Here is a 64,909-nt window from a genome sequence, read left to right on the forward strand (position 1 = left end):
AGACTGGCCCGTAGGTGACAGCACTAGCCTTTGTCCCAGGAATAACCCTGGGAGAGGTTGGGCTCCAGTTCTGCTGTGGGGTGGGGATAAGTGGGAGGGCACTCAGGGCCGCTGAGCCCAGTTCAGCAGCACAGGGACCACGGAGAAGAATAAAACCCTGTAAGGTGCAGGAAGCTGAGGCAGCCGCCAGCCCAGGTTAGAACAGTTCCTGAGGGGCTGCCCTAACTTGTACCTAGCTGTCAATGGCTTGTGGGCTTTTCTGCCAGCTGTGAATACCAGAGTGTGGGAATGCAGCAGCCACAACCCCTGCTGCTCTGCCACATGGACTACTGGGGGTGCTTGGGGCTGAGTTAGCACCAGCTCTACTGACTCTGAGTGCTCTGTACAGCAGGGGTTGCTCAGAGGGCACTTATGGCAGCTTTACAGCTCCTATATACTGACACAGCCAGTACAAAAAATGGTGGGGAAATGCTGGCTTGGCCCTTTGTGCCCTGCCCAGCTCCTGCACTTTCCTGGTCCTTATGGAACCTAGTGACATGGTTCCAGTGATGCACGCTGCATCAAATTCCCCAGTGCCCCCCGTATCAAGCCCTGCACCCTGGTGCTCACAGGCTGGGGACATATCTCCTGAGCAGAATGTGCCACAGGAGGGAGACTGACATGGCCTGCCTGTCAGCTCCACTTCTGTCCAACCTTCACTGGCTCAGAGACAGAAGCTGGTGGCATTGTGAGGTGCCCAGTACCCTGGAAGGCTGCAGCCTGTAGGGGGCACCAACATGTGTCACCTGCTGCTCCAAGTCAGCGGTGTTACCCACATCTTGCATCTACCCGTTTCTCACCTGCCTCTCAGTTCTGCTGCAGATGGGCAACTCTAGCTAATGCTAGAGACAAACAACACTCCAGGCTGTCCTTACTGGCAGTATGGCTCCAAGGTATCTGGCCAAATGGAGTGGTGTAGAGTAGGACTCAGCATAGGACTGGCAGTGGTGCTGAGTAACGGGTGTGACACAGGCAAGGAGTATGGTACAGCACTGGGTAGGAATGTGGCATGGGGCAGAGGCTGAAAAGCAACTGGCACCTTAGTCCCACAAATGGGAATCTCTTATAATTCAGTTCAGTTTTCCAAAATGATGCACTATTTGTTTTTTGATGACCAGGTTTCTGGTGATGGGATGGCCAGGCCAGATACCACAGGCAAGACAGCAGGGAGGGGCAGGGGACAGGAGGCTGCAGAGAGGGCATGGAGGATTGGGGCCCAAATGCCAGACAAGGGAATGCTAGGGCTCAGCGCAAATGCAGGCTGTACCTTTGGACAGCAGGTGTCAAGAGAGCGGGTCAATGCAGAGCATCATTAGTAAAACCAATCTTCAAAGGACATCACAACAAAGAGCAGCAAAGCAAGGGGTTCTGAGTCTTCTCCTGAACCAGGAGCCTTTGGTCCTGTCGCACCTCAGCAGGAATCCAGCGGGTCCCCTTCTGGGGCTGGGAGAAGGCAGTGCTGGCAAAGGGAGACAGGGAAGCTGACAGGAGGGGTGGTGGTGGTGATCACCTACCTGTGATGGGTGATCAGAATGCCAGTGACTTCCACGCCGTCCCCACCCCCAGGCAAGTTTCTCACTGCCCTCCATTGCAGTGCAATTTCTTTTCAAGCAGGCAGCTGAGTCAGGGCACCCATTCCCACTGCAGCTTCCCAGCTCCTATATCCCCCCTCTAGTCTAGTCAGTGGGAGTGTCAGTGTAGTGAATCTACAAAGGACTGGAAAGTTTTTTGGGCAATCCAAGAGGCAGCGAAGAGAGTGTCTGAAATGCGGCAGAGGAAGGGCAAAGGGAATGAATAAGCAGGGATCAATGAGGCTGCAGATCAGGGATTCTGGCTGGGACTGTGCCCCTCGGATGGGCAGGCTTGAAGACGGGGTGTTCTCAGAAGTGCACATTGAGCTGGTGAGCTGAATGGAAGGAGGGAGTTGGCACTGACAGCCTCTGGCTTCTGACCCCGCCTCTCCCCACTCCAGGCCCTCCCTCTCCTTCGCACGATGCTCAGAGAGCAAGCCTGAAACTCTGCAAGTGCCCAGGGAAAGCAAGAGCTATACGGTGACCGGGAGAAACGGCAGCACCGGCTGACCAGGGATGGGATCAAGCTGGAGCCCAGCCCACACAGGGACACACATCACCTGAGGAACTGACTCTGAAACCAAAGAGAGCAGGTGAGGCTGGGCATATGGGGAGACTGTGGAGTTCCTGCAGGGAGCTGTGGCAACATGGCCAGGTTGACCCAAAGGGCCACAGAGAGGTACTGCAAGAACCTACACTAGGGTGACCAGCTGTCCCGATTTTATAGGGACAGTCCCGATATTTTGGTCTTTTCTTATATAGGCTCCTATTACCTCCTACCCGCATCCTGATTTTTGACACTTGCTGTCTGGTCACCCTAATCTGCACGAAGGAGGAGGAGAGAGAAAACCCAGATCCTCTAACTGTACTGGAGCCCTATGCCAATCTGTGGCGTTTGGGGTGTGGGATGAATTGTCTCCCTGCCACAAAACTAACCCCTATGAATGCCAGAGGCTCAGAAAGGCAAATAAACCCTAAGTGGGGGAGGGTTCTGCCCTGGAGAGTGGGGTTCACTCCAGAACCAGCAACCAGCAAAACAAAATCACCTGTGGAAATCAAAGGGGCAGGGGCCAGGACCGGGGAGACAACTACTTTGAGGGGGAACAAATTTCACTCCAAGGCCCACACAACAAGTGCTCAGACACAGACTGTAAGCTCTTTGAGGTTATCTGTGTTCACAGCACCTAACACAGCGAGGCCTTGATCCCTGATGACAGCCTCTGGCACCACCACAGTCCAAACACTGGTAATCGAACCATCCCCAGCATGGGGTCTTGAGCTATCCCCTCCCAGCCTTATTGGCCCACGTCCAGGCATGCAGGGTTTGGCCTAACCTCAGCAGGCAAGCCACACTGATACTATTACTGCCCCTGAAGGGGAGCTGGCCCCAAGCTTCTCTAGGGATGGGGTCTGGGTTTTGTGGGTGTTAAATAGAAACAGCTGACTGACTCACCGAAAGCAACGTGTGGTGTCACCAGGCAGAGCCCCAGCTCATGTCCCAGCGTGGCTCCCTCCTCGCTCCCTCCATCACCACCTCTTCCTCCTCACCACAACATGGCTGCCTTCTTTGCCTCTTCTAACATGGCCTCCCACTCCTCAACTCAACATGGCCACCTCCTCACCTTCTTCCTCACCCCACATGGCCAATGTGGGGTAAGGTTGACTTGCTCCTTGCACTGATCTCCACTAGCTTTGAAAGACTACACAGGTTACCTCCTGACTCCCCAAAGGAGTGTGAAGGGCACAGTCCCCATGCATCCCATTGCATGAGGGTCTGTTGGGTGGGAACACTGGCTCTTGGCATCTTTCTGCTGACAGAGAAAAGGGAAGTGCCCTCACCTCCCATCTGGCCTGGCTGAGAAACTGGGTCACTGTGGGGAGGAGCAGGCTGCTTGTGACGTGTGTGGCAGTGTTGAGGTGTTGGGCTGTGTCTTTAGCTTCAGGGAATGGTCCTTGGGGACCTGGCTCCACTGTGCCTGTTCTTGCTGCTGCTGTGAAGGGAAGGCTCAAAGAGAGAAATTGGGTCATGCTCCCCTTGTGACAAAACTGTGGCATAGTGATTATAGACAAGGGGCCTTTCACAGGAAGTTTTACATTACTTCCTCTCATGTTTTGCAATTTCCTAGAGGAGTGTGGAAGAGGATGAAGGTGCGCCCCTCCTTACCCAGGTCACAGGATGACCCCTGTTTTGTGCCTCAGCTGCTAAATCACTGAGATGCTTGTCTGTCTGTCAGCAGCCCCCAAATGCCCATCCCTGTATGCAGTGCAATCTGCACTCCAGCCCTCTGAGTGATGGCTTAGGACACACACCCTTGCAATTTCCTGCCAAGAAAGGGTGCGTCACACAGATAGAACAGAGTATTATATCATTTGCTCCTGAAAGGAAGGAGACAGGAGCTTTGAGCTGCTAAAGAAAAATCTGGGCTCTTTACTGACAGTCTCATTCATTTTATTGACACTTTTAAACAGCCTGGGTAAATATACAAACTAGGAGGCACCTGGAATAAAGTCACATGGTTCAGTATCCTTTTCCAGCAATGAGAGCAGGTGAAGGGAGTTTCATAGACTCCAAGGCCAAAAGAGTCCACTGTGATCATCTAGTCTGACCTCCTGTATTGCGCAAGTCACAGAACATCCCCAAAATAATTCCCAGAGCAGATCTTTAAGAGAAACATTCAGTCTTGATTTAAAACTTGGCAGCAGGAAGCATTTGGTGTGGGCAGTGGGAGATCCCCTAGTGCCCCCACCAGCTGTGGCGCTCACTGTTTCTTGGTCACTGTAGATTTGCATGCATGGCCGTTGCAGGGGCTGGTGCTTCACGAACAGCATCTCAGTGCTGCCCACATTGCATGTGGGCTAGAACCATAGGTGGGAACAAAGGAGCTGCTTATGAGAGGGAGTCCATGCTGCATTGTCTGACACTGATCATACATCTTTTTGGGTGGTCATCACTGTTCTACCCCTTACATCCCCTCCCCCTCTATAGGCTCTGCCCTTCTCCTAGACAGATGGGGCCCATCTCCTTCCAGAACCTGGCAATGCTGCACCTTCCATTGGCTATCATCCTGCTGACTATGTAGCCATAGCTACATTGCTATTTTTAGGGTGCTATCTTGATCAAAGCTAGCGTGGGTATGTCTCCCTGAGCTGGAAATTACACCTCCAGCTCCAGTGTAGGCATTCCTCATGTGTCAGGGCCAGGAGCACTGACACATTCAGATGCAGTAAGCCACAGTGAAGAAGTTTCTGGGGATCACATTCTGTGCAGTGTATGGGACCTGAACCCTTCCCCCCTCACCCCCTGGTGCTTGATTTTTTTTTTTGGATGAGGTTACAAGTTTGATTGATAAACGTAATAGCGGTGAGGTAACAGACACATTTCAGTAAGGCATTTGAGATGGTATCGCACAAAATCAACAAGGCACATATTAAACACATTAAAAACTGGTTAACTGACAGGTCTTAAAATGTAATTGTAAATGGGGAATCATGAGTGCATGGGTGTGTTTCTAGTGGGTCCTGCAAGGATCAGTTCTTGGCCCTATGCTATTTACTATTTTTATCAATGAACTGACTGAAAACATAATGAACAGGGCAGGTCATCTGGATCACTTGATAAGCAGGGTGCAAGCAAACAATATGGTTTTATACATGTAAAGTCCTACATCTAGGAAAAAAGCATGCAGGTCATACTTACAGGATGGGAGATGCTATCTTGCGTAGCAGTGACTCTGAAAAGGACTTGGGGTACTGGTGGATAATCAACTGAACATAAGCTCCAAGTGTGACACCATGGTCAATAGAGCTAATGTGATCACTGAATGCATAAAGAGAAACCTCAAGGAGAAGTAGGGGTGTTATTATCACCTCTGTGTGTGGCACCACCGCTGGAATACTGAGTTCAGTTCTGGTGTGCTCAGTTCAAGAAGGATGTTAATAAACTGGAGAAGGTTCAGCCATGGGAATGATTATAACAGACTCCCAGTGCTCAAGCTGTTTAGCTCAACAAACAGAAGGTTCAGGGGTGACTTGAGCAGTCTATAAGTACGTACATGGGGAAAGATAATATCTTTTATTAGGCCAACTTCTGTTGGTAAGAGAGACAAGTTTTTGAGCTGACACAGAGGTCTTCTTCAGGAGCCCTCAAGAAGAGTTCTATGTAAGCTCAATAACTTGTCTCTCTCACCAACAGAAACTAGTCCAGTAAAAGACATTACCTCACGGACCTTGTTTCTCTAATATCCTGGGACTGACTTGGCTCCAATATCTCTGCATACATGGGGACAGGAGTTTGATAATAGAGGGCTCTTCAATCTAGCAGACAAAGGTGCAACAAGATCCAAGGGCTGGAAGTTGAAGCGAGAGAAATTCAGACTAGAAATAGGATGCAGTTTGTTAACAGTGAAGGTAATTGAGCATTGGAACTATTTATCCAGGGTTGTGGTGGATTTTCCATCAGTGGACATTTATAAATCAAGATAGGATGTTTTTCTAAAAGATTTGTTCTAGTTCAAACAGGAATTAATTCAGGGCAGTTCTATAGCCTGTGTTATGCAGGAAGGCAGACTAGATGATCATAATAGTCCATTCTGGCTTTATAACCTATGAATCCTCAGTGCCCTATCAAGGACACCTGAAATTGGGAGCACTTTAGACTGACCAGTTGGGACTGGGAGGGATCCTGGACAATGACTACTGAGGGTCCCCTCGGCTGGGTGCAGAATCCTGTTCTTGTTCTGAGCTGCTCTGAGCTGCCTCTGGCCTGAGAACATTTTCCTGCATCCCATCTGGAGGGTGCATCTTCTCACTTCCCCAGTCAGTTTCACAGCCAGTGTCAACAGTGAGAGAAAATATAGAGCTCTGGCCCCAGGATAGCACAAACCTGATAGGAGTGATTGCTGGGAGGGGCAGGGCTGAGGGAAGGACATCAGCAGGGAGGTGAGGGTGGGGAGGCAGGGGAGTGTCCCTTGATGATGACCTGGGCAGGGCACGGAGAGAAGCCGGGATCCCTCTCTGTGAGCTGGCAGCAGGCATGTGTCCTATTGGGTGTCACTGTCTCACACCCTTCTGCCCCATGAGGAGAAGATGAGCTTTTGGGAGCCTTGTTCTGCCATTATTGATAACACTTTTTGAAGGAGGAACTTGCTCCAGAGCAGAGGGATTCCAAATATGTCTTCCCTACCTTCCTCTCAGCTCTGGCCCTGCTCCATCCCCTTCAGCAGATGGCATCTATCTCCAGTATTCATAAGGCCCGTCACCACAGCATTCAAATGTCAAACAACTAACATTTGCATGATGCAGCTCTTTGCCTCTCCCCATTCCTGGAAATGTTCTTCTCTTAGAGAGATGCCATTCCTAGGGGAGACCTCAGTGAAGAGATGGTTTTTGCCCAGAGATCTGAACAGGCTCAGTCTGAGCCACTCATAGAAGATGTGTTCCACAGCTGAGGTCCCATCACCAAATACACTTTGCCCTGAACTTAGGTTTGCTGAGCTCTATCACCCCAGGGGAGCTTTGTGTTATTCTACTCTATATGGCAGATTCCACAAACCATCCAGTGCAATTTCATGCCTGGTATTCTCAGTGACGCATTCCTTCAGTCCTGAAACTGGGCTCATTGTGCAGAGTTGGGGAGTTTCCTGTGCAGTTTTGTAAAGAGGACACATCCACTTCCTCACTCTGTGGAATCCTAAACACCTTAAGGCACTGTCACCAGTGAGATAATGTTGCTGTCAATGGTGAATTGCAGAGTTTACAGGGTTTCCATTGGTTAATCATTCCATCTTCTGAGATAAGGAGCTGTGGAATGTTCCCTATCTCCCAGCTGTCATGACACTTTACTGCCAGGTTATGTCCACTAAGGAGAGACCCTGGCACAGAAAGATGTGTCGGTTCAGAATCTGACAGTGGCTTCTCCCATCTCAGGCTCTCTGCAGCCTCCAGGGCTAAAGGAATAGTGAGTAGTTCCTATTTATCTACTATTTATCACTATTTTTATAGTGGCATCCACATACAATCAACAATAAAATTCTTCCTTAGAGGTTTTTAAGGTCAGGCTTGACAAAGCCCTGGCTGGGATGATTTAGTTGGGGAATGGTCCTTGCTTTGAGTAGGGGGTTGGACTAGATGACCTCCTAAGGTCCCTTCCAACCCTGATATTCTATAATTCTATGAACTACAATAGCAAAGTCCTTAGTGGACTTCAAAAAGTCTCTCACATTCCTCCCTTTTCAGAATCAAAACTCTTTAGGATAGAGTGTGGGGTTGTTTTTTTGGGGGTGATAGTAGTGGGTAAGGGTTTGAGAATAGATGGGTGTGTTCATATTGTGAGCGCCACGTAGAGTGGAAAGGCTTTCTCAAAGAGGAAGACCTTCCAGTGGTTCCTCAAGATATCAGGCTCTGGATTTGCTTGATCACTTCTGGAAGACTGTTCCATGCATTGTCCCCAGCCCCCATGAGCTTCGCCCAGGGCTTTGAGATTTTTATTGCCCCAGAGGAGACCAGCTTTCATGATGATTCACTGTTCAAAATTCAGTTCCCGATGTAGCCGATCCATTAATTTCTTTGAAAATTAGGACCAAGACCTTAAACTGGTCTTGGAGCAGGTGGAGGGACTTGAGCACAGGCCTGATGTGCTCATGGCAGCCTATGCCATGGAGAAAGTGGGCATCCACATTCTGTATCAGTTGGAGCCTGTGCATCATCTTGACATTCAGTTTCAGATACAATGATCTACTATAACCCAGTCTGGAGGTGACAAATGCATCGATTAATATGGACAGGTCCTTGTCCGGGGGGAATGGCCTAAGTTTCCTAACCATCTGAAGGTGAAATAAGGCATTTTTGGAAACTGATACTGCCTGTTTATCCAAGCTTAGCAAGGAATCAAACAAGACCCTGAGGTTTTGTACCACTCTGACCAATGGGGCTGCATGCCTTCAATGAAAGGTGGAGACAACATCTTGGCCAGCTCTTCAAAGTGTTTCCTGTTTCCAACTAGCATCCTTTTGGTTTTGCTCAGGTTTAGCTTGAATCAGCTGCTCATCATCCAAGAGCTTATTTCTTGTAGGCATTCTGACACTTTAGTAGTGGCAGTGGTTGCATCAATTGAGGATGAGATAAACAGTTGTGTCCTTGGCATACTGTTGGCAGCTGAACCCATGAGGTCTGTCTCTCTCTCCCAGTGGTCTCATGTAAGTAGTGAAGAGAAGCAGGGATAGTGTGGATCCAACAGGTCCCACCAAGTGAGGCCTTTGGAGAGGAGGAGCCACTACCCATCACCACTCTGGGTCTGCCGGAGAGGAATGATTGGAGTTACTGTAATGCTGAACTGACTACTCCAGTTATGTCACATAGGTGTGTTAGTAGCGCCTTGTGGTCCACTGTATCCAAGGCTTCAGAGAGGTCCAGCACAGTGAGTATGGAGATCTGACCTATGTCCTTGGCCATGAGACGATTGTCTTTTAGTGTTACTAGTTACTACTAGTGTTACTAAGCTTGTGCTGTGCCTTGAGCTGAACCCTGATTCTGAGATATCCAATGGGTTGGCTGATGTCATATGTTGGAACTATTTTCTCCATTATTTTGCCCAGGTATGGAAGGTTGAAGACTGGATGGTAGCTGGAGAGATCTTCAGGGTCAAGTGTTGGCTATAGTTGATGACTGGGTGAACTACTGCATTTTCCAAGGAGTTTGGTAGGTGTGCATCTCTGAGGGGGCACTGACTGTTTCCATTAGGAGTAGGCAGACTTGTTATTCTTTGGCTTGTACCAGCAAAAGCAGCACAGATCTGTTTCACAGGTTGTGGCTCTAATATGTTTCAGGGCTTTTTGAGCTTTGACTTGTGTGGTTGAGCCAGACTCAGTCATGGGCCATGGGGCAGGTAATACAAATCATATTGGGGAGGAATTTTCTGTCCCAGTTAGCTCCATAGGTATTTGGCTGATCTTATCAGTGAAGCGTGCTGACAGCTCTTCACTATGGTCGATGCTTGGCTCTGGAGTCTGGGCTATGCAGTCGGGGTTGATTAGCTGGTTCACTGTATGGAATAGCTCTGATGGCCCTGATTCTGCTGCATTTATTGTTGATGAGTAAAAGGCTCATTTTAACTCTGTTACTGCAGTGGCCTAGTCCTGGAAGTGTTGTTTGTGCTGCTGGCTGAGGGATTCAGAAAGTTTTTTGCATCTCTGGGGTTTGAACTTTCTGCCTGTGTACCTCAAGTGCTGTCGTTCATCTCTCAACCCTGGTGTCTTCTTGGTCAGTGGGGGGTGGAGTAATTGGATGGGTTGGGTGCCAATGGTAGTGGACAACATGTGATTGTACTGTACTAACTCATTGGTGCTTTGGCCTTGTGGTAGCATGGCTTTTCTCCTAGGGCGAGTTGAAAACCTAGGGAGTTCACCAGTCTTCAGCAGTGGACCAACTTTGGTTGTTCATTACCATTGTGGAATGGCTCTGGTCTCTGCCTAGATGAGGTGTGATCAGATGAGGAAGTGTATGATGGTGACATCTCCAATATCCAGACCTAGACCAAAGATAGGCTTCAACATATGTCTGGCTGCATGTGTGAGTCCAGAGACTACCTGGGAGAATCCCATGGTTTCCCCTTGGGGACTACTAGAAAGAAAACTCCAACCACTCCTTAGCAGCTGAGTGGACACAGGCTTGTCCCTACCGTTCCATTCACCCCATTTTATTCTTCCTTTCTTTCTGTATAGGACTGTTCAATAGAGCAGCTTCTGTCTGGGCAGCAAGTCAGATCTACACTCTCCTTCAGTTAGGAGAGAAAGTGTTTAATGCTTCCCAGGGACACACTGGCCAGACCAAATGCCTGGTTGAAGTAGGCACCACTTCAAAATAAATCAAACTTCACCTGACCCAGAGGGATCTTCTAGCCAGTAAACACTCACAGGAAGCCTCTACCTTGTGCATATTCAAAAAGAAATTGATGGACAGAGCCCTGGAGTGGGACATGGCAGCTGTTTCCATGGCCAGATTCTCAACTGGTGTAAACTGGCATATTTCTATTGACTTCAATAGAGCACTATTGATTTATGAACCTGTAGATATCTGATCGATCACTGGGCATTTATATCATGCATATCACATTGATTGCCGATTAACGTCAATATTCTACGGCGCTCTAGGAGAGCGGAGAAAAAAGAATCCTGGATCCAATAGAAACTGCAGAGGAATTTTAGGGAGGCATAAGGTTACATAAACTAGTCAGCTTAGGGGGCTGAGAACCTGACATTCTTGTGAAAAGTATCACAGGTGGTCAGGAGGTTCAGCATTTCATCTCCTCTGGAATATCATGCCTCCCACAGCACAGTCACCTGGCATCACAGTGGGGCATTGATTTAGCACTGACTCAGAGGGACAAGGGCCAGCTCCTAAATCCCCAGCAACATTTCCTGTAGTGTCTGGATTTCCCGTGGTTGTTTCTTAAGGAAGTCATTATAACCAAAGGCAATGCTACAATCCTGCAGCATTCCTCACAGGAAAGCCACGTCACAGCTTGCAGAAGTGTCCTGCATCTGGTAACAGCAGCTTTGGTGAAGGTTGCTAGACTTTCCTACTTTCCCATTTTTCTCATCTGTTTACAGTGGAACTGGCTGAGCTCCATTTGTTAATATTTGATAGGGCCTGCCTGCCCTCTGAACTCAAGGCGTTTGCTCTCCAAGGATACGGACTAATATAATTTAGCTCTGTAATAAACCTGTGCAGCAATCTGCACCTTTGGTAGCTGGAGGGAAATTGCAGAGAGTGTTTAGTTTGGGCTTGAAGATCCAGTTCCATCTGGAACACAAGTAAATACTGCAATCAAGGGATATGATTGACACTAGTGTTGGATGTCCTGCAGGTGGAAATCCTACACAGCAGCCTTGTATGCTCCCTTTGCACCTCAGTCTCACCTGCATCCCAGTCCACCTGCAGGATTATTATTACCGTAGGTCCAGGAACCACAGTCAAGGATCAGGGCCCTGTTGTACTAGGCACTGTACAGTCAAGTAATGAGGAAGATAGTCCTTGCCACAGAGAGCTCACAATCTACATGTCTAGGATACAACAGGTAGATGAAAGAGACAAACAGGACGGGAGGTTGATATAACACAATAAACAGAGGTCTGCCGGCTTCTGCCCTGCACCATTGTAAACCAGCATCCTCACTACCATGCACTATCACCTTGTCTTCTTCTGAACATGTGTACAGTTGTGAGCCACATGCAGCTTCTCTGGGCATCATGCCCTTGATGAGAAGAATGTAGCAATTTCATTGAGTCATGGATTTTAAGCCCAGAAAGTACTATTAAAACCATCTAGTCTGACCCCCTCCCCAGTATAACACAGGCCAGAGAACAGCACCCAATAAACTCTGTATCAAGCACATAACTATAGCATGTCTGTTAGAAAATGATCCAGTCTTGATTTAAAGACTTCAAGTGATGGAGAATCGACCACAACCATAAGGATAGTGTTCCGGTGGTTAATTAACCTCATTGTAAAAAATACGCACCTTATTTCTAATTTGACTGTGTCTAGCTTCACCTTCCAACCTTTGGATTGCATTATGCCTTTTTCTGCTAGATTAAAGAGCTGCTATCGGAAATCTTTCCCCCATGTAGATACGAATAGACCAGGGTGGGCAAACTATGGCCCCCAGGCCGCTTCCGGGCCATCAGGCCTTTTAATCTGGCCCTCGAGGTCCCACTGGGGAGCAGGGCCGTAGGCGTGCCCCACTCTGGGGCTTCAGCTGGGGAGCGGGGTCAGGGGCTTTCTGTGAGGCTTCTGGAACCAGTGGCACATCTCCCCTCCGGCTCCGGCTCCGGCTCCTAGGTGTAGGGGCAGCCGGGAGTGGGAACCACAGCCAATGGGAGCTGCAGTGGTGGCACCTGCAAATGGGGCAGCGCGCAGAGCATAGGAGCTGGAGGGGGGACATGCCGCTGCTTCTGGGAGCTGCTTGAGGCAAGCACCGCCTCAAGCCTGCACCCCTGACCTCCTCCCATGTCCCAAGCTCCTGCCCCAGCCCTGATCCCCCTCTCGCCCTCCGAACCCATCCCAGAGCACCCTCCTGCACCCTAAATCCCTCATTCCCAGTCCCACCCCAGAGCCTGCACCCTCAACCAGAGCCCTCCCCCTCCCCCCTGCACCAGCACAGAGCCCCCTCCCACACCCTGAACTCCTCATTTTCTGGCCCCACCCCAGAGCCTGCACCCACCTGCCGGAGCCCTCACCCCCTCCCACACACTAACCCCCAATTTCATGAGCATTGATGGCCTGCCATACAATTTCCATACCCAGATGTGGCCCTCAGGCCAAAAAGTTTGCTCACCCCTGTAATAGGCTGCGATCAAGTCACCTCTCAACCTTCTTTTGGTTAACTTGATAGATTGAGCTTCTTAATGCTTTCACTGTAAGGCATGTTTTCCAGACCTCCAGTCATTACCATTTTTCAACATTCCTTTTTAAAAGTGGACAGCAGAACTGAACACACTATTGCAGTAGTGGTCTCACAACTGCCCTGTACAGAGGTAATACCAGCTCCCTACTCCTACTTGTATGCCCTTGTGTATATGTCTATAGTCATATTTGCCCTCTTTGTTACAGCATTGCACTGGGAGCTCATGTCAAATGGGGTACCTACCATGACCCTTCAGTCCTTGTCAGTGTCACTGCATTCTAGAATACTGTGTCCCATCATTTAATGTGACCTACATTCTTTGATGCTAGTATGACTTGCAACTGGCTGTATTAAAATGCATATTATGCAAATGATCGCACCTTACCAAGCGATCCAGGTTAGCCTGTACAACTGGTCTGTCCCCATCGTTTTTTACCAATTTTTGTGTTGTCTGAAATTTTACCAGTAGTAGTTTTAGCTTTTCTTCCGGATTATTGATTAAGCTATTTAAGAGCATTAGGGCCAAGAACAGAGCTCTGCGGGCCCCTGCTAGGAACACCCATGTTGGATGACTATTCCCTGTTTACAGCTATTTTGTGAGATTATCATGTAACCATTTTTTAATCCATTTAATCCTCTGATGCTGGAAATGGTGGTGGGAATGACCAGCCAACCAGACACTGGTGCAACAGACAGATCTAAGTTAGTGCCCTTTACAGCCAAAGTATATACTTTCTCCATCCCCACATTCTATCAGGAAGCTTGCCCCTCACAACAGAGCTTCAGAGCCGATTTCTTCAGGTTGCTGCTAGCAGGACAATCCACTGTGAGGGGGATTACCAGCCGGTGTCTGTAGATCCAGGGTTGGTGATGGGATGTGGTGCAGACTGAGTAGCAATCCTGAGAGCACTGGGGCCTGCTGGGCACCGCTTACCCTGAACTCCTGCTCTGGGTTTGAGAGGCCAAATACTGTAGATACCCTTTATTCTTGGAGGGGGCCCTGTCACTGAGCACACCATTCACCAGTTTATGCCTTTTGTCCTTGCCCTTGATGTGACTTTGGCCTTTTGTTAATGGTGCTACACAAGTGTTGGCTTCATAGTGGAACGGGCACTGGGGCATGGTGATAAAGCAAGTGTGCCCACGTCATCCAGTGCCTGCCTGGAGCAGCTGCTTTGCTTCAGTCAGCTGCATTTTTGTCTTCTGTGACACTGGGAGCTTTTGGTGAGTTTTGTCAGTTGCCTCCTCCTGATTTCTGCCTGTGGTCCCTCATTGCAGCTGGTGCCTTGGGTGACGGGCTGCTGCCTTTCTGAAAATGCCAGGCAGGGAAATGAGCTAATTTCAAAATCTTTAGGGAGATTCTGGGGGCTGCTGAGGTGCTCAGAACCTTCTGAGGCCCGACTCCCGCATGGGATGAAGCTACTGGATGCAAGTTACTCATCTCCTGCAGGGGAGAATCAGGACTCTGGGCTGTAGATATTCTGAGATGCAAGTGGAGCCATTTTATGACTCTTTCCCTGCCCTGGGGATTCATTTGCCAGACACACACAACTCCTGGGCCCCTCCTGTTGATGTGCAACCTGGGACATATCCCACCTGGATTCTGAGCTCACAGCTGCACTGGGATGGGACTCCACTTTGTAATGACTCTTCTCTGTGTGGCTTAGAGATCAGTGTTCTGAAACTGGGACTGCCTCCAATTTGGGGGGACCTGAGGCCCCTCTCAATGCTGATGGACAGTGTTCTTCCAAGAGGCCCCTTTAGCAGCTCTTCAGGGATTTCTCCAGAGCAGAATGTGTCTCCAGGCGAGACTCTTTCCTCTCCAGTGACCCTGCACTCTTTCCTTTGTAAATCACCCCTCTGGGATTTGCAGCATCGTTGAGGACATGCTAATTAGTCTGAATCTGTTTTTGAGAGGCTGTGCTGGCATTGAGTGTGGGGCTGCTAAGGCTCACAAAGATCTCATTGTTAGGAAAACAGTGGGATTATCTGAGTAGCTGCTAGAGTTTGGGGGGGCGGGAGAAACAGGCTTTTCTTCTGACGTATACTCGTAGGGTCTCATACGTGCTTTGTGTCATTCAGGGGACTTAGAAAGGGGTAAAGGCCCAAAGGTGGGAGGCATTGGAAAAACCCCACAAATAATCATCTAAGCAGCAGGAATGCCTGGGAGAGGAAGATCTGGCCCCCTAGATTCTTCATATCTGACACCCGTTGAGGTCAGTGATTAATGGATGTTTTTATTATTGTTGCTTTTTCAGAGATTGGCTTCAGGCAATGGCCACTTTGGTGAGGACATTCCCAGTTGCTCTGTTGACTCCAACACCCACTTTCCAGCTGACAGCAAATACCACCAGCGATGGAGAGGAGAATTGCGTCTTCAATGAGGAGTTTAAGTTCATTCTGCTGCCTGTGTCCTATGGGTTTGTCTCTGTGGTGGGGCTGCTGCTCAATTCCTGGGCCTTGTGGATGTTCATCTGCAAGATGAGGCCCTGGAATGCCACCACCACCTACATGTTCAATCTGGCCCTCTCAGACACCCTGTACGTGCTTTCCCTCCCCACGCTGGTCTATTACTATGCTGACCGCAACAACTGGCCCTTTGGGGAGGGACTCTGCAAGATTGTGCGCTTCCTCTTCTATGCCAATCTGTACTGTAGCATACTCTTCCTCACCTGCATCAGCGTGCACCGCTACATGGGGATCTGCCACCCCATCCAGTCGCTCGGGTGGGTGAAGACCAAGCATGCCCGCCTCATCTGTGTGGGTGTGTGGTTCATTGTCACCATCTGCCTCATACCCAACCTGATCTTTGTCACCACCAGCTCCAGGGGCAACGACACCCTTTGCCACGACACCACCAAGCCCGAAGAGTTTGACCACTATGTGCACTACAGCTCCTCAATCATGACCCTCCTCTTTGGCATCCCCTTTCTGGTGATCGTTGTGTGCTACAGCCTGATGGCGAAGAGGCTTTGGAAACCCAGCCTACCCAGCTCCAACCAGAACATCCCCTTCTACAAGAAACGCTCTATCAAGATTATCATCATTGTAATCACAGTCTTCGCCATTTGCTTCCTACCCTTCCACATCACACGGACATTGTACTATACTGCCCGGCTCTTCCAAGCCAACTGCAGGACCCTCAACATCGTCAACTTCACCTACAAGATCACACGGCCTCTGGCCAGCATCAACAGCTGCATAGACCCCATCCTGTACTTCCTGGCTGGGGATAAATACAGGGGAAGGCTGCGTCGGGCTGCAATCAAAATGCCCAAATCCGAGAACACATCTACTCTAGCCCTCGTCTCACAACTCAAGAAGAACGGCTTCTCTACCTCCCGAGGTGCCAGCTACTCCATAAATGATGCCTGAGAAAAGGGGGGTGAAAGTGATCGACAATGGAAGCAGCAAGGGGTATTGAAAGGGCTAGAGCCTGGGGAGCCAGTATGCATCAAGGCCAGCATGTGGGACCAGCATTAGGGAAGGCAATAGAGTTGCTGGATTAGTCTCACTCCAGAACGGAGGTCTCCTCCATCTCCTCCTAATCTCTATGAATTATTTCCCCACTGGTGCTGTGTCTGCTTCTGACACAATCATTCTGGCACCAGGTTTAACCTCTGAATGCTTTTGAACTAGGTTTACACTCCCATGCTCAGAGAATGCTCCACCCCTCTCACACAGACTGAACATCTATCTCAGAGCCAGGGATATTCCCTGTCTTGTCATAGCTTGGGAGGACCACCCGGAGTAACGCCAATGAGAGTTCAGAAAGAAGAGACCCCTACATCCCATAGGGAAATGGGGGAGGCCAGAGGGATTGTCTTATGAAGAGTACTAGAGACTCACAGGTAGCGAATTCCCTGCTTCAGATGCAAGTGGGGGCAGAGCAGTGGGAAGGGAGGGGACATGGTGACACTTCGCTGGTCAGAAGCTTAGGAACCTAGAAGCCCCAGTGCCTGAGGCTGAGAGCAAAGAGATGGAGGATTTTACCATAGGAAAGGAGCCAGCAATTGACCACAGGCCACAAAACTGGCCTCCTGATTTCTTTTGGGAGAAGCCCAAGTAGGCTGTTTCAAGTAGCCTGGGGCCCTGGGCTGCTGACAAGGGAAGATCACAGCCTAGCGTGTGCGGTACAATGCTAGGGAGCTGAGGACTTAGAATAGGGCATGCTGGGTCTAATGATATGCTATGTACAGGGGTCCAGGTAAGAAGAAAGGAGCCTGTCTTCCCAGGCACAGAAAACCCATATAGAGCTTCCTTCAAAGTGACCCAGAGACAATAGAGACCCCTGCTGAAAAATAAATAGGGACAACGCTTATAAAGAAGAATATTTAGCACATTATAAACAGTAACTAAGTGACCTAATGGGGTCAACACTGGGTCAAAGCGTGCGGGAGGGGAGCTAGAGGGGAGCTCCCGCAGCTAGGAGTCGAGGTGCAGCATATGCTATTGAGGACAACACGAGGGTCAGACAGAGAAGGGGAGAAGAAATAACTGACCTGGATTCCTGGGCCCAGTGGCCTGACCTTTTGCTGGCCATAGTTTCAGCAGTAGGGGGGAGTCTGTCATGTCAGGAATCTTTCCTGACCATGCTCAGACGACGCTATGTCATGGTCTGAGTCAGTATTTGTTCGGAGCAGTGGCTGCCATGCCAGCTGCGAACTCCCTGCTGGCAGAAGGGTATCTCCTGGATTACTGACAGTCACTGACTTCCCCTCATTTGCCTTACTTCCCTTTTGCTGCTCTAAGCTGGGGGAAACTGAGTCTGGATCAAAAGCAAAAGTAGCTGAGCTGCTGTTGACGGTGCAGGCACCACACCAAGAGGCAGCCAGGGCTGGCAAGGGAGCAGTTTCAGGGCACTGGTTCTAGCAATGCAGAAGAGAGACTGGGGCTGGCTCTGGCCGGATGCAGGTGACGGGGTAGTGATGCATACAGAGTTAAAGCCTGAGCAGTGGCCATGGAACCGTGTGTGTATTGTAGATGCTGTTACACGTCTCTGTACCTTTGTGTTCGGGAGGGCATGACTCGCCATATAACTAACAGAGAAGGCACCACAGCACCTTTGCTCCCCCCTCTCCTAGCTCCAGGTGGCTGGAGGATGGGCAGAGCCCCCAGGGCAATGAAGCCCATGAAAGCAACTAATTGATCCATGAATAAAATGTTTTCCTGAGCAATTTTCCTAAGGCCCAGGACTGTTTCCCTCCCTATTGCCACCAGGAAATCAATAAACAGGAGAGAACTGGCATGCATGAGAATCTTTTAAATGGCTCATTGAAGGTCCATTTGGCTCAGCCAAGCTGTGAAGTGTCCATTGCTGAAAGCTGAGAAAGGAAGAAATGCTCAGTGACACGTCTGCCTGGGCTCAGTGGCTTGGCACATTTCCTTAGGGCCTCAGGAGAGTTCAGAGTCAGTTTTACCCCTCAGGACTCCTGGAAATGGCCAGAGTGAGTTTTCCACTACAGTCAGAGTGGGGAAATAACTGAGGGCACACCTGCTACCTCCTGATAGGTCTTGTAAAGGGGAAGGGTAGCGGAGGGGAAGGCCCAGGTGGTTTCCCAGGGCCTCTAAAGAAGGTCTTAGATGATTTGTGAGGTTGGTATTGTACCAAATGGAGACTCCAAGCTCAGCATGTTTTGCACCTATATTTCTCCTGCTGGGGAAATTTCCCCAGTCCCTTTAGGTCTGCACTTAGTGTGCTCAAGTATTCAAATAAAAAGGTTTGAGCCTCAAGCAGAAAGGCCTGTGGTAGGAAGGGGGCATTTTCCCTCCTTTTTGCTAATTCTTCCCACCAGCTCATACCTGAAATGGCTTTCACACACCCCAGCACCATCCACCCCCCCCACGCACCATGTCTCAGTGCCTCTCCCACAACTGAGAATGGGCTTGTTTACACAGGTTCCGGCATTTCAGCCTCTGAAAGGTGTCCCTTAGATTCTGGTTTCTCCCCTACTTCGTGATGAGAATCAAGGGGCAGGAAAGATTCACCACTTTATGTTCCATTTTTCTCTGCCAGATATTAGTTAAACTCCAACAAACATTTCTAAAGCCAGTGAAAAGCTTCCCCCCAACCCAATAAGTCCCTAGTATGACCTGACCTGGCACCTCTGCTGACTAGGGCATGTGGGTTTGCTTTTAATATGAGCATTTCTGCAGGGAAGCCAGGAAATTGGGAGTGTAAAGAACTTTCTGTTATAGTGCCTCTAAGTAAACAAGCTCTTCAGAATGTTTCCTTTAGTGGTGTTTACTTTTGAACTGTTTGCATAGCTCTATTGTTTAATTGTGTGGGCATACGGGTAGTACCTGCAAGGGAGCATACAGGTGAGTGTGTGAAGTGCTCCAGCGATGATGCTGGAGGATACTAACATATTAGGGTGTAATGAATTAGGTATTCCACATTCTAGAATTCATGAGCCCAGCCTGCCTTCTGTGGGGAGCAGAGCTGGGGCAGGAAGGGAGACACGCACAGGGGGAGGACCATCTCTGCCTATGGAAATCTGAGGGGGGAGCTGCCAAAGCAACCTGTTTGTCCTCCCCACAGGATTGTGTTCACATGACTCAGCCTGGCCTCATGGGTGATCTTTGCTTTCAATGCTGCTGTCATCTACACCCAGGAAATAGCTCACCAGGGTGCCCCGGCCTGGGCCCAGCACTAGGCACTACCCCATCACCAGCTTTTCCTTCAGCGAAGCGAAAGCTTTAAGCTAACAGAGGGGTCTTGTGCCATTACCTTCTCTGCTTGCAGAGGCTGGGGGGTCAGGTGCAGAAGCTGCCCTCTACCCCTGAATACACTCTGAGGCCAGAAACAAATTTCCTAGCAGGGTGCTCTGCACCAGGTGCTGTCGTCTCCACCTTAGAGGCGGCTGCATTTCAGTGGGGCTGTGGGCATGCAAATTGCTTTGGGAGCTTTGGAAATGGAGGAAATTATTACCATGGTTTCAGCCCTGTTTCTTCACAGACTCCATGGAAAGCAGTACCTGCCTGTGCGGTGCCCCTGATCTGCATCCTCCAGGTTTAGTACCAGCATGTCCCACGAGCGGGGCTAATCCATGCACTACTTTGCCTCTGATACTGCAGTGCGGGTGGCCTCAGACATTCCCCATTCGGGGGCCCTCAGCAGCTGCTCCAGCAGGCATCAGGCTGAGGCTTTGCTCACAAGTGATGGCAGTAGTCGAGCAGCTTTTGTTCTATGGAGTTGAGCTCCTCAGGGAGGTTAATCCCAGCCTTAATGCTGGGCTTTCTCCACACTGGTACCAGCTGCCTGACATTACTCACTGGGCTTGGAAAAAAAACACAGTAAGCCCTGGGACCTGAGCTAAGCGCCAGGGGCTGGGTGCAGAAGCTACCCAGTTACACACAGCTATGGGGAGCTACCCAGTTACATTCCCCTGGCATCCTTAGAATCTTCTCACCACAAAGAGCCTAGAGCTAGGCCAGGACCCTCCACTCAGTGCTCCCATAAGGTGTCACAGCCCCCCCATTCTGGGCCTCCAGGCATGGCAGCAGAGCACAGCTGAGAGCCACTGAGGTAGCTCAGAGCAGAATGACAGGGTCCCAGGCAATTGAAAAGGAGCCCAACAATAGAAGGTGTGACCACAGGAGCAACCCTGCCATCTCATGGGCTTGACAATGGCTAAGGACTTCCTCCTCCTTTTTCCCCTTAAGCTACTCCATGCACAGGGGCTTGTGACAGACCCTTTGTCATTTGTACAGTGGGAGCAGCAGGCTAGCAGCCCCCTCAACCAGCACAGGAAGGGCCTGCAGGGGGAGCCACGTTCACTGCTCAAGAGCACGGTCTTCAGCAGGGAATGGCTAGTGCAGTCCTTTGGGATGTCCTATTGAATCCTTGGAACAACATGTAGAGGCCTCCCTTCTCCAAAGAACAATGAGGTGTGTTTGAAAGCCCTTAGGAGTGTGTGCTCTACGCTTGTGCATGGAGGGGTATATGTATCTGTGTACATATACCTTCACATGTGTAAGGAGCAGTGTGTGTTTGTGCGCATGTCTGGGCATGGAGGGGGATGTCCAGGCACATGCATGGTTATGTTCTTGGCATGTATGTATGTATGTGTATGGACTACCGCATGGCACTTCCCCACCTGCAGAATTGCCTCCTTCTCACACAACGTGGTCCATGTCAGTATGATATTTATACAAATGTATTCAACACAGAATCATCGAGGTGAGTGATGGACAAGCCCCATTAGATTGCCCCATCCAGCCCTGGAGCCAAAGCAGGATTGGCCTCTACAGCACAGTCCAGACCTACTGTTTTGTCAGACCCAGCCTGAAATGCCCCATGTCCTGGGGCGCCCACCCCTTCCCTTAGGAGACAACACTCAAGCTCAGTACATTTCAGTGACAGGAGAAATTGAGAGACAGTCTGCATTTTCTCATCATCAATTGCCTCCAAACCTCCTAGTTACACCTGCCTTTACTCATAACTAACCTCTTGCCCTCCCTAGGGGGACACACTTGTCAGAGGTTTGCAGACTTGGCCCACCCTGCTTTGTCACTCTAGGCTTTCCCTCCAGCTCCTGATAGTTTTTCTTGCTCCATTCTGATCCCCTTCCTAGGATCAATCTCTTTCTGGTCACACAGTGCCCAAAAATCACTGCAATCTCCCAGGTGTAGTCCCCCCAGGGACTCTGCTATTGCTCTTCTGGGACCTGGTGTCTCTCCACAGAGCTCCAGGTGCACTGGCCTTTCCGGTTGCCAACTCACACAGACAGGGACAAGGAATTGTGGGGCTAGGACCCACGATCTAAGAAAGTGGTGGGTGGCACATACAGGGGCCATGGGGAAAGCAAAGGGATGGCCACAGCTAAGGCAGGGAACAAGATGTGTTGGGAAGGGGAGATTCAAAGGGAAAATCATGCGCATGCTGGCTACGTCCTGGCCAGAGTCTCACCAAGCTTCCCATGAACCCCCTGACTGTCCATCCCTCCTCACTGTGGGAGGGGTAGCCCAGTCCCTGGCCTGATTCTAAGGCTGAGGCAAAGCTGCCCATGTTAACCACCACAGAGAGAACTCTCCAGCCTGGTGCAGGGATGACATGTCCCCTTGGGATAAACAGCCTGACATGCCTGCTTTCAAGCTACATGCTTAGCCAGCAAAATGGAGGTGGAAGGACAAACCCTCCCAGGAGGCTCCATTCTACATGGGCACTAGGGACAGACACAAGGCCACAAGGAGTTATAGCTGGCTAGCTTTCCTTAGGCAAGGAATTGAGTCAGCAGCCAGCTCCTCAGAGACCCTCAGTCTCAGGGCCCTGCCCCTCACAACACACCCTACATGGCACTGCAGGCCCCCCTGGTAACCCTGTTTTTCACATTCGTTTCAGACAAGGGCTTTCCCTCCATTTTTCTCCCCCTCTCCTCTTTTCCCCCATTCTATCCATCTCACCCTCCCTCCTCCTTAGTCGGAGCTGGAGCCCTAGGCAGAGTTTAGCCTGCAGGGTTGCATTCCTCTGTTCCATTAGCAGCAGCACAAAGCTACTATTCATCTCCATCCAGGAGAGCGGGGTCTGGACAGAGGAGAAATGTCCCCACACACATTCCCCCATGTCTCTCTGCTCACGTGCACATTCCCCATCCCCTCCAAGCCCCAGCACCTGTCCTTCCTGTGCTCCTCCCTTCCCCTTCCCTGAGGGGGCTTTGGGAGCTGAGGAAGCCAACTCACTGCATTGCCCATGGGAGCGAGCAGAAAGCACACAGGAAACGCTGGGATACGACAAGCAGGGAGCTCCTTCCTTCCTTCATTCATCTTCTGGAGGGAACAGAAGCAGAGGCTGGGGCAGCAGCAAGGGGACAAGTGAGTAAGGCACCGGGGTAGAGGGCAAGCAGTAGTTGGGGTGCAGCGGAACAGTATGTCCCTGAGAGTCCCCATCCTGCCAGGTAAGCTGCCGTTCCCACCTCCAAGAGCAGGCAGCCCTTGAGAGTTAGGGCTTGGCTGCCCAAAGTCCCGGGGCTTCTCTCTGGCCTCATTCACAGGATCCTCAGCTCGTCTGCCTCCGACAGGCCATACTTGGCTTTGTGGTCATTGAAGAGTTTGAGCAGGGAGCGGATGTACATAGCATGGTACAGATCCACCGTCTCGTGACTCGGCTCCTTGATCCTGGGCACCGTCACAGGTTCTCCTACTGCCAGAGCCAGAAAGGGGGTGGGAGAGTGAATCCTAAGCACCTGGAATAAACCAGCTGGTGCAGCTGGGAGGACTCCCTGCCCTTCGTAATGAGCTGGGCCTTGGAATGCTAATGCCAAACTTTCTTCCTAGTGAACTGTTACATATGGGCAGTAGTACCACAGAGACACCAAGAGTGCCTGGCCACAGGCAAAGAGGGAGGGAAGAGAACACACTGTGCCCTGGGACAGCACCCTCCCACTGCAGGTTCACAAGCCCCTGGACCCACTCTTCCCATTGCTGGATTTCACCCCTCACATCATGATGAGTTTTTGGCTTCCACACCTGCCACAAACTCAATGGCAAGTGGAACCCTCTTTGTCAGCTTAGACTAAGGGTTCTCAGGATAAATTTTTGGTGGTTTCAGAGTGTGGCCACCAAATCTTGCTCATGGTGGCTCTCAAATTTTTTCCTAAAATACTTAATTAGCTTTAGGAAAAACAAATAAATATGGAAATATACAAGTTCAAATCATTGTAATTTATTTATTGCTAGCTAATAAGTCTGTTGTTAAAAGTGATATTAAAAAACATATAAATATCACTTTTCACAGCATACTTACTCAGCCCCGACAAACCTGGGGACAAATTAAGCCGGGGCTGAGTAAGTAAGTTGGGGGAGCCAGCAGGAGCCAGGGGTGACAGAACCTGATGCCTCGTAGCCAGAGCCAAAGCGCCATGCCCAGAGCCTGAGGTCTTCGGGCTCCAGCCCTGGGCTCCCACTGTGCGGCCAAAGACCAATGGCCAGAGCCTGCCGCCCCACCACCCTAGGGGTGAAGCCCAAAGCCTGAGCCTCACTACCCCTGGAAAGGTGGGGAACTCACCAGCTGCCTCCTCCTCCTGCGCTGTGTCCCAGCTGTCTCCAGAGGAGGCAGGGCTCGACTTCTGCTTGCAGTCAACACCAAGGTGGTGCATCCAGGAGCAACAGGGAGGGGGAGGGGCCACTGCTGCCCTCTCTCCCCCAAATCACAGCCCAGGAGGCTGTGACCACTAGAAAAGCCGCTGGTGGCCGCATTTGAGAAATGCTGGCTGAGACAACCAGGACTCAACCCCCAGGGACAGGGCTTTTGGGCAGCTAAAGCCACAGGAGAAGAGTAAGGGGATACTTACTGACAGTGGTGATAGGCTTCGGGTAGGGCAGGAAGCCTCGGGAATGGATAGAGGTTAAACCCCGTCCGTAGAAGACACAGGGAGCAAAGCCCACCAGCTTCTGGAACCTCTTCTGAATGCCCCTCATCCAGCTGCCCTCTTCAAAAACCACCTGCCGGAAGAGGTCATTCTCACCAAAGGAGAAGGCAGGAACCAGGTGTGCCCTGGGGGAGAAAGCATTGTAACATGAGTGCCCTTGTAGCCAGCACCCCCCCACCCAGGGTAGCACTCACTACCAGGGGTGAAGAACAATTTGTCTAGTGGGGGTGGCTGAACACCACTGAACCAAATTGTAAACCCTGAATATAATGGAACCCACTTCAACCCAGGGGGTGTGGCCGCGACCCCAGGACCACTAGTTCCAGCATCTATGCTCGCTACTGCACTTCAGCACCATGGGGCCCGGCTACAAACTTGCTCATACAGAACCAGCCTCCCTTGGGAGCCACAGTAAGTAGCAGCTGAGACACACTCACTATCCTATCTCCTGGGTCCTACTGAAAGGTAGGCCAGGGATGGGTTGCCTGGGGCAATCCCAAGCAGGGAAGAGGTGCCAGGCCCTGTTTCCTGGTCATGTGGCTGGCTTGGCAGGTCCTGGGGGGTGACTGGCCCCAGGCCAGTTTCCTGGAGGTGCTACCAGAGGAACTGGAGGTCTCTCCGGACAGCGTCTGGTTGACAATACTCACCCATGCTGCAGTGCCATCCGAACAAAGCCTTTGCGGTTTTTGAGGATTAATGTTGTGATTCCTGGCTGGCAAGACAGTGACTCGGCTGCACCTCCAATCACGACGGCCACAGCGTTGCCACTGCCATTCTGAGAGAGCAGGTACCCTATTGCCTGACGTGTCACAGGGCACAGGCCTAAAGAGCAGAGCACCAAGGGGGCGTGAGGAGAACTGCAATGGAAACCAGCTCTTGCCCCACCTGACTGAGAACCCCTTGACTCACCAGCTGACTTGGGGGACAGACCCCTGGCCCCAGTCTCTGAATGAGTTCAGGGGGCTTGGAAACCTGCCTACAGTTAGGATTTGAGGAGAACATCCCAACAAGTGAGGGCAGGTGGATGATCAGGTGCCCATCACTCAGGCATGCAAAAGGCATGGGGAAGCTATTCTCTTTCCTTCCTCCCAGCAGAGTTAGGAGCACTGAGCCCTGCCCAGAGCCATGTGATGTAGGCAGATCTATGTCCCTGCCCAGGAGCCCAAAACGTGGAATAAGGGCGACACCTTGTGTCCACACAGGAGCCATGGGGTCTCTTGCTCTGGAGGATGCAATAGGCTAAGGGGATCAGCAGAACTGAGGCCAAAATCGGACACCCACTGGGCTACACATGGCTTCTGAATGCCCACGTTAGCCAGCAGCCCGGGGAGGCAGCAGGAAGTAGCAGCTGTGCCAGACAGAATGCAGTTTCCCAGGGGATGCCATTATGGTGCCATTTTCAGTGACTGAGCCTGGGAACTGGCACTCAGGGAGGGGAGGACAGAGCAGGGCAAACTTCACGTCTGGGCTCCATGAAAAATGACAGCTGCTCAGGTCTTTGAGCTTTCTCAGGGGATGGTGCAAGGAACAATCCCTAGGGAAAACCTATGTAGCCTACGAAAAACTTGAGCTCTGAGGCGTTCCCCCATCTTTCCTTCTCTAGGGCCTGGCTGCAGCATGGAATTCCATCACTCAACCCAGGCTGAGGAACAGGGGCAGAGCAGGAGGGGGCAGGCTGGAGTAGCGCTGGGTGTGGGGCAGGATGGAAGAGCAGTAGCAGAGCATTGCGGGAGAACCTCAGTGAGCCGCTGACAGCACTAAGCCTGGCCAAGGTAGCAATGTCAAGCTGACATTTTGGCAAGTACTAAAATTTGCTTTAGTCTTGGGAAAAAAAGAACAGAAGCACATGAGAATAGAATGGTGTTGCCAGCAGCGGATTCAGTATCCAGAGGGTTTGAAAGGGCCTTTGGCCAGACGCTGTAGAGGCAAGGGACTCAGATGATCATTGATGGAAAGAAGAAGAGAGGAGCTGGCTGTTTTCCAGATCTCCTACATCTCTTGTACTAGCCACATCTGCAACACTTCTGGTGTGATTTTTGGACCTTTGTGAGGGACACTCCCTGAGCATGCTCACCCCCACTCATCAGGTACTCCCTGAAGACAGGTAGCCGGAAGTTGCCAGCCAGTGTGGCCAGGAAGGGTCTGATGCCGGGGAACTTCTCAGAGAAGCCAGTGGACTCAGTGATGAAGTTGCAGAAGGCCCCAACGCAGAGGATCCCATGGGGGTGTGCACCAATTATATAATTGTGACTGGGGACGAGGCTGTGAGTCTTTACCAACTAGAGGGAGAAGATGCATAATCAATGGGGAGGGCAGGGACTGGTGGGGGAAGAGGGAAGGAGGATCCTAGTTGGGTCACAGGTCTCTATGCGTGACTGCAGGTAGGCACTGCTGGATAAATACCCGCATGGCAATCCCCACCTGGTACACACACTCATCCACAAACAGATGGACAAATCAGCACATAAGAACATAAGAGCGGCCATACTGGGTCAGACCAAAGGTCCATCCAGCCCAGTATCCCATCTTCCAACAGTGGCCAATGCCAGGTACCCCAGAGGGAATGAACAGAACAGGTAATCATCAATCGATCCATCCCCTGTTGCCCATTCCCAGCGTCTGGCAAACAGAGGCTAGGGACACCATCCCTGCCCATCCTGACTAATAGCTATTGATGGACCTATCCTCTGTGAATTTATCTAGTTCTTTTTTGAACCCTGTTATAATCTTGGCCTTCACAACATCCCCAGGCAAGGAGTTCCACAGGTTGACTGAGCATAGTGTGAAAAAATACTTCCTTTTGTTTGTTTTAAACCTGCTGCCTATTAATTTCATTTGGTGACCCCTAGTTCTTGTGTTATGGGAAGGAGTAAATAACACTGCCTTATTTAATCTCTCTACACCAGCCATGATTTTATAGACCTCTATCATATCCCCCCTTAGTCATCTCTTTTCCAAGCTGAAAAGTCCATCTTATTAATCTCTCCTCACATGGCAGCCTTTTCTTTCATTCCTGAGCTGAGCTGTGCTCAGCAGTTTACTCCCTCACCCAAAATAAATACATGCGCTGAACAGCTATTGAATTGCTGAATTTTGTGGGGCCCGGGATTTGATTTGGGCAGAAGCATCTGTACCAGATGTGATCCTAAGGATTCTGTGAAGAGTAAGGTGGCTGTTGTCTCAAATGTCCACTAGGGGAGCAGCAGCAGGTCACATTAATTCAACCATCAATTTTTAAAACAAATTTCTATTGGCTTTACTGGGAGCTCCATGTAGGGTCTGGCCTGGCATATACAGAAAAATGCATGTGCAATTTCAGGGGCAGGTGGACGTACTGGGCACCCATGAAGCTGCCAGCAGCCAGGTTGCAGGATGGGCGTATTTATACAGAGAGACATGAGAGATCTATTCAGGCAAGGGGCCCAACAGAGATGCCTGAGGGACTTAAGAGCTTGTCCAGAGGTTTGCAGGAAGTTGAAATTCTACAGTACAGCACTCAGCACATACTGTATGGATAGCAAGGGCCTGGCACACCTGCCCAGCACGACTTACCTGAATAGGGAAGTAATCTCGGAAATGCTTCCAGACAGGCCAGTTTCGCACCCACGCTGACCTCCTCCCACCTGCAAACCACACAAGAGCGAGTAGGCATGGGGGCAAGGAGCTCACACAGACACTGAGGACAGACTCCACTCTCATTGGGAATTTGGTCAGTTCCTCTTCCTTTTAGCTCTTGCCTCCCAGCAGACCAGAGCTAGTCAGAACATTGGTGACTACATGATTTTTTTGCTGTAACAGTTTGCAGAGATGTGCAGTTTTAGTTGGAAAGATGGGGGGAGGGAGGAGAAATTGTACTGGGTAGCCTGATGGCCAGGGCACTGTCCTGGGATGTGGGAGACCCAGGCTCAAGACCCTGCTCTGTCTGATTCAGAGTGATCTGGGATGAAAAACTGTGCTCTGAATCAGGCACAGAGCAAGGATTAGAACCTGGGTCTCCCACACCACAGGCCAGCGCCTTACTCACTAGGATGGACACGTGTGTTCTGATGTGAAAAGAGACATTTTGGCACAATTCAGTTTTAGACCAGTTGTCCAAAAGATCGTTTTATTGCAGCGTGGAACAAAACAGCTTTTGAAACCTTGGAAGTTCCCATGAAAAGCCAGCTCTAGGACGATCCTCTCACAGGGCCAGTATCTCCTGGGTATGTTATGGGCTGCTGCCCTCTAGTGTCTTACAGCAGGCTTGTTCCTTTGCAGAAGTTCCCACTACTAACTGGCTTTCCCCTCTGATATTTTGCAAAAATAGCTGTGCCACAATGACAAGGGACCACCACAAACTGCTGCAATTTTGGAACGCAGTCCCCAAGGAGACCTCACACAGCAACCACCCATCACAGCCACGCTGGGGATTGCTGGAAAGATTGACTCTTTTGGAGAATCCCTGCACCTCTGTAGTTTGTCTTTGTCACTAGGCCAGAGAAATGAAGAGGAAAATGGGATGCTGGCTCTTCTGGGAATCTTACCTTCTCGGGCTGCTTATGCCCCAGCTGATGTAATGATTCTCTGTGCATATTTGTGCCCTACTAGAAGGAATCACAACTGCCCGGAACTATGTCATAGGTCCTGTATTGCTAACAGATAAAAGAGGGTCTCCTTAATCTCAGATGACAGGAGTCTGTGCTTCTGGACTATCCCTGCTGCTGCTCTAAAAGTTGCTAGGTGTTATAATACAGAGAAACAGAATGAAATTAAACCGCGTTCTGGCCTGGGTGCTGTCAGAGTCACATTTTAACCACCCATGACACTGAGCAGATGTTGTGGAAGGGCCAGCCACTAAAGATCATTAAATAAGCAGGCAAATCTTGGAAGAGGAGAAGGAAAAAAAGGCAAAGAGCACACAAAGATCTTTGCACAATCCGCTGTAAACTTTACGGTTTACTCCCTGTGTGTGTCTCTGGACCTATTTCCCTTGTTCATGGGGAAATGCCTTTAGTGTGAGTGTGATTTAGAAAATACCTGTGCCTGGAGACCTATATATACAGATCATACTTTCAGAGACAAGGACACACATGCAAGGGGTTGGACAGACATCTGAATCCTCCAGCAAGTCTGTCTCCCCTCTGCGCTCCTATGCATACATATACGCAGTAAATTAGGCTGTACCTTCCCATACCTTGCTCCGGTGCGTCCCAGTCAAAGATTACCCAGGCAAGATATAGAGCAGAAACTGGCCAGAAGCTGGTGAAAACCAAATAGATGAGGAGAAACAGGAAGACGATTCCTGAGGGTATCAAGCAAGAGGTTAGCTCACCTGTCCCTGTGTGGAAATACGCCCATCAGTTCCTGGTCTCTAGGGATTGAGTTTTCACAGCAGCACCCCATAATGCTCCAGTTCTAATGTGTGATGAGATGAGTGCCCACACTGAATCCCATCCTCTTTGGGCCAATTCAAAACTGGGCAGACCTTCCCACCCACCCCAGAAAATATCTGATTCCCAGCACTTGGCCGTAGGCCAAAATGCCTGCTTATTTGCTGTGTGTTCTGACTGGCTGTGTTTCAGCACTGACCAACCAATCCAGATCCATTAAGCCTCCATGCTGAATCTGTAAGGGCAGAACAACAGCCAGACTAGCTTTGCTGCACTAGCAAAATTTGGGGCCCTAATTCGTTAGCTGTGGTGCTCCCTGGAAAGAGGCTGTGTTGTAGACAAGATTCAGGCCTTTTTACCATGGTCATCTTTAACCGTACAGCCTGCCTAGGCAGCACAGTAGTAAAACCTCAAGAGCCTGGTCTATGCTGAAGCCACTCTGATGGAGAACTACAGGCTCCAATTTTCCTAATATAGGTACGGCCTGCTACATCTGGCCAAACAGCTTCAGATATGAGAAAAGAAAAGGAGTACTTGTAGCACCTTAGAGACTAACAAATTTATTTGAGCCTAAGCTTTCGTGAGCTACAGCTCACTTCATCGGATGCATTCAGTGGAAAATACAGTGGGGAGATTTATATACATAGAGAACATGAAACAATGGGTGTTACCATCCAGACTGTAACAAGAGTGATCAGGTAAGGTGAGCTACTCTGGCTGTATTTTCCCCTGCATGCATCCGACGAAGTGAGCTGTAGCTCACGAAAGCTTAGGCTCAAATAAATTTGTTAGTCTCTAAGGTGCTACAAGTACTCCTTTTCTTTTTGCGGATACAGACTAACATGGCTGCTACTCTGAAACCTGTCAGATATGAGAAAGCCTGCTGACTCCGAGCCCCTCTGACCCCCCCACGTATATAGTGTACTCAAACGACAGCCCACTTCCAGCACATGGAGCAGCCGGGGAAAGATCATGAGTGGCTTTTGACTGCAGTAACCACACGTGCTGGGACTGTGCCTTGTTTTGCTCCACTGTGACGCATGCAGCACCGCCAGAGGTCTCAAAATGCAGCCTAGCTACCACTGAGTCTAATGGTGGAAAGCTAATCCCATATTTGTAGAGCTCATTCAGGTGTATATTATAATAAATTTCTATTGCAGTAGCACCTCGGGGCCCCAATGTGCAAGGCACTGTACAAACAGACCAAAAAGATGGTCCCTGCCCCCAGCAGTTTACAGCCTAGGACTTTAGATAACAATGTCACAAGTCTCTTTTGTCTCAACAACAAATTCAGTCTCCTGAAAAGCTGAACCACTAACCCTCCATTCACTTTTAAATCGATTATTCTGTAACAAGCACTAACTGGATCTGATTTGCAAGTCACAGTCCCAAAACAGAATTCCGCAGAATAAAATAATTAAGCTAACAGGAAGTCTCCTGTCACAGAGTGCAGCTGGGGGTGTATCTGTAAGCGAGCCAAGGCGCCTCCCATCCCCTTTGTAAGTGGGAGGCAAGTTGGAGGATCTGAATTCCTGTTTGGGATTCTGAGCTATTTCAACTGTGGCTGTGCTCGGAGGCCCCAGTCAGGATCATGACCTTGTCCTGCTAAGCACTGTACAAAACATATACGGAGACAGTCTCTGCCCCCCTCCCGCCCCCACCTGCAATCCACAATCTAAGCTTTTTCTGAGGGGCGGGTGCACAGCAGGAGAGGGTAAACATTCTGGGCCTTTGTTTTCAGAGGTGCCTCAGCACCCCACATTAACTCGCATTTTGGGTGCTCAGCAGTTTTAAAAAAAAAAAAGCAGGCCCTTTGTGTCCCTCAACCCCTGAGAAGTTGGAGTGGTGCCAGGCCTAATTTGAATACAGCTAACCCACACCTATACAGGGGCCTTTACCCCAAAGCACATTGTCCTTCAGCAAGCTCTAAACACAGCTCCAGAAGGCGAGGAGAGAAGCAGACAGCCCAACGGGGCACACCACGTTGCACAGCCATGAGGAGAAAGACACGTTGGCTCAGGATCATAGACCTCTGCTCTTACGAAAAGTGTCATGGGGTATTTTTCTGAGGTCTCATCTGAAAATCCTTCTCCCACTGACCAGCAAAGATCTCTTGCACCCCTCCTTTCCCTGGGGAAAGCTACTGTTCTGGCTCCAGGGAGCCTAGTCATTCCCTCGGGCCTTAGTGCTAGATTTTCCGATGTCCTGAATTTTTGTGAAATTATCAACCATGGTGCTAGGGATAGAGACTAACAAATCATATGGACCCCAACGCAGAATCTCAACAACCCCACAGCAGAATCCGATTGGTGAGAGAGATGGAGAACAGAGCGCCCTCTCCTGCCAGCTGGGTCTACTCACCCATCAGCAAGAAGCTGAGGATCCACTGCAGGACTGAGAGGAGCTGGATCCATGTTCGGAACTCCCGCTGCGAGGGCCAGGGCACGGTGAGCAAAGTATGCAGGGCGGCCTGAACGTTGGCACGGCTCCCTGCAAAACACACACACACACATTTGGTTTGTACGTGTGATCGATCGCTTCCTGAGCCTGCTACTGGTCATGCTGCACTCACCTGCTGAGCCTCTTCTTTCCCTCCCCCCAAAACACACAGCATTCAAAAGCACGCACAATCCCATGCACACCTACACCTTCACATGCATGCACACACACGCACACATAGTCCCCCTATCACATGCACTGACAGACAGATGCACAAACCACTCCACGCACCAACACATATCTTCACCCCACTCTCCATACATGTGCACCTGCAGGCCCTCACACACACACACCGAGCCCATCCCCCAGTGGCTGTCTCCAGTAATCCAGGCTGACAACAGGTGAGGAAGATGAATGTGAAGCTCAGAGCAAAGAGACAAGCAGGTGGGAGAGAGGGCAAGGCCCAGCGGGGCTCGTGTGCTGAGATGGGGATGAGGGACGAACACTGCTAGGTGAATGAAGCCCATACTAGGCCATTCCAAGCTCCTGAGGGGAATGGAACCTCCTCCAGAGTCTGGGGAGGTGGCTCCCTGGGCTTGTTCAGCCTCATGGGGAAGGAGTTTGACAAAACATTCAAGTTTCAAAGCTGCCCAGACTCCCAGGGAAGGCAGATTCTGCCCCAGGTTGGGGTCACTCTGCTGCATCCAAGGCAGCAGCCATCCTTTCTACAGATGTGTGCTGGGGAAGCCTGAGCTAGGAACTATGGGAAGTGGGGGGCAAGTATGCACCCAGCTAAAGCGTCCCAGCAGGAAGGAGTGTCTGAACTAGTGAAAAACGAGTCTTGATGTGCAAGGCTCACTGTTCTGTCCTGCAATGACTGATAAAGGGGCCTCACCCCTGCCCCCGGCCTTGATTCCTGAAAGAGGGAGTTCAACAACACTAACTTGCTTCACTTCTCCTCCCCCCAGCTAACCTTGGTGAACTATTAACTCCCACTTATGTTTCAGCAAACACAATGAGGGGCTTTCGATCCCTCCTCCCTTCTGAACTGGAGTCGGACTCCAAATTCCATGTGCACACCCATCCTCTCCTTGCCACGGAAGGGCTCAGTGCTTGAGAGAGAAATTTGGGCTGAGCTGTGAGAGCCTCCATGTGCCAAATGGCTTGTCCCACCAAGGCCTGACTACAAGGCAACTGGCTCACAGGGCACTCAAAAGAGTTGCACAGAGCCACAGCTGGCCTTTCCGTGGCTGGGAAAATAATTTTGGCAGGTGCTCTAATTTTAAGAGCCCCCTAAGACATGTATCTACATAGCTAGAAAAGAGAGCCCCCGGCATACATTGCTGTGCAGGATCAGAAGAATGCCAGGAACAGGAGGTCACAGAAAAGCCACCAAATCCAGATGTGTGTCTGACTCACCCAGCTTTGGGGTTCATCCCCTCCAGAGGCAAATCCAGATCATGGACAGGGCAGTAGAAATTAAATGAATGCAGGAGCTCTCATTGGGTTTGAGTGCATTTGTTTACTTCCCCTGAGCAGTTTACCAAGTTCTACCAAATCCATCACTCATCCCTGATACATGCCAGACAGATACACCAGCTCCCAGAAATCTCATACCACCCAGTTCTGCCCTTTAGTTGACAGAGGGCCAAATCCAACACACTTTACTCAGATTTACTTAGCTCTCACTCCTGTTAAAATCTGTGGGAATCTTTCCTGAGTAAGGGTTGCTAGATGCTTTCCTTTGATTTCGACTACTGCTAATTCAGAGATCTCAGGCAGGGAGAATTTGCCACCCTTTGCAGCCCCCTATTTTGGTGAACTACCTGATGCTCCTTTGCATTGTCAACTTCAGAGAATCATTCCTGCAGAGTAATTTGGGAGATTGAGCCCTGCTGCTGTTACACAATGTTTATAAAAAACCTTTCCCCTTTTATAAAGCAGCCTAAAACAAATGTATAACAAATACTAATCAATTGACTAGAAACTGGCAAGTCTAGAGCATTATAAATAACTTCAAATACGCTTTGCGATTTTCTTACCACTACGATTTTGGGAATAGGCTGCAATAATTGTTTTCATGTTGGTGACAAGTTCTTTTCCGGACTTTGGATCCGCAGGTTAAAAGGCAGGTTTGCAAATCTGAACCTGTGAAACTGACTGTGTGTCCAACTGCTTTGAAGCTCCACTGTCTGGCCCAACGTAAACTGCCCGCCCCAGAGGGGTGGTGCACAAACCCTGCCCTTCATTTGAAAAAGCAAGGAGAAAACCCTGTGGTATTAAGAAAAAAAAAAAAAAAAAAGGAGTTAGCAGAAGGTCCCAGGAGGCTGTTTCCATAAAGGATCCTGCACCCTTCACCCGCTTACACAAATGTACACAATGCTGGATATTTTCATCAGAAGACACTTGCCTAAGTCTGTCTTCCCCCCTGCATGGAATGGTACTTTCCTGGGCATGTCACAAACTACTGCCCAGGCGTTAGTGCTGGGATTCTAATTAAAGGCAAGTTGAAAATAAGAAAAAGTCAAACTCAAATCACCATATGTTACAGAAATGTAGCATTTGCCTCACTGGCTCAGACCATTAAACCCAATAGCCAATACCCAGTATATTCAAGAAGGCATAACTGCCTCACTCCCTTCTCCTACAATGCACCTGGCAAATTGACCAAGGCTTCACAGGTGAAAAGGATCCTTCCTGCTCACTGTAGCAGAGATTATACCTTGATGTAGAAGATCTGATTCCTTGTCCAAGGCATCCGTGAGACTCTGAATGCTTTTCCTGTCACCCATCTCTGCCAAGGCTTACTGGAAACCACACCAGAACCACAGAATCAGAAAGACGACAGAAGCTGAAGCCAGAATCAGAATTTTGGGCTGTGGTATCCTAGGATTGATCCAACTCCCAGGGCACGTTGAAATCAACAGGAATCTTTCTACGGTCTTCTGGGTGCTGGAGTGGATTCCTAGATCATAGAATCATAGAATATCAGGGTTGGAAGGGACCCCTGAAGGTCATCTAGTCCAACCCCCTGCTCGAAGCAGGACCAATTCCCAGTTAAATCATCCCAGCCAGGGCTTTGTCAAGCCTGACTTTAAAAACTTCCAAGGAAGGAGATTCCACCACCTCCCTAGGCAACGCATTCCAGTGTTTCACCACCCTCTTAGTGAAAAAGTTTTTCCTAATATCCAATCTAAACCTCCCCCACTGCAACTTGAGGCCATTACTCCTCGTTCTGTCATCTGCTACCATTGAGAACAGTCTAGAGCCATCCTCTTTGGAACCCCCTTTCAGGTAGTTGAAAGCAGCTATCAAATCCCCCCTCATTCTTCTCTTCTGCAGGCTAAACAATCCCAGCTCCCTCAGCCTCTCCTCATAAGTCATGTGTTCTAGACCCCTAATCATTTTTGTTGCCCTTCGCTGGACTCTCTCCAATTTATCCACATCCTTCTTGTAGTGTGGGGCCCAAAACTGGACACAGTACTCCAGATGAGGCCTCACCAATGTCGAATAGAGGGGGACAATCACGTCCCTCGATCTGCTCGCTATGCCCCTACTTATACATCCCAAAATGCCATTGGCCTTCTTGGCAACAAGGGCACACTGCTGACTCATATCCAGCTTCTCGTCCACTGTCACCCCTAGGTCCTTTTCCGCAGAACTGCTGCCTAGCCATTCGGTCCCTAGTCTGTAGCGGTGCATTGGATTCTTCCGTCCTAAGTGCAGGACCCTGCACTTATCCTTATTGAACCTCATCAGATTTCTTTTGGCCCAATCCTCCAATTTGTCTAGGTCCTTCTGTATCCTATCCCTCCCCTCCAGCGTATCTACCACTCCTCCCAGTTTAGTATCGTCCGCAAATTTGCTGAGAGTGCAATCCACACCATCCTCCAGATCATTTATGAAGATATTGTATATAGTTATTGAAGGAGGTTCCAGGCAACGCTATGTTAAGTGCTACAGAGTTGGGGCAGGATGTTCTGGGTCAGGCACTGCATGAGGTTGCCACTGGATGTTCTGGCTCTCCGCTGTGCTCTGCTAGGTATTCACCTATTGCTGGTTCAAACTGTTTAGGTGATCTGAGTACCTAGCTGGACACTTATTTTTCCTCTTCTGCCTTACACTTTTCCACAGTTTTCACAGGTGCAGCACTGATCACATTGACAACAGCAGCATGGAGGAAGTTGCAGGTATGTAGAATTCTCCCTCCTAAAAAATCTGCTTTTGTAAATTAGAGTGAATTTCAGTACCCAGTCCTGAAGAAGAGAAGTTTCATGTTTGTTGTTTAAAAAGGGCAAAATATCTTCTAAACTGGCAAATTCTAACTTCAGAAGACTGGATGCCACTTTAACCATTACTGCTGCTAAAAGCTACATTCACCAATAGAAACAGAAAATATTTCTGTCATTCCCAAACACTGATAAAAATACAAGCCTTTGCACATGAACACCTACTGCCAAAAGAGGCAGCTGTAGGCAGCTCTAGCACCAAACCCACAGCTTGTGTGAGAAGTTATATTTGGGTTTAAAAAAAACTGAAAAGAGTAATTAAGGAGGAATTTTAGACTGTTGTGTGAAAGGTAGTTGAGAGAAACTTGACAAACCAAGGAGAAAGTATGCATGCTGTACATTTACTACTGATTGCTTGGAATTTGTATCTATAGTTCTGAAGAAAGCTAGCACTAGGTTACTTTTTACCATCTGTTTGCTACAGACTAGTTTGGATTTGAGAGTCTGTAAGACTTCTAGATTTTTATAGGTCACTAGTGTATATTCACTACAGACTGATTGGTCTCCACCTCTAAATACAAGAGGTTAGCCTCACAGCTATTGCAGCCTGGTGCTTCCCTTGGACTAGGTTGTACATACAGATGAACCTCCAGCTAAGACTGGCTCCTAGCACGGCTCTCGAGAAGTTGGGAAAAGGTATTACATTTTGATTCTCTTCTCAAAATTACATCTAATCTGGTAATTATAGATGAGATTTAACAAATTGGCATCTTCCACCAAGTCAACACCATGCATTGTGAAGATTTAAACTTGTTTTTTCATTGCACATGCTAGGCTGCTCTACCCTAAACAACTGGGTCAGAGTTTTGTGTTCTAGTTTGAGAGTCAGTCAAAAAGAACACTTACTTACCTTACGGTAACTGTGGTTCTTTGAGAAGTTTTGCCGATATGGCTCCTTCTCTTGATGCAAATGCTCCCCTTACATGTGAGATCAGGTTCTTTTGGCCAGCAGCAGCCACTGGGGCAACTCCTGGGCCTTGGATGCCCTTATCCCACACTGAGGGCATAAAGAGTGAAGCTTGCCCAACACCCCTCAGCTCCTTTGCCAATACAGGATAGAAGAAGTGTAGCACTCCTTAGCAGCAGCAAAAATGGTTGTGGAATCCATGTGGACAACCCATGCTGAATAACCACCATTGCTGTAAGGAAAGTAACTGTTCTCTCCAACTATGTGTCCACATGGAGCCCACTCTTGTCCTTTGCAGGCTCTAACAATCCCTTGTTAATAGACATAATGAATCTATCAGGTATAGAAGGATGCAGAATATCTAGCAGCTTGTGTGACTTCTCTTCCAGGGGCACGTTAAGGGTCTTGGCCATACATTTCAGGTCTTGGAATGCGTTGAAGTCATGCACTGGACAAGACAGAGCAGTGGTTTTCAACCAGTGGTCCGTTGACCCCTGGGGGGGTTCACAGACTATGTCAAAGATTTCCAAAGGTGTCCGCACCTCCATTCAAACTTTTGTGGGGGTCCGTAAATGAAAAAAGGTTGAAAACCACTGGCATAGAGAGATTGACTGCTTCATCAAAATTGCCAATAGGATCAATTGTTTCTCCTGTCTCTCTAGGAGCTATGGTTGCACTAACTGACCTCGCTGGGAAGATCTACACTGCCTCTTAGGATAAGAGGATTTAACCGTAAAAGAGGGTAAAAGGATGTTGGCTTGCAGTGATGTGGCTGCCTACCCCAGGGCCATGACTCAAGCATATGGATATTGGACTGATGGACACAGAGGAAGGTGCCAGGAACTTGCTCCCTGTGAGATCCATGCCATCTCCTGTTTTAAGAGCAGTCTCAGCTCCACACTGGAAAGTCAGGGAAAGACCCAATAGAGGGGATGGGAGATGAGCAGGAGATAAGACTCTACTGTGTCCTGATGGGGAAGATGGTGAGGCTACCCTTTCTGGTGTACTCTGGGACACTCCAGCATCCCTTCTGCCTAGGGTAGGGGAAGTAGATAGTTTCAGTGTCTCAACTGCTGTATGTGGTACCTTAGTTTCAGTGACCAAAGGCCTAATTAGTACCGATAACATGGGTACAACCCCTTTTTTCTAAACCCAACTAAAATAACACTAATTACAATAGAGCCACAGAGAAGCAAACACTGCAAGGCTTCCATCTTCCTGCAGCAAGAAAGAATTAAGGAACAACTGGGCTTCCTCCATTCTTTATGCCCTGGTGCTGGAGGACACCTAGAGCGCAGACACAGCCCCAACAAACACTGCTGACCAAAAGAATTTCATTGTGTGCATGGGCCACATGCTTGAAGCAGCAGAGACTCCAAGACACAGATGTGCAACTCTGGCAAACTGGGTTTGTCCATGCACAGGGTTACTTTCTCATTAAAATTAGTTCTCAGGAGCCCATTCTGAGTTTTTAGGTCAGCCAAAACAGAACAGAGCCTCCTGTATTGCAGCACTGACCACATTGACAACAGCAGCATGGAGGAAGTTGCAGGTATGCACAATCTCCCCTCCTAAAAAATCTGCTTTTGTAAATTAGAGTGAATTTCAGAAGCCAGTACTGAGCCTCTCTCTACCCAGGACTCTGCCAAGCAGGACCAGAACTCTAGCTACTTTTGGTACCAACTACTAGATATAAAGAATGAGCGCTAAGCCTTTCTAAAAACCAGACTTCATTCCCAAAAAGATAAACAGAGACAGAAGATTAACTGGGCTGTGGGTGGAAATTCCAAGATGAACCTCGGAAATCAGAAGTGGCAAATATCTAATGGCCTGCTCTGTACCCCAGACTGATCATGTTCCCAAACAAGAAGTTTAGCCAACATTGTTAAGTCAAACAGTTGTAACAAGGCTTTCATTAGCAGAACAATTATAGAGCAGGTTCAGAAACCATTACTGATCCCTGACAAACATGCAAGGGGAGGGGGCAGTACAGTGCAGAGCTGCTGGCAAGCAATTTCTCTTTTTAGATTCTCTACCCAGTAAAGCCACTATTGCAGTTGCAACTCTATGCCAAATGTGACACAGCAGTTCTGTTACCTAGCCTATCCCCTCTTCCCAGCCAATACAGGATTATTATTCCCTACAGCTTCCCTCCCCCCCACATTAAGTATTCCATCTAAACTAGCTTTAAACAATCCAAACAAGGAGGCCTCCACCACACAGCTTGTCTTGACGAACTGCCTAGAATTTCCCTTTAATATCACCTCATTTCTTAGTTCTGGTAGCCCCGTAAGTAGTTCTGGTCTCTCCTTGATATTTACCTTTATTTCAGTTATTGGTCAGAAGTGGGTCACAAGACACAAGCAGCTCTTTTGTATTCTCTAGAGAAGTGTTATAGCCACACAAAGTCTCCATTTTAAATTTAAATGGAGACTGCGGCAGTGCTGGAGGCTGAAATCCCTACTGTGGCAGTTGTATTGAGTCTATTACCATCATTTAAAGCCAGTGTCCTTGAGACATCTTGCCTGTATTACACAGAAAGACAGCATTTCTGTTAGCCACCTGGGGAAGAATAAAGATGTTGGACACTGGAAGCAGCGCCATCATCTGCTGGCTGCGCAGGAGGCCCTCTTTGTAACTACAGCCCTTCACAAAAGATGAATCATATGTTTGCGAACTCCTGCTTCAGAGCCTCAACTGATCACTTGCCCCTACAAACTGTTGTCTAAACTCTCACTTCCCATACTGTCCACCTGTCTGCCACTGTCCAGGGCCCTGGAAGGGCACACCAGCATGATAAAGAAACACGGGCAGAGGATGGGACCAGAGCAAGAGACTTTATGTGAAGGATTAAGCAGCACAAGAAAATTTATTCTTTTAAAAATAGAGAAAAATAAATACAGCCATCACCAATACAAAGAGCCACTTTCAAATTAATAGACTTTTGCTTAACAACTCCTCCCTCTAATTAAGAGGATCAGGGAAGTTTTGTTCTGATCCCTCAAGTAAAGGCCCCCCACTTGATGAAGCTTTGCCACATCACCATCACTCCATGACAAGCGCGCATTCTGATATTTAATGTAAATCGAGACAAACTGTCCTGTTCACTCCCCTTCCATAGGTGACATCCAGCAGAAACCAAGGACCTCCCTGCATAGGTACAGCTATATATTCCTGCTATATCATGGAGTGCATTCATTTGAGACTCTCCTGCCCTACTCATCCCTTTGACAGTCAGCCCATGTTCTTTCGGTTGCCATATCCCCTTGGGTGTGTGTCTTTCCAGTCCTCCCAGCCTCGAGCTTTCCGTAGAGTTTCCTCATCATCCTCTTCCACCTTCTTCTCCTGCTGCTCTTTCTGCAGCTCCTCTTCATCAAGATCTGCTGATGGTCAAGAAAAAGAGTAAGCTACCACACAGGGAGATGGAAACAAAGGAGTTCTCTGTAGTGATGTCTCCTGGAATATGATCTTTAAGAACAAAGGACTTGCCATATGGGATCATCCTAATGGTTCATCTAGATTGGTAGCCTGTCTGTTTCAGAGAAAGGTGCAAGAAAGTCCGCAGTGGTCAATTATGAAACAACATACCATAGGGAAAGTTTCTTTCTAACCCCCCTCAGTTAATAGCTGACTTATGCCCTGAAGCACAAAGGCTTATATCCTTTCTGTTCTTCTACTCAAATATAACTGTGGATATACTCATTCATTTAAGTGTCTAATCCTTGTTTTAATCCTGTGAGGCTCTTACTTAAGAGATGATGTGGCAGGGAGTTCCAGTGGTTAATTATGTTAAAAAACAAACACAAAAAAAGTATTTCCTTGCCAGTTTAGTATATTACTTTAATTTATTTGCAGTAGTGCCTACAGTCCAGGGCCTTATGATGCTAGTCATTTCACCAATTTACAGATAATTTCTTTGGCGCTGGGACGATCTTTCACTTTCATTAAGTGTTCCCTGTTTTTGTATTACGAGAATGGGTCTTCCCATTTACCTTTTACTTTCTTTGTATTTTGGGTTTTGTTTTTAAGTAACCGTCATAGCCTCTTTTATTTATCTCTTCTCTAAACTGCACTGTGTACCTTTTCAAATAGAGGTCTCTCCAAAACTTTTCATCACTTTCGTTGCCCATATACAGACCCTTTGATTTCTGGACAGCCCATCTCAAAAAAGATAGAATAAGAGTGTTCAGTTTTGATTTAAGAGAAGGTGTGCCTTGATTTATATTACGGCAATATGTTTTCAGTATTATTCTCCATCCCACTCTATACATTCTATCACTGTTTGCTTTTTGGACTGCTGCTGCATATTGAACAGGTGTTTTCATTGTGAGGTCTGCAGTGACACTCAAATACCTTTCTTGAGTGGTTACAGTTAATTAAGAACCCAGTTCTATGCATGATGATGAGTTCAAATGATTCCTTCTGAGGCACACTAGCTTACGTTTTCCAACACTCATCTGCCATCGTGTTGCTCATTCAGCTAGGTTTGTTAGGTTCCTCTGAACCCCACAGCGATCGATCCTGGGGCCGGTTTTGTTCAATATCTGTATCAATGATCTGGATGATGGGATTAATTGCACCCTCAGCAAGTTCACAGATGACACTAAGATGGGGGGGAGAGGTAGATATGCTGGAGAGTAGGGATAGGGTCCAGAGTGACCTAGACAAATTGGAGGATTGGGCCAAAAGAAAACTGATGAGGTTGAACAAGGACAAGTGCAGAGTCCTGCATTTAGGAAGGAAGAATCCCATACACTGCTACAGGCTGGGGACCGACTGGCTAAGCAGCAGTTCTGCAGAAAAGGACCTGGGGATTACAGTGGACGAGAAGCTGGATATGAGTCAGCAGTGTGCCCTCGTTGCCAAGAAGGACAACGGCATATTTGGCTGTATTAGCAGGAGCATTGCCAGCAGATCGAAGGAAGTTATTATTCCCCTCTATTTGGCACTGGTGAGGCCACATCTGGAGTATTGTGTCCAGTTTTGGTCCCCCCACTACAAAAGGGATGTAGACAAATTGGAGAGAGTCCAGCAGAGGGCAACGAAAATGATTAGGGGGCTGGGGCACACGACTTACGAGGAGAGGCCGAGGGAACTGAGGTTATTTAGTCTGCAGAACAGAAGAGTGAGGGGGGATTTGATAGCAGCCTTCAACTACCTGAAGGGGGGGTTCTAAAGGCAATGGAGCTAGGCTGTTCTCAGTGGTGGCAGATGACAGAACAAGAAGCAATGGTCTCAAGTTGCAGTGGGGGAGGTCTAGGTTGGATATTAGGAAACACTATTTCACTAGGAGGGTGGTGAAGCACTGGACTAGGTTACCTAGGGAGGTGGTGGAATCTCCATCCTTAGAGGTTTTTAAGGCCCAGCTTGACAAAGCCTTGGCTGGGCTGATTTAGTTGGTGTTGGTCCTGCTTTGAGCAGGGGATTGGACTAGATGACCTCCTGAGGTCTCTTCCAACCCTATTATTCTATGATTATGTTTATCTGGTTATTTTATAATAGTGTAGAATTATTGTTTCAACCAATTTTCCTGGCACTGCAATAATGCATACTGGTTTGTGATTCCTAGGATCATTAGCACCCACATTTACATTTTCCTTACTGCTCCATACCTGCTGTTGTCTGTGGTATGCCTTTATCGGGAAAGAGGTCCTGTTTACAGCGCTGTTCATACCAATCATTTACTGTCATCGTCGCCAGGCTAGGATAGCCGGCTCCTAACACCCTGTAGGAAGAAATAGATAGTTAACATCCAGATCATTGATACAGATGTTGAACAAAACCGGCCCCTAGTATCATTGAACAAAAATCTCTTCCCTTATGATGCTGCAGTGCACAGAATATCATCTGCCTGGCTGATGCTCTCCCCACAAAGTGACTGCATTTCAGGGGCGGTAGCTAATAAATTTGCAACACTGTGTGAGATCTTCCTGTATGAGGAGCACTTGAAACATGAAATTATTATAAAAATGATAAGATGAGCTTAGGTCCATGCACATATCGAACTAATAAGACTGGCCCCAGAATGACATCCTCAGAAGATAGTTAAGGACTTCAGAACAGAATGCCTTAAAATTTCATCCCTGCACACACTCCTTTTCTAGTCAAAGATCTCTGCGTTGTCTAGTTAAACCAGCACAAATCATTCCAGTTTCTCCACAGACTTGACAGCCAGAGTTTATAGTCTGATCCTTGCATTCAGGGTCTTTATTCTGGATCCTTTGTGAATATTAGAGATTCTTCTATCCCTCCTCAGAGCAAACTCCTTTCAGTTTTCTTGTAAATGAACGTTAAGTCCCACCAAGGAACTGTGTTCTGGAGTCCCACAGAAAGAGACAGAAGGGCCAGACAAGGCCACTTCGGTCATCACTCAGAACTTTATGAATCCTTCCCACCAGCATCTCATCGTCCCTGATCTTGATTCTGCAAGTACAGTGCCTCAGCCACCTTCTCAATGAGTCTGTTCCACTAACAAATTACTCTGATTTAGCTTTGATTCCATAGCTTCTGGCCATGGCTGCTTGCCCTACCATCTTCTGAGAGTGTGAACTCACAGCCTTGCTTTAAACTGCTCCCCAGAGAATATTTTAGACTCTCATCCAGTCCGCTGAAGATGTTTCTGTTTCTACAATATACTCTCTGTTCCCCTCCAGCCTGCTCTTACTTTCTTCAGGCTCTTGGTCTGACAATATCCCAGGACTACTGAATCCTTATTGCTTCTGCTCCTTATTAGGCTCATCGGTCAAAGTCAGGGTGTAACCAATGCAGTCTCCTGCTCCTTTTAGCTCAGTTCCATTTATTTGGCTTATTCATTTTTGTATCTAATGGCCATAAGGAAGATCTGGCAACAATCCATTTTATTTACTCTATCAGTCAGTGCAGAACACAGATTTGGGTGCTTTCATTGATTTCCCCTTCCTACAATCTTCCCATTTAGTAACTTTACACGCATACCCTTCCGTCTCCTAGATCGCCTGCTGTATTGTGTCACTGCCCCATCAAAACAATTTAAGATCACCAGGAAAAGCAAAGGGGCAAACCCCAACCTCTGGAAACATTTTTCTCCTTTTTTAATTGTCCCCCTCAAATTGGGCATTACAGTACTATTGCTATAAGGCTAGAAATGTCTCTTCCTCCATTTCCGGTCTTGCTCTGTCCCACAACATGCAGTGTGGCCTTGTGGGGTCCTTTATCAAAAAGGATAGGGAAAAGGCAAACTGGTCGCATACTGCACTTTGCCATCTTCTAAGGGAGAGCTACTTCTAGCCTGGAGTCTGCCACTATGGCTTAATCCATATACACACATCTGTGAACTCTGGATAGATGATGTTATTCTGCACAAGTAGTTGCAATCAACACCTCCTCTGGGGACTTGGGGCTCTCAGCAGTTGCAGTTCAAGTCACTAATGGCTAGGAACTTCTAATGTGTGTTATGATACACATACCTACTTTGGGACACGTTACATTTATCTTGTAATGCTGTGCGGGACATAAACATGGTTTGTACTGGAACTAATGTATTTATATAGAGTTCAAGCCTACAGCAATTTGTTCTCCAGTAACCTGACATCCACGGAGATCATCCCAGAAGTCTAAAAGAGAGAGACCTGCTCAGCTCTTAGGACCCTTGAAGTAGCATCAATTCACCCCAAAGGGTATGGATGGAGAACACCCCTACATGCTTGCTGTAGAACACGAAGCAACTAGGAACCAAGCTCAGAATTCACAGTCCTTTACTTAGCTAAGTAAACACATTCTAAGATCCCAACAAAAGCCTAGGCACAGGATGGTGACAAAAGACTTGGCAACCATACTCCTTCCAATACAATTAACTGGTATGTATACAAATATAAAACCCTGAACCCATTCAGTGCACTTCCTGTTAACAGCTAGAATTAAGGAGTTATGTGTGTTTCTCAAAAAACACAGCAGACCTCTCTAGTAGATAACATCTTATGCTTCACTACCAAGTTTGTTTATTTTGACTATATGACAGTCTTTTCCTGAGTCTGTCCATCAGTCTACTGGGAGACTGCTTCTGAAGTCACAGCTTTCACTGTTTCTAACACATTGACACTTCACATTAGAGACTGACACTGACAAACTACACCAGAATTACCCAGATCCTTTGAGCACAAACATGCACCTCACTCCTAGGGACAGATCCAAGATCTCAAGGTTTGCAGGAGTAAAATTTTCTTTAAATACAGGACGAGAAGGGACTGTAACAAAGGTGAAGCAAAGAGCAGCACTGTGGGCCAACTCAGACTGCCTTCCTTCTTTCCTTTCTTGGCTCTGTTTCAAGCCCTAGATTGGGAAAGGAAGTGCTAAGAGACCCTCTGCTCGAGTAGTAACATTGATGCAGGTATGACATATTGAGGGCTCAGAGAGGGGCAAAGGAAGCCTTGCCAGGTGGGAACTCTCCCCAGTTAACCAAATATAAAGAAAACAGACCACAGATATGGTGGTACTCTTGGATCAGTGTACTCCACAGAGAGATGCTGCTAAGATGATCTTCTCTTCCTCCTCACCAGGAGAAGGGGGCATACGACAGCATATTGGAGCATGCTGGTAGAGGAGAATTAAGAAAAGGAAAAGCGGGAGGAGGTATCTTACAGGCTCCAGACCCACCACATACAATAAAAGCCATCCTGATGTGGTGCAGGTCTTGAAGAAGTACTTCCTTTGGACATGAAAGAATGCCCTGAGCCCAGCTTAGCCTTTTGTAAACACATTCCAAGCAGCACTATGCTCACTACTTCCAGGAAAACGGAGCCATATGACAGAGATTGCATCTAACATTATTATGGTGCAACATACTTAGCCTGCATGGCGTCCCGGGTGAGAACGAAAGGTTTCATTGCAGTCCTGGGACGCTGAGCAGTCTGAGGAGGTGCTGAAGCCTTGAGATGGGAAACAAAGGCAAACAGATTTACCTTCAGAATAACCTCCCCTGCATCCCCCTTCATGTCCTCTAGTGCAGAGCATGAGAAGAGTCCCACCTCTGCAGTCAGAGAAACGTATGGAGGGTAGGTCTACACTGCAGCTGGGAGGTCTGATTCCCAGCGTGGAGACACAGACTTGTGCTAGCTCTGTTTGAGCTAGCGTGCTAAAAACAGCAGTGTGGATGTTGTGGCACAGGCAGCGGCTTGGGCTTTCTGCCCGAGTCCAAGCCCACCTGACCCCCAGGTCGAAGTTCAGATGGCTAGCCTGAGCCACCATCCATTCTGCAATGACCAAACTGCTGTTTTTAGCATACTTGCTCGAGCAGATCAAGAGACCTATCTGCTCGGCGGACTTATCCACCGGCGCTGGGGATCACACACCAGCTGCAGTGTAGACATACCATGAGTCTGACAAGTTCCAGCCTTAACCCATGCGACGCCATAAATTTCTTATGTGAGCGTCAGCATGTGACGGCACTCCCCTGTGCCTCAGGCACTCCAGTCCTGGATGAAAGCAAGAAGCTGATAAAACATGAGGCAGCTGCAGTTGAGCTAGACTAACCTGTAGGAAGAAACGAGAACCGTTATTTCTCCCAGGGACCAAACACGGCACATCTGCCACTCAGTAAATCCTGTCATGAGCAATAATTCTATCACCTCAGAGCACTGCAGATGAGCAGAGCGCTGTCACCCCAGCTGACAGTGCTACAGGGACAGGTCACTGAAGTGCACAAAACAAGTCTATGTCTCAAATAAATCTGGAATATTTTATGCAGTACCCATTTAATGTGTTTCTAATTCTAACCAGCAGACATTTTAAGTGAACAGCACAAAGCCTGAACTCTTGAAAGCATCATACAGAACGATGCTACAGCAGTCACATGTTGCTGAAGGGGCTTTTACTGTTCAACAGGGTCACTCCTTTCAGACAGCACCTGGACATTCTGAAAGCCAAGACTGCATGCTTAAAAGCTCACTGGATTATTATTTTAACTGTTGCAGATTATTTTAAGAGTGAGTGTCTGACAATCTGGCATAGTGTAGGGAAATTGCTGGGGCAGGTTTGCCCTAGCAGTCCTTAGTGTACTGCAAGTCTGATGTGCAACACACTGCTATTTCAAGCCTTGACTGCCCACAACTAGAAAAGGTCATGCCAGATTTGGTCCTGGTTTGTTAATACAGACAAATATTCATGAGGCATTAAACAGAGGCCCCTCCATTCATTCCACTTGTGATCTATGTAGGATTTTAACCCATGACTTCACTTATGAAAGTACCCTAAGCTCTGCCACTGAAACAATCTGATAATCTTTTGTTTTGTTTCAGTCTCACCAATGTCCATCATCAACTGCCATTGTACACAAAACCTACAAGCCCCATACCCCACGACATATCCCAAATCTCATACCTGTTTTAGTGCATTCCTTCCTCTCAAAATCACTATTTCCTGGTCAATGCTCTCGATTTCCTCCAGGCTTGTAGTGATCCACTTCTGGATTTGCAACAGGTAGAATTCCCGTATCTGTTCCTCCTCCACCTGGCCACTCTCCACAAAAGCTTTCATTGAGGCCAACCTATTCTCCACCTCCTTCTTCTGCTTATATCTGCCTCAGGGAGGGAGAGATAGGACCATTTAAAGAACCTCTTTCAAACAACTTTTTAACAGATGGTACTCTGACACAGCTGACTGTAGAGCAAAGAGTGTTCAGGAGGTTGTCTTAGGATGGATCACATGCATCTGATGAAGTGAGCTGTAGCTCACGAAAGCTCATGCTCAAATAAATTGGTTAGTCTCTAAGGTGCCACAAGTACTCCTTTTCTTTTTGCGAATACAGACTAACACGGCTGTTACTCTGAAACCTGTCACATTTTATTAGAGAAATTACCTTTTGGAACAAGTACCTCTGAAGTTCAGAATTAGAATACATCCCAACAGAACTACAGCAGCGGCTTACAGGGAAAAAAGTAATATATTTCAATACAAGTCAGCACCTTACGACCAGCGGCAAAGAGCCCCACAAACTACAGTTGGAGAACCCTGACATGGAGTACAAGGACATTCTTCCTAGGCTAATCAGCATCCAGTAGGTGAATTTATCTTCTTGACTAAAGGCCTTCCCTTTCCCTTGTAAGGTACTGAGAATATATAAACAGTCACATGCATATAGCTCAATAGAAGAGGGAAATCTGCTACAGTCTCCCTTTCCCCTCCCCTTCACTTTGTCTGGGTTTTGATCCTTCTTTGATGCATCAGCTCAAGTTTAGATTATAAGCTCTTTGAAGCAAGCATGGGATCTTCACCTGTCTTGGTGAGGTGTCTTATACAATTTTGGGAACTGAAAAAAATATACCAAAGGGGAGTTTTTGATGGCTAATTACTGCAGTGTGGGTAAGAACAGATTTGGCTGCAGGTATCTCCACTTTGCTGTTGAATAAGATATGTTTCAAACAAGAGGCTGGCTGAGATCCCAAGAAGCCTGCTGGCCATTAACAGAAACCAGAGATACAATTTTAAAGTGGTTCTGGTGCCATCTTCAGGAAATTAGCTCTTTAAAGAGAAAAGTCAGGCTGACAGGATGTGTGAATAACTGCAAATAAGGGAGTACATAACACCCAGGAGCTTCTGCGACAATTGCCACCATTGGTACCTGGTGGAAAAAACAAATAGAAAAAACCACCCACAGTGCATAAAATATTCCAGTAAGGGTCATTTGGTTTTTCCTCAAGTAAATTTTATTATGGTAGAAGCTGGGCTAAAGCGACCTATGCATAGAATAGATAGTGCACTGGCAGAGGCAATGAGTTTCCCCCACACAACACAACCAATACTCCTAATGGAGGGATCACCTGAAGGAAAGGGGCACTTGAACCTCATGACCTAAAATCTTTAGTGCCCCTGCTGAGACCACCAACATGAGAGCTAATCAGACCCTTCTTAAGAAATAAAGATGTCAGAGGGGATCCTATAGGATGCAGTAATTCCTAGCTAGACAGAGATCTGGGCTTCAAAGTCTGAATCCTTGAGTTCAAAGTGCAAAAGGACACGTGAACTAGAAAACAGGGAGCTGTTTTATTACTTTATGGGATTATTATTTAAATCAGATATGCTTCTCAGGCTAGCCCCTTATGCCCAGTTTCAGTGATTAACAAACTCAGCTAGGGAATCCTTTCTGGGGTCATCAGAATAAAACATTAAGAACGAAGGAGAGGGAAACTAAGGGGGTTGGAAGGGCAGATCATTCAGGAGAATCTCTTACAAAATTCAATACTGAGGGGCTGGAGAAGCATAATGCTAAGCAACAGAAGGACCAGACCGCCAGCTTCCCTCCTGGAGCATTACAGGGGAAGTGACCCCATCCTAGCCTACCTTAATACTTTGAAGTAGGGCAGTCCTCTTCAAATAAGTTACTCCAAGGACACCACATGTTTTATTACTACTCCCAAGACACTAGAATTCTACCACATTCCTACCAGTTACTGTTGAGGGCCTCCATGCACTTGGGGTGATGGAGGGCGAGGGGGAAGAGGTGGTAGGAACACGCAGGCCAGAGATGTATTGCTGAATCCACATAAGAAAATCTTTCCCAGTTTGTGTGAACTATTCTTGTCTTTATCCAAGTAAACGTGATTCCTCATTGCTGACATCAAGCCAATGGAAATCCCCAACTTCCCAAATCAGAGAACAGACTGCAGGTTGCCCTTGAACAGAATCTACGGAGAAGATGTCACCATTTTTCCCCAATATGCATACTGTTGCCAGCTACCTTGATCTCATAGCAAGATGTGACCTTATTTGTACATTATACATTATACAACATGAAAAGTAGGTATTGTTTAAATTGTTGTACTAAAGCTTATGCTGAAGAAGAGGTAGCAGTACTGAGGACTTTGATAAGTGTATGGTGTTTTTCCTATCACAGTAAAAAGGCTTTGGAGACCATTGGATCGGCGAAATGATACTATTTTACCATCCCAAATCCATTTCTCTTAGAATATGAACACTTTGGGGCTGGGACCATGTGTTTGTATTTGTACAGTGCCCAACAGCACCCAACAGGGGCCTTTGGGCGCTACTACAATACAATAACATTCTAAGGTTGAAATAGAGGAGGGGTGGCCAAACCATGGCTCGTGAGCGACATGTGGCTCTTTTCCAAGCCCCCAACAACCATTCTCCACCTACCAGACCGGGGGGTGGGCTGAGAAGAGCTTGGGATCTCTGCCTTGACATGGGGTAGGAGCTTCTGCCCAGCGGGAATGGCGGTCTTGGGGCTTCAGCCCCACAGTGTGCACCTGCCGGGGCTCAGGGCTTCAGCAGAAGCAGGACCAAAAACCCAAGCTCTAGCAGGGGTGCCCCAGCTCTTGAACTTCTGAAGATTGTCGTATGCAGCTCAGCGGGTCAGTAAGTTTGGCCACCCCTGGAATAGTGGCTCTGGTAATATTTCTCTTCCTCTCATTTACAACTTTAGGCTCCAATCTGGTAAATATTACACAAATAGTCCCTCTCTGTGCAAGATGGGGTCTCAGTTACCCGAGTGATTACAACTACTGAATAGAAGTTGTAATCAACATGCCTATTAATGAATGCTGTACTAAATCAAGGGCTCTCCTGCCCAGGGAGAAATTAATAGTATTAAATGATACCTATAGTGAATACCTTGAAAACTAGAACGCATGTATTTAATAAATGGATGATGAAAAACTGTTTTTTCACTTTATTTACAATTCAAACTATTCCCTTTATCATTTTATATTCATTTCTATAATATCATACTGTACATTTTGTACTGTGAAATATTCTACTTTTCCACCCCTTATTTTGTATCTGCAACTGCTTTAATCAGAAAAAAAAGACAGACCTACCTTTCAATTTTTGCTTGTCTATTAGATGCCATGGCCAGCAGACTGGCCTCTCTGCCAGATGGGCCAGCCCCCGAAAGACTTTCCGTAGACTCATTTTCATTAGGACTCCCTGGTGTTGGTGGAAGGTGGAACTTGCCAATCTGGTAGTTCTTGCAGAGCGTCAGGAAGTCCATGAAGTGGGCACGAGCAATCTGCACATGCTCCAGCCGCTTGCTGAGATTGACCTGTTTCAGGGTGAGGGCTCCCAACAAAGCAGGTAACAGCAGATACTTCAGGTCAGCAGATGCAATCTCCTCCAGGTCTTCATTTTGGCTGAAAGAGAAATAAGATCTTCCTGTACCTCTGCCCCACTGGGTTCACGCCTATGGCATGAATAGGAAGAGCTGTAATCTTCACATTTCTGCAATGGTGGGGAGGACCAAAAGGAAGGGATGGATGGAACACATTTCCTCAGAGGAAGACAGCTCCTGGAGTGCAAGCTCTGAAGCGCAAGCTCTGAAGCCTTGTCTAAACTAGGAGAAAAGATGGGTTTTTAAAATGTGTTAGCTAATATTTTATATCACCATAGCTTTTATCTTAGCCTAGACAAGGCCCCAGATAGAGCTATAATACTCACAACATACAATGCTCTTTAGCAATTGGTTTGGGTCTTTCTGCATCACCATATTCTATGGATTGTTATGCACTCCTAAAACAGCTGTAGACCGGCCCATTGATTAATAGGGGCCAGTTTTAATTCTCTAACTTGATCTCTTGTTAACAGGACCAGCAAGGAAATAGAACTTAGGTGATGGAACACTTCATGCCACTATAAAGCAATCCCTTTGACAGACCAAGCTGCAGAACTGATGGGCAATGAAAGCCAATGCCCCTCATCTGCAAGGTGTGGCTACATTACATGGTAGTTTCTCCACTGGGAGGGACTCTGAAAACTAAAATAGTATAAAACTAGTATGTAGCTTTTTGCTTCTCTATCAAGAATGTTGTCCATTTGTTAAAAATATTGCACTTGAAGTTGAGCAAATATAGATGTATTACAATTCTGCACAAAGCCTATCTGTTCTGACACTCTTTGAAATGCTTCTTCACCTTCTGTAAAATGTAACCACCAAACTGTGCCTCAGAGGTGGCAGCGGCAGGCAGGAGGGTGGGGTCTTTTTCACCTACCACAAACACTATTTCTGGGATTTTCATTCATACCCGCTGCTTGGAAACTGTATTTACAGGAGAAGCAGGATTCAGTGATCCAAACATTGGGAATCCCAGATCCTAACCAAAGCTCTGCTGTTAACTCTCCATGATCTTGCCTATATTAGCGATATTTTACAAACCCTTCCCTCTGCTGAAGACACCAGTTCAGGTTCCTAACCACGGCCGGATCCCCGGTGTAAGGGAGCTGCTGCCTACTTGGGACATTTTAAGATCTGGGAAGGGTCCAGAGGGGTTTTAAATACGCGCGGCCTGTCTACACCTGCGCTTCCAGCGCCGACAGCAGGCCCCGAGACCGACCGCCCGGCCAGCCCAAGCCACGTGCAGCAGGCTCGTCCCCCGAGTGCGCGGACCGAGGTGGCCCGATTACTTGGTCCGGCCCGCAGAGCCCGGGGCTGGGCGCCCGAGGAAAGGGGGGCGGGGCCGGCCGCCCAAGGGAGGGAGGGGGGGCGGCAGAGCCCGGGGAAAGGGGGGCGGGGCCGGCCGCCCAGGGGAGGGAGGGGGCGGCGGCAGAGCCCGGGGAAAGGGGGGCGGGGGCGGGCGCCCAGGGGAGGGGGCGCGGCCCGAAGCCTCCGCCCCCCGGAGGAGCAGCTCGGCCGCGCACCTGAACAGGTCGAGCTGCGCTACGCCGCGGGCTGCCTGCTGCAGGAGGTCGAGCCCCCGCCGGACCTTGTCCTGGAGCGCCGGGGCCCCCGAGGAGGGCTCGGTACTGGCCTCCACCTCGTCGAGGAGCTGCCAGCCTGACTCCAGCAGTTCGGAGAGCCGCGGCGGCGTCTCCGCTGTCCCCGCCGCCATCTTGGGAAGGGATGCGGTGCCCACGCGCAACTACTTCCGGGGCCGGGAGTGGCACAGCAGCGCCCGGCCGCCATATTAGTAGAGGCAACCCTTAAGTTCAGCGCCCGGACGCCATCTTGGTTGGCGAAAGAAGCGTGTTGCGCGGAGGCGGCGGGGCCTGGGGCAGACCCGGGAGAGTCTCCTCTTGGGCGGGGAGCTCGGGGCACCCCCCTGTTGATGTTCCTGCCTCTGGCACCAAGAGCGGCCTACACCGCGCAGAGGCCGAACGGCAGGCGCTGAGCCTGGGCTCCAGGTGTTGCCGGCGGGGGTGCCTCGGGATCAGCCCTGCAGACAGCGTGATTTACTCCCAGCGTGGCAGGACGCCTGGGTTCCCTGGCCAGCTGTGCCCGGGCTGGGGTGTGCCACAGACGTGTTGATTCTCCTGGCCGACGCTGTGCCTCAATCTTGGTATTTGTAAAATGAGGACAATGCTCACCCGTCTTGGTATGTGCGTGAACTCGTTAATGGCTGGTGCACTTGGAGGCCTGGGCACCGCGTGCTCTAGAGACGTACAGGATTGTCTGTGAAAGTGAAAGTGGTTCTGAGCCAGCTGCATCAGCACACACTGACATATGACTTAGCAGATCTGTCACTAACGCCCCTCCATGGACTGCAACAAATATCTAAAACAACCCTGTCAGTTCATAGGAAACGTGTGTCAGCCGTGATCAACTCCACTAGAATGTATTATTGTTAATTGTATAGTGGTTGAGCAAATGCTGCCTGATTCTATGGTCCTACAAAGCCTCCAGGAAAAAGTGTACTTTACTTTACCTTACCTATAAATTCCTTATAGGAACAGAAGCAAAAAGAAGACTGTCCTTCCTTAATTTAGCTTTTATTAAAACTCCATGACCATCTTCACACTAGAAAAATCTGACATGCTAAAGACTTTGGATCACTACCATGCCTGTAACACATCTCATATTGACACGACATCACTTTCCACAATCCACAGATTATCTTTAGAAAATAAATTTTCAATAAAATGAGGTTAGTCAAAAACACCCTAAAGCTAAAAGTGAAATAAAATCCTTAGAGGTAGCTGGGATGCTATTCAGAAAAAACAATAATGGAGTCTCAGAAGTTATGTATACTGCTGGATAAAAAAGGAACTAGGAAGCACGGAGGAAACCAGTATAGCTAAAAGGCCAATGTTTGAGAGGCTATTTGAGCCAAACAAAAATCCTTCAGAATCTGTAAGTCAGTCCCTCATGAGGCCAAGAAACAGGAGCATAAATTACTGCAGGCAATAAGCAGTAGAGAAGTTAGAAAGGTCAAAATGGAATTTGAAGAGCAAATAGCTAAAGAATCTCATTTGTTTTAATACCTTATATCAGAATCAGGAAGCCTGAGGCTATGTCTACACTACAATCTTAAATCGACCTATGTTAGGTCGATTTATAGCCACAGCATTAATTACTGCGGTGGCTGATGTCCACACTACCCTCTTTCTGTCAGTGGAACACATCCTCACCAGGAGCGCTTCCATCGACTGAAGAAGGGCAGTGTGGGAAACAGACCCAGAACTCCCAGCTCTGCACAGCTCCCCACCGGGAGCCCAGCTGCTCCCTGGGGCTTCTCATCTCCATGTTCCCATCTGGGAGCAGTGGTGCAGGACTTCTCGCCTTCCCACTCCCAGCCATGAAATTTACAAGAATGACAGCCAACAGCCAATATAAGAAACGCAATGTCTACGCAGACATTGTCACCTTAATTACATCAACATAAGCCCTATGCCTCTCATCAAGGTGGTTTTATTATGTTGGTTATTTATTTATTTATTATGTTAGCAAGGGAGTTACATAGGCAGGAGGAGCATTTCAGTGTGTACACCTCCACTATTTTGTTGACAAAAGCTGACTTTTGTCAACAAAATTATGTAGTGTAGACAAGACCTGAGAAAGAATTGGTGGGACCACTGGACTATTAAAGAGGACTATTGAAGGTAAGGACACTGCTGAGAAGCTAAATGGTTTCTGTGCATTAGTCAGTGTCAGTCCAGGGTAAACTACAAATGTATATATGGAAACTCCAGCAGTAGCCACTTAGGTTTCAGGACCCTTGCCCTCACTTGTCTATGGGTAGAGACCCTTGTTCCACTCCCTTCTGAGTGGGAGGTTTTAAGGTTACACAGCCCCCTACGTTACACTGTGATGTTCCCTGCAAGTCAGTCTGCCTAATGGCCAGCACCTGGGCTGTGCTTTTTTCTTCAAGGACAACGACCAGTATATTGCCACCAGTTACAAGTGACCACACAGCTTTCTCAGCAGTACCTTTATTCTTAAGGTAAAAGCATTACAGAAAAAATGTATAAAAACATTAAACAAGTTTAAACACACACTAAACATACCAGGATTCACCCATCAGTCTTATGGGTAGAGCCCTGTGTGGATACCAAATGTATATCTGCAGATGCAGATATAAAGCGGATATCCAAGGAGTTGCAGGGCTCTACCAGGAACAGCAGCAGTGAAAGCAGCCACATTTCTGGCCACTGCTTGCAGGAGCCAGCGCCTCACTTGGGCAGCTCCTCTGGCATGGCTGTACCATCTTCACCCACTGGGGCAGGCACCAGGCTCAGTCGCAGCTGTCCCTAGTCATGCTAGATCAGGAACAGGCAAGTCACTGAGCCTCGTGCCCACTCCCATGGGCAAGGCTATAGGCGGTACAGCGACACCAGAGGAGCTGCCCGCATGGGGCGCTGGCTCCTGCAAGCAGTGGCTGGACGTGTGGCTGCTTTTGCCGTTCCTGGTAGAGCCCTGCAGCTCCTTAGGTATCTACACCTGTAGATATAAATTTGGTATCCATGTAGGGCTCTACTTATGGTGCCAAAGCCTTTCCAAGCCTTCAGCAGGCATGGAGCTCCCTTAGACAAAAATTTTGCTGGATCAGAAAGAAAATTCTGTGTCAGTTTAAGTCAGTCTTTTTGTACCTAAAGCCCTCGCCCCCACTTTTTGTCTTCATATATTTAATACAGTGGTCCCCAAAGATACTGCATGGGGTTGCAATTGTCTCCTTGAGTGGAGGCTATGTGGTCTCAGAGAGGGTTATTGTGCTCTTGAAAAAAAGACTATGAAGTCAGGGTAATTTAGTGAATGCAGACAAACACTTTGTGTGTTGTCTTTCTAGCAGTGATGAGCTGCCAAAATCTTAACAACGGGTTCCCTCCTCACCCCACAAGGGGGTCGTTGCCCACCCCCGCCCCCTGGGACTCCTGCCCCATCCAACCCCCCTGCGTTCCTTGACGCCCCCCCAGGATCCCTGGGCCATCCACCCCCCTCCCCTGTCCCCTAACTGCCCCCAGAACCGGGCAGGAGGGTTTCGTGGGCCACCGTAGTGGGTGCGCACCCCACCCCTAAGAGCCAGAGGCACCTGCCGGGGGGTGAGATGGGGAGTCCCGGCGGTGCTTACCTAGGGCAGCTCCCAGGAAGCATCCGGCAGGTCCCTCTGGCTCCTAGGGGCGGGGGAGCGGCCGCTCCCCCCACTGATCACATCAAAAATGGCGCCTTAGGCGCCAACTCCCTGGGTGCTCCGGGGCTGGAGCACCCACGGGGAAAATTGGTGGGTGCAGAGCTCCCACCGGCAGCTCCCCACCCCTCACCCGGCCCCAGCTCACCTCCGCTCCGCCTCCTCCCCTGAATGCACCGCCCTGCTCTGCTTCTCCACCTCCCCCCCACCCCCCGGCTTCCCGCGAATTAGCTGTTTGGTGGGAAGCTGGGGAGGGCTGAGAAGCAGGCCACAGCTTCCCGCTCAGGCTGAGGGTGGCGGAGGTGAGCTGGGGCGGGGAGCGGTTCCACTGCATGCCCCCCCCCCCGGTTACCTGCTGTTGTGTGGGTGGCCCTCCTCATGCCCCCCCCCGTCAAGCTCACCTCCGCCTCCGTGGGCCTGAGCAGGAAGCCGCTGCTTCCTTCTCAGCCTGCCCCAGCTTCCCACGCAAACAGCTGATTCGCGGGAAGCCTGGGGGGCGGAGAAGCAGAGCGGGACGGCACATTCAGGGGAGGAGGCAGAGGCCGAGCAGAGGTGAGCTGGGGCTGGGGAGCTGGTGGTGGGTGCACCCACCAAATTTTCCCCTTGGGTGCTCCAGGGCTGAGCACCCATGGAGTCGGTGCCTAAGGCACCACTTTTGGCCGGTTAAATTTAGAAGCCCTCGTGGAACAACCGGTTCTAAAAGGGCTTCTAAATTTAACAATCGGTTCTCACGAACCGGTGCGAACTGGCTCCAGCTCACCACTGCTTTCTAGAGTCCAAGATCAGGAACATCTGAGAAACGGGTGGGTTGAGTGTTCCCTCTTCTTTTTCCTTTAGCATTTCTATGAGGGTTTTGGTCAAAATATCTGCTCTAAAGAAAAAGGGACCTTATTTTAACTAGAAGTACCTTTGGGGCCAGCTTCCAAAAAAAGTTGTTGGCAGGGGTTTTCCTTTGGTTATTTAAGATTTTAGTATGGTACTGACTGCATACTGGAGGGGAAAGTTTTAGATTATGCCGTGGAAGGGTAAAGGATCTCAGAAAGAGATTTTGTTTTGTTACTTGTCTAATTATACTCTGAAGTGCAAGGAAGCAGTGAACCGCGTAAATACACGGAAAACCCGAGGGTTGTTTAGGATCAGAGAGAGGCTGTTTATTCCCTTTCTTTTTTTGTTTTCAGTGTTGGTTTTGGTTGATATGCCTCGTTCAGGAAGGAAGGGCCTTAGTTTCCTAGTGGTCCTTTTGAGGTGAAAGATCCTACCCCTTCTCTTCTCTTCTCTTTTCTCTGCAAGAGCGAAGACAAATATTCAAGGTCCTGGAAATCCCCAATGATACCTTACGGTTCACTGAAGTGGAATATATAAATCAACAGTGCAGCCTCACCTGCAATTCTGTGTATGGTACTAGTCATTCCATCTCAAAAAGGATATTGCAGAACTAGAGGCAGGGGTCAGAGAAGAGCAATGAGAATGATCAAAGATATGGAAAAACTCATGAGAGGAGTGATTGAAAAGACTAGGATTATTTACCTTATAAAGGAGACAAATAAGAGGGTATATGATAGAAGTATCAGTGTTATAGGGAAGGTAGATTGAGAGCTTCAATTCTCCTTGTTTTATAATCTAAGAACAAGACAGTAAGTGAAATTAAAAAGTAGGAAATTCAAAACTGTTAAAAAGAAATTCTTGTTCATGCATGATTTGTTTAAGCCATAGCACTCATTGCCAGTGGAAGAGTTGGAGGCTAAAATCTTGACAAGATTCCAAAAGGGATTGGGAATTTATACAATGTGGCAAAATACCTTGTTCACCTCAGTATTCTCAGTCCTTTTTAGGTTTGGGGCAAATCCTTATGGGTGGCACAAGGTCCTGCTACTCCTCTCCTCAGTCAATCCCTTGTACTTATTTTCCTTCCTTTCTAGGGAGCGAGTGCAGCCTCCCTACTGGGAAGGTCTAGTGTCTTGCTACAAACAGCCTACTGGCAACTTCTCTCACTCTCTCTCTCCTACCACCCAGAGGAGGGTTTAAAAAGGTCCCAGGTAGTTGGAGTCAGCTGAACCTAATTGGTTCCCTAGCAACCCCTTTTCCAGCTGAACCTTATTGCCCTGTGGTTCTCTCTCCTCAGTGGATAGGGAAGGGCCTTTTAAACCCCTGGGACTAATTACTATCCCCCTTTTGTAGCTGTTTGTCCTGGGTTTACCACAATAGATATAAAGAATATCCAGAATAATTATTCATTACAATTTTGAATGGTTATTAAGCATTGTGGTTTTGGTTTTACATCAATCTCAAACTATTAGAAATCAGGATGAAACCTATGTGGGGTGCAGATTGTTCCACATATACCCACTGCAGGGTTCTTATGCCATTCTCTGAAGAATCCGGTATTGGCCAGTGTGACAGAATACTTGATTAGATGGACTGCAGGTCTGATCCAGTCTGGCAGTTCCTATGTTCATATGATCACACTTCTGTTTGGAGCAAATCATCAGAGTTAGAGGACTCAATGATAAAAGTGTCCAGGCCTGGGTGATGCTGCAGCTTCCAGCAGTGCTATCACAAGTGGAGCTGTACCAGCTGGAAATTACAGGCTCAAAAATCCAAGTGTAGGCAAGATGAAAGTGTCTGTTAGGATTTTGGTTGCTGCTTATCACTTGTATCTAAGCACCAATATACTGATTTCTATAGTTTCAATGTATACTTCACCTTATGGGTTATTGCCATAGTTTTAACGTTTTGGTGGTTATTTTTTAAAATAAATTGTACCTTTGTACATGTCTGGAGCAGCATTTCTAAACCTTGACCATTATCAAAGAACATTTTTTCCTCAGGAATATACCATTTGTTTGTGTACAGGGCAAACTCTCATCCTCTATATGTTCAGGTAAATGAACTGTGAATTTCAGGAAGTTTCCATGGGCAAAACTCTGAGAGAAGTCTGTTCCTGCCAGCCTGGTTATGACTTCCGCTCTCATGGTCCCACAGGGGGGCTCTGTGCATGTAACTGTTAGGAAGCTTGTTTGTTTGATGTTAGTGCCTTATATGCGGGCTGTGTATCTACCCCAAGCTTTTGGTGGATACATGAAAATGATCTATTATGGACAGTTTTATTTACAAGCTTTGCTATGCCTCTTCCCTTGTTAGCAAAATGGGCAAAGTAGCAGGGCACCCATTTTAAACCAATGTTATTTTTAATGCAGAGAAAACCTAGCTTTCCTGAAGCTAATTTTCTTACCTTTTCCCATGATTTTTGCTCTGATTTTCTTCCCACAGCTCTCTGGAGATGTGTTTGTTAGACCATTATTAGTCTCACTTTTCCCCATTAAGGAAATTACAGTGCAAATGAAAATCTGGATGCTGCACCCATAGTCCTATTGTGTGATGGGAGAAGAGCAGGGAATCTTTTCCAAGAAAAGCTTTATAAAACTGAAATATCACATATTGGCTATACTAGATGCACATGCTGGACACAGACACATGGTCCATTGACATGCTTTGCCTGTTACACTTCGCCAGAGGGAGCTAATTCATTGCAAGACTGAAAGAGCAGGAGATGCCTGACAGAACGGCTGCTGCTACTGCTCATTGTTTTGGTGGGAAAAGCCAACCAAGACCACAGCAGCCTTTGAGATTGGTCTCTCAGTGAGGTGCAACTCCCCCACATACCATGTCTCATCCCAGAGATTAAAGTAACTCTTGGTGAAGTGTGGGTTCAGGTTTTGGCCTCTCCCCTCCCTTGAAGGAGCCAGAAGCACCTATTGAAAAATGCTAAGACCAATTTACCTTGATGCTGCTTCTGTATTACAGCTAGTGCTGCTGCAGGGTTTTTTTTAAAGAAGTTTTTTTCTGTACTGGATTATTAATAATAAATAATAAGTAGCTCATGATCTAAATCAGACACGGACAATCCAGGTCAGACATGGATTCAGGCCTAGAAAGGTGTAGATTTTCTTAAAAGTAATATTTTGTTTTAAATTTCTGTTGCCTGTCATCCAAATGGATCCTAAACCTCTTTACTAATCAATTATACACTCTCTATTTAATCATTTTACCCGCTGCATAAATGCAGCCATCTCTTGAGTGGGACACCACACAGCAGACTAGGAGAGGAAGAGGAGGAGAATCCTCTATCCAACGGGGGCAGGGGAAAGGGATTAAGAAGACAATGTAATGTGACATTACAACCAGTTTCTCTCATCAGAAAGACAGTACCTGTAGCTGTTCAGCACATTGATTAGTTAAGAGGGGAGAGTACCTCCCATTGAACCACTCCACCACTCCGTTACTGGGATTTCAACAATGTAATCCTCTTCTAGGACATGCAGATCTCCAGGTGATAGCAACAGAAGGACTTGTGGGGTAGACTGGCTCCTCCAGCAGTTTAACCATTGTGTCATCTAGACCTGCTCTGAGCTGGATTAGACAGCATAGTGATTAGAATAGCAGGAGCTGGTCTCCCACTGCTGAAGCTAACTGCTGGCAGCACCAGTGGGAAATGTTAGGAAAAAAGTCTAGTGTAGACACAGGCTCTTCCTTCCCAGACTGCTGGGTGCCCACAATATGTTAGCAGAATCAGAGAGATCTACACATGGTAGTTTGCCCCAAGCCTCACAGAGAACGTGACTAGTATGATCCAGTTTCCTGGCAATAACACGTGAGCCAGGCCCTGATCAGCACAGACCCAATCTCTTGCCAGTTTTATTTCTCTACCACAACCCAGTCCTGGAGCTGGAAGCATCATGCTGCTGTTGAAGGTGCCAATTTTCAGAGGACATCAAACCAAGCCCCTGATTACTCATAGCATTTTCTGAGAAGTCATCATGCTGAACCCAGGCTGCTGGACAAATTTCAATGGGCATGAATTCTAGCTCCCTAAATGCCTCCTGCGTTTTCACTCAGATAAAGGATTCTACTTCACGTCCTGTCCTTAACAGCATCAGTTCACAGGTGTTTAATACCATGCTCCACAGATGGCTGTTTTTCAGCAATCAGGTCAGTGATCCTTGCATATCCAAAGGCTGCCTAACAGGAGGGTTGAGTGAGGCCAAAATAAATAAATCCTCACATCCCGTGGCATGCAGGGAGAGAATACAGGACCCTAATATGGGGGTGCACAGAGAGCACCAGGGATGAGGGAGAAGGTGGTAGGGAGTTACAGGGAACTCTTGAAATAGAGAGGGATGGGACAGTGGTCCACAGGGAATTTATGGGATGGAATAAGATGAGCCCATGGTGTGAACTCAACAGACAGAAGCTATGAATTGTGAAACAACTCCCACCAGTCAGTTCATAAACAGAGACTCAGACTTCAAACCAGCTGCAGTGGAGCCTCAGCAGGATAACCACCAGAGGAGAAGGCAAGCAGGAGTCAACTTCTTGTAGAGCATAAGCCAGTCATTTGTTTGTCTCCCTTTGGCTTGGGATGGTGAGATAGAGACAGGGAGCTGCTCTTTCCTTTCTCATAGGGTCATCTGTTTTCTGGTCTTAAACAGGTCCTCCAGCCTGTTAGAGTTCTGAGTACTAAGGTTAGCTCAGTAATGAGGACCCTGTCATTTTATTGTCCTGGATCAGCTAAACCAGAGAGGCATATGTTTGGTATTAACAAGAATCAAGCCCTTAATTTCTTCCACCTGGAAGGGCAGAACTCTTCTTTTCCCCCTTCCCCCAGTGAGGAAGCTTCAGCTGTTCTCAATTTAGCAGGATTTCCAGCCCTGTGAAACAACTCTTCCCACTCCCAAATGTATGTGTGTCTGCATGGTATGAGCAAACCTACCCCTTGTCAGTGAATCCACAGACCCTCCAGAAGGTGTTTATGGAGTTGATGTCACTATGGGCAAGTCTTGTTTAAAAATTAGTACAGAGTCTGAACTAAGCAGCATGACAGAACCTGCCCTAAAGATGCAATTGTTGGTATATAACAACTGAGTTATTTCATAGTTGGATATTAGGAAAAACTATTTCACTAGGAGGGTGGTGAAGCACTGGAATGGGCTACGTAGGGAGGTGGAGAGATTTTTAAGGCCTGGCTTGACAAAGCCCTGGCTGGGATGATTTAATTGGGGTTGGTCTAGATGACCTCCTGAGGTCTCTTCCAACCCTAATCTTTTATGATTCCCCAGGACAACAATAATATATGGGGGGTTGAAGGAAGCTAGAGGCCCCCCACACTGCAGAGCTGACCCCTTCAGGAGGAGGGTAAGGGGCCCTGCTCCATTTAGAAACAGGGAAGAGAAGACAAAGGCCATTTCCATCTTTCCTATCTGATGGCCTTGCTTTGTCTGCTAACTGGAACTTGCCAGTTCCTACAAGAATAAATCCCTTGCCCAGAACTAAAGGAAATCCCATGAAGTGCCTTTTCTCTTATCAGGCTCAGTAACTGCTCTCCAGATCTGCTGCTCCCTCTTTGAAGTGGTGCTCTCTAATTACAAACCTGCTGATGGTCGGCATAGAACACCACCTCAGCACCCCTCCCCTTTGCATTGTGTGTGAGCAGTTTCAGTGTAGATTATCTGGGGTGGGGTCAAATAGGCCTAGAGGAGCATTATCAACATTAGCCAAATGGATCCTAGAGAGAGATGAAAGGAAATAATAGGAAGCTGAGACTATGCCCCAGGCCTTGTCTAGAGTGAGCAAGCAGGTCCACCCAGCAATGTGGGCAGGCTCCTACCTGTGCTGTTGAATTGTCAGGAGCCCAGGCACTTCCCCTACTGTGAGCGATGAGTCCTGTTTTCACCTGCTGCCCTCATAGGTCTAAAATGAGTTAGATTTTCAGTGACAAGGTGGGTGGTCTTTTATTGGACCAACTTGTGTTGGTGAGAGATACAAGCTTTCAAGCTACAGCAAGCTCTTTTTCAGGACTCTTGATTAGATTTACAGAGCCACTTACAGCAGGGGTGGTGAGAGTATGGGCTGTAGGCTGGATAAGGCCTGTATCTGCCTTTATATTCAACATAGGCACAGCCAGTTATGACTACAGGTATGAGCATGCAGCCTAACTGCTTAGATAGTGACTGAGCATTGCCTAGTCTTTGCAGGCTGCCCCTTCATATTAAATAATGACCATAGCATGCAGAAGCAAAAATGGTTCTCCTGCACATATATGTAATCATTCACCAAGCTCTTGCTCACGCTATGATAAGCCTCCAGCTGCAGGAATAAACAAATAGAAGCTACAGTCTGCTCTATTTCATGCAAATTAGGGGCTGCTTAAAGATTTCTGGTAAAAAGAGAGTTCCACCTGTTGAGGACTTGAACCCCAGGCAGCACTGGAGTTTTGACCTGGTTCATTTTGGGTTCGAGTCCTCAACACACCCCACCACTCACAAACCTACCTTCTCTAGCATTGTGGAACTACCATCAGTGGAGGGGTGAGGGCCAGGGATCCACTACTACCCAGATCCTTTATCTGTTCCCCTATTGGGGAAGAGAGGTGACACACAGACCTGAGGCTGCTGTGGCAGCTGACTAGCTGCCTTTGGTTGGAAAAGGAGGTTTCCTTTCCTTCCAGCCCCTTACAACCCTCCCCAAGCCAAGACCCTGTAATCTAGTTTAGTGCAGCAGACAGGACTCAACTCCCAGTGAACTGAGCAGCAAGTGAAAGTTGTAAACCTAACCAACATTCAATAAGCTCTGGAAAGTGACTTCCCCTGAGACTACAGATTGTGGGGGTGTATTCTGTTGGCTCCTCCCTCCTTATCCCATCCTCCTTGCAGACGCTTTGCTGAGGAATGCAAATGAGAAAAGAGCAATTATTTAAGGATCTACAGATAAGACCACTTCCCATCTCTTCCACAGCAAAAAGCTGATTTAAAAGCCCACCTCAGAAATAGTCTCTGGAACGCTACACATACTAAACATGAATGAATCCGAACTGGACCCAGTGCCCAGAAAACCAGCCACAAAAGCAAAAAAGAAAAAAAAACAAGTGGTCCAGTGTGGAGGGACAGAGGAGAAAGGAAGGCCACAGTGATTAGAAATGCACCAGCTTCAATTAATGATGATTTGTTTGTTTATCCTTCACATTTTTAAAATGTATCTGGGATTGCAGATAGCATGGCTGCAGTCTCCAGCTGTCTTGTCCACTAGAGCAGTCAGATGAGCCAACATCTCAGTGGATATTATTTCTGGTGGGGTCCCAGCTGTTGGTTGTTTCCTTACTAACATAAGCCATTTTCATGGCATAATTATTCACCAAGCCCTTGCTCCT

The 64,909-nt window shown here is 48.2% G+C and overlaps 3 protein-coding genes across 4 annotated transcripts; 1 reads left to right on the forward strand and 2 right to left on the reverse strand.

Annotated features, from left to right (window-relative positions):
- Positions 1-2,068: 2,068 nt before the first annotated feature.
- Positions 2,069-16,855, forward strand: P2RY4 (pyrimidinergic receptor P2Y4). The gene is made up of 2 exons (XM_077826666.1): positions 2,069-2,203; positions 15,270-16,855. Exon 2 carries the CDS (start codon positions 15,286-15,288, stop codon positions 16,384-16,386), a length of 1,101 nt encoding a protein of 366 aa, XP_077682792.1. The 5' UTR covers positions 2,069-2,203; positions 15,270-15,285; the 3' UTR covers positions 16,387-16,855.
- Positions 16,856-21,198: 4,343 nt separating this feature from the next.
- Positions 21,199-34,976, reverse strand: LOC144270512 (diacylglycerol O-acyltransferase 2-like). Its single transcript, XM_077827010.1, has 9 exons — positions 34,911-34,976; positions 34,231-34,459; positions 32,111-32,239; positions 29,554-29,661; positions 27,933-28,003; positions 26,455-26,659; positions 25,028-25,202; positions 24,303-24,505; positions 21,199-23,152 (listed from the first exon to the last, which is right to left on the reverse strand). The coding sequence occupies exons 2-9, from the start codon at positions 34,268-34,270 to the stop codon at positions 22,998-23,000; spliced, it is 1,086 nt and encodes a 361-aa protein (XP_077683136.1). The 5' UTR covers positions 34,271-34,459; positions 34,911-34,976; the 3' UTR covers positions 21,199-22,997.
- Positions 34,977-40,234: 5,258 nt separating this feature from the next.
- IGBP1 (immunoglobulin binding protein 1) lies at positions 40,235-53,210 on the reverse strand. Of its 2 annotated transcripts, none has more exons than XM_077826451.1 (6): positions 53,006-53,210; positions 51,193-51,504; positions 47,738-47,933; positions 46,205-46,287; positions 42,997-43,109; positions 40,235-40,764 (listed from the first exon to the last, which is right to left on the reverse strand). In XM_077826451.1, exons 1-6 carry the CDS (start codon positions 53,194-53,196, stop codon positions 40,619-40,621), a joined length of 1,041 nt encoding a protein of 346 aa, XP_077682577.1. In that variant the 5' UTR covers positions 53,197-53,210; the 3' UTR covers positions 40,235-40,618. The 2 variants fall into 2 exon arrangements, with proteins under 2 accessions (XP_077682577.1, XP_077682575.1); XM_077826449.1 differs by having other exon boundaries at positions 40,235-40,767.
- Positions 53,211-64,909: the final 11,699 nt, after the last annotated feature.

Source organism: Eretmochelys imbricata, chromosome 9 (genome assembly GCF_965152235.1).
Source record: "Eretmochelys imbricata isolate rEreImb1 chromosome 9, rEreImb1.hap1, whole genome shotgun sequence".
NCBI lineage: Eukaryota > Metazoa > Chordata > Testudines > Cheloniidae > Eretmochelys > Eretmochelys imbricata.

Coding starts and splice junctions, on each gene's coding strand:
- P2RY4 (XM_077826666.1), top strand. CDS start 15,286: ATGGCCACTTTGGTGAGGACATTCCCAGTTGCTCTGTTGACTCCAACA.
- LOC144270512 (XM_077827010.1), bottom strand. CDS start 34,270: ATGAAAACAATTATTGCAGCCTATTCCCAAAATCGTAGTG. Junction 28,004..29,553: donor CTGGGACGCACCGGAGCAAG/GTATGGGAAGGT, acceptor TGTGGTTTGCAG/GTGGGAGGAGGTCAGCGTGG. Junction 23,153..24,302: donor GAAGCCTATCACCACTGTCA/GTAAGTATCCCC, acceptor TGGCTCTGGCAG/TAGGAGAACCTGTGACGGTG.
- IGBP1 (XM_077826449.1), bottom strand. CDS start 53,196: ATGGCGGCGGGGACAGCGGAGACGCCGCCGCGGCTCTCCGAACTGCTG. Junction 43,110..46,204: donor CGGGACGCCATGCAGGCTAA/GTATGTTGCACC, acceptor TTCTTCCTACAG/GGTGTTAGGAGCCGGCTATC. Junction 40,768..42,996: donor CATACCACAGACAACAGCAG/GTATGGAGCAGT, acceptor CTTGACCATCAG/CAGATCTTGATGAAGAGGAG.